The following is a 60,948-nucleotide window of genomic DNA, read 5'->3' as shown; positions in this document are numbered from 1 at the left end:
GCCTAAACAGCTCATAGCTCAATGGGGTCATGTACCGACATCAAAGCCATGCTCATTTTGCAAACAGAAATGCTATACAACACACATGCGTTTTAGCATAAAAAAACACATGGATTTTTTTATCCCTCTCTCTTGTGTAGCAGCGTATAGGAGTACTACTACGCGCGTATATACTGCGGCTCTAGTTTCTCGTGCGCGCTGGGTGTACCGACCATGCGACGGCGACCCGAGAACGAATCGCATCGAGCATCATATCCCACAAAGGCACCGGTTTGTCCTGTAGCCACCGTGCGATATGATGGGCCCACAAACATATGGAAATCAATGATGGGCGCCACGCCACAGCGAACTTACTAATTTGTCTACGTATACGCATTGCCAGACCCGATTTGTCTTTTGTCCTTGCATAGAAAAAAAATTGTTTCTTGTGATCTGTGGATCTGTGATCTTGTAATTTGTGATTGTCTGGAGGTAGAAGAAGGCTGGAGGTAGAAGGAGGATGAAGGCTGTTAGATCTTAATTCTATGGTGCAAAAAAAATTTATGTGTTAAAACTACGTAAAACACATTTGCAAACCCATCCACCTCAGCCCTTTCCCCACCGTTATATATTGGTCCCACTCGCAGTGGCAGCTACCACCGCCTCGTGTGCTCGCCCACTATCCACCTCACCCGGTGACCCTCACGGGCCACACGCCACGGCGGCCGACACCACACGACACTCCCCCAGCACACGCGTGACGCGCCGCACCACCCCGCCCCAATCCCTCCCTCCCTCCCTCTCGCTTGACCTGACGACCCCCGCCGCGCCCGCAGGGTGTTCGACGCTTCGCCCGCCCGGCCGACCGCGCGCCGCCACGCCATGGCCTCCTCCATCTCCACCGCCGCCAAGGCCTCCGCGGCCTTCGCCCACAAGGTCCGTCCTCTTCCCCCTTCCCTCTCTCCCTCCTCGCCCGCTCGCGCCCCGTTACTGACCGGCCCCCTTCCCTTTCCCGTCCCAGAAGGAGCTGGCCGCGCCGGCGCCGGCGCAGCACCGCGCGGGCTCGAGCCGCCGGACCAAGCCGTGCCGCGTGCGCGCCGTCGCCTCGCCCGCGCGCGCCCCCCGCGCCCCGTCGTCCACCGGCTCGGTACGCCCCCTCTCCCCCCTGAAGCCCGAACTACTGCTGTTGCTATGCGCGCCGTGTTCTATTCACACACATACGAATACGCGCGGCCGCCCCCCCGCCCCCTGCCCCTCTCCAGGTGAAGAGCGCGATGACGATGACGGAGAAGATCCTGGCGCGGGCGTCGGAGCGCGCGGCGCTGGAGCCCGGGGAGAACGTGTGGGTGGACGTGGACGTGCTCATGACGCACGACGTCTGCGGCCCCGGCACCATCGGCATCTTCAAGAAGGAGTTCGGGGAGGACGCCAAGGTCTGGGACCGCGAGAAGGTCGTCATCATCCCGGACCACTACATCTTCACCAGCGACGAGCGCGCCAACCGCAATGTCGATATCCTCAGGGACTTCTGTGTGGAGCAGAACATCAAGTACTTCTATGACATCAAGGACCTCAGCAATTTCAAGGTATGCTTCCCACTCCTTTGCTTCTCGGTTCATTTAGATCATATCTTAGCTTCTCTGCCTCATAGTAGTACCAATTTAGGTTCATTGTAGTTTTCCACCCTTCCAGAACAGTTTACATTTCAGAGTTGTTCTCAGGCTAATCCAGACTACAAAGGCGTCTGCCACGTCGCACTTGCTCAGGAAGGCCACTGCCGACCAGGCGAGGTACCTTGCTGAGTCTTTCAAGTACAGGTCACCTGTGATTGTACAAAATCAACATGTTGGGAAGCGTTAACCTGCTCCAATTGCTGTCTAGGTTCTCCTGGGTACTGATTCTCATACGTGCAATGCTGGAGCCTTTGGTCAATTTGCAACCGGAATTGGAAACACCGATGCAGGTTTTGTGTTGGGCACTGGAAAAGCTCTTCTCAAGGTATGCCCATGGCTATTGTTACTCTCGGAAGGTAAAATTTTAAAATCAGTCTTACAGAACCAAAATCATAAAGGAAAAGAAAATAAAAGAAAAAAACAGGGTATATGCAAACTGAACTGTACCTCTATTTCATCTGTTGGTCAGGAGAGTGACATTTTTTTTTTATATTATAAATCAAAGTTCAAGATAGATGAGAATCAATAAAATATTATTGTTGTTACACTGACTTGCATTTCATCAAAGGAGAACAATAATAGAAATATTGCGTGTCGCATCCAGTATTTCAGTTAGCATTACTTATACATCTGTTATGCATTTATTTTCTTTTCAGTGAAACAACACATGAAACTGTTATTTCTGTGGACTAAGGCAGGACTTTTGTCAAATCTGTTATGTGCATCCTCTTATCGCATTGTCATATATTGTGGATACGCTTCAGTCAACTCCAGAGAAAAGAAATACAGTGTTTTGATCTGTTTTAATGTTCATTTCAGGTGCCCCTTACTATCAGGTTTGTATTAGACGGAGAAATGCCGCCTTATTTACTTGCGAAGGATCTGATTTTGCAAGTAAGCTTACAAGCTGTGCTAAATTTATTCCTTTCGTAGGATCTAACTGTAATCAGGACTTCTTATTCTTGTTAATTGCTACTTACAGATTATTGGTGAGATTTCAGTATCTGGTGCAACCTACAAATCAATGGAGTTTGTTGGATCAACTGTAGAAAGTCTAACTGTGCGTTTCCTGCTCAAGATTGTCTTAGTTAATTGCCACACTGCGTAACATTGAACTTAGTCCTTTTCACACACTTGCTAGATGGAAGAGCGTATGACACTATGCAACATGGTTATTGAAGCTGGTGGAAAGAACGGTGTTGTGCCTGCTGATGAAACTACATTTAAATACCTTGAGGTACAAAACTAGTCAACTTGAAATGCTCATAATAACGTTGGACCAATATGCTTTTCTTTCATAACATTCCAGTAACTTTGAGATAGAGAGTGCTCAGAACAATTTGCAAAAATGAGCTTCTACTGTTTAGTTTGTAGGATGGTTCTGACATCATTGTTGTTGTGCTGGTATACTGCAGGGTAAGACATCGGTTGATTATGAACCTGTCTACAGTGATGCTCAGGCCAGGTGACTATTGGCTGTCCTTGCTTTTCTTGACCTTTAGCTCATGTTATGTATTCATCTATGTGCATGTTTTCAGTTTTAAAAATATTTGCCTTACAGATCACGAGTCCTTGTTAGACAAAATCGAACTTTGAAAGTAAATGGATAAAAGATACCCCACTAGTTTTTCCATGTTCTCTTATCTCTCGTCTTTAAAAGTTGATTATGTTATGCACATACAAGAAATATAATTTGTTGTCTAATTCTTTCCTTCCAGACATTTGACTCTGTAGTCTCTGTCTGACCATCTGATATAGCATGCGCATGATTTATTGCTTATTTTATTTGATTGCCTTTTTTCCCCAGATTTTTTAGTGACTACCGTTTTGATGTATCAAAACTGGAGCCAGTAGTTGCCAAGGTTTGTTGATGTAGTATTTTGCAATCTTCATCTTTTGTTGATTTTCCTATAAAAGCGAAGCAATAACTGTCTTGAATCTGCAGCCACATTCGCCTGACAACCGTGCTCTAGCAAGAGAATGCAAAGATGTCAAGATCGACCGAGTCTATATTGGTTCTTGCACTGGTGGTAAGACTGAGGACTTCCTTGCTGCTGCAAAGGTGTTCTTAGCCTCGGTAAGAAGCTTGAATCCTATCATGGTGCACGCACTTGTTATCTTTCAGACCTCCTATCCCATGGCTACTTGACTTACTGGAAACTTTTTTTTCTTAATCCAGGGAAAGAAGGTTAAAGTTCCCACATTTCTTGTCCCTGCTACACAAAAGGTGATATTTAGAATAAAAATATTCCAATGTGATCACCGTGTAGAGTGTAGACTTGTTCATAATTTGGAAATATTGTGAAATCTCTGCAGGTGTGGATGGACGTATATAGCCTCCCTGTACCAGGCTCTGGTGGCAAAACTTGCTCCCAGATATTTGAGGAGGCTGGTTGTGATACACCAGCAAGTCCTAGCTGTGGTGCTTGTTTGGGTGGCCCTCGTGATACATATGCACGGATGAATGAACCTATGGTGGGTATCACATGCAAATCTAGAAGCATTTCTATAGGAATGGTACTTAGTATATACCTAAGGGTGGGTAACTATGGTTCTAGTGCACAAATTAGTATGTTACTATGTTATCTTAACTATTGAATGATAAAGCCAAGAACTATCGAATGATAAAATATATATTGTGCACATACAAATTTCACACTCTGAAGGGCGGGCCTGGTGCAAGCGGTGGAGTCTTACCGCCTGTGACCGGAAGGTCCTGGGTTCGAGTCGTGGTCTCCTCGCATTGCACAGGCGAGGGTAAGGCTTGCCACTGACACCCTTCCCCAGACCCCGCACAGAGCGGGAGCTCTTTGCACTGGGTACGCCCCTTTTTATACAAATTTCACACTCTGACGGGCTAGCTGATGTGCAAATTATGCTTACTTGGGTACATAATTGTACCTCTGTCTCAGTTATGTGCTAGGTTGCTGTTTTAATGTTGTTACCGAATAGCTATGGCTGGAATCACTAAACAAAAATGCGCCCTGTGCAGATTTTGAGCCTGTTCGCTGGTTGGTTTCTGGGTTGATAAGCCCGGCTGGTGCTGGTTTGTTGTGAGAGGAAAACACTGTTGGTTGGCTGATAAGCTCTGGCTGAAACCAACAAGCGAACAGGCTGTTTAGCACTAGCACCTTCTTATAAGACATTACTACTAGACCCCTCGCCCCTCCTGTTGGGGGATGCATATTCTTTTTCCTTTCTTTTCTCTCTCTCTATGTATAGATGCTATCAGTGGCAGTTGAAACTACATGTATTGTAGAGCTTTTTGCCATTGATTGAAGTCCTTGAGTCTGTGAAGGAAAACAGCAAGTGCTCTGAAATTCTAGTTTGTTGACATGGGCGGCTTTGATGAGTGATGAATTTAACACATGGATCTGGTAACCTGGATGCAGGTCTGCGTGTCCACTACGAACAGGAACTTCCCGGGCAGGATGGGACACAAGGAAGGGCAGATCTACCTGGCGTCTCCCTACACTGCAGCTGCCTCAGCCCTGACGGGGTACGTTACGGACCCCAGAGACTTCCTCATGTAACGATCTTGAAACAACAGAGTTCATGATGTAACAGATTGCTGTTTTTCGTGTTGAACCTTAGTTTAGGCGTGTCTTTCGTTGAGGAATAAACTGCATGTCGGGAGCTTGGCATGTATGGTTTTGCATTATTACAGTGTACTACCAAGAACATACTTGAGTGTTACAAGGGAAATACATTCTTCGGTGTTCTTACAAAAGGCCTGTTGAGCGATCTTGTGGTTCATACACTGAACGCTTTTTCTTACAATGAATATGAGAAAGAAACTCAGCTGATCTTTCTTATTCTGAATACTCTACTGCACGCCAATGCTCTGTACTAGGAGTGAATGGCATTTTGTGACTATTAAACAATCAACCCATGTAAATGACAAAATCTATAGCCGTGTCGGAAAGGTTAATATACACTTCATACTACATCCTGCTGTGGTTTTGCAGTATGTTATGTCTCCCACGGTACCCACTTCTATCTTGCTAGCCGTTGCAACTCTACTAGTAGCATACTCTAAAATAACTAGTAGCATAAATGCATAGTCTTGACTGGCATTCACAGATGATACAGCGTACTCTCTTCTGGGTGTAGCCACAAGCATAATGACACACCCGGGATACTTTCTCCGTCACCAATCCAAATTATATATACCTCATGTTACAGTATCTGGTGAGTGGTATATGCAGACCCAATCTGCCATCATTGTAAAGGAATATGGGAAAGGAAACACATGCACTTAGTTCATAATAGGTTTGATTTAGAGCATAAGTCACAGATGAAGTAGCAGTTTCTTGGACATTGAGAAAATGTGTACTTATCATCTGTGACACCACTTTGATGAACAATGATCACTGATGACATATAGTAACAAGACCAACAAATACTAGTAAGCCAAAGGTGACAAATTAAACAAACCTAGGTTCCACACGATTACATACACAAAACAGCTAACACTTATTTTGATGTGCTAAGGATAGCATAAACCATACTGTATAATTAGCTACCGTAGAATATGCAGTACCACCAAGTTGTTTGTGCATGACATATTACACCTCCTATATAGCAATCAGGCACCTTCAAGTGAACATAGAATCCTGAAAATATGGAACCACCTGCTGATCCAATAATCCAGTTTCAATACAATAGCTGCTGCAAATCCCACTCCAAAGCCCACACCAGCAAAGAGAAACAAAACAACATCGACACCATGAGAGGAGTTTTTCAGATGTGTTTCACTTGGAATATCCGAAGGGCCACATTTTTTGGATAGAGGGGGTCCACAGAGTCCTGCATTGCCATCAAATGAGCTCTCCTGGAACGTGTCGAATTGATGTGATTGTGGTATTCTTCCATCCAATTGGTTATTGCTCAAATTCAAGGTGCTAAGGAAGGTGAGATCAGTTAACTCTTGCGGAATCTCACCTGATAGCATGTTGGAAGACAGGTCCAGCGACTCCAGAGCAGTTATGCTACCAAGTTGGGGTGGAATTTGTCCAGTGAAGACATTATGAGACATGTTTAGTAGAAGTAGTGAATGCAGATTTCCAATCGAAGTAGGAATGCTTCCTTCCAGTGCATTCTCTGATATGTCTATTGCAGTTAAGGTAGTTAAGATCCTTTCAAAGGTCATGGAAAGCCCTTTGCATGATATTGTGATAGAGTCTTGGTAAAGTCCCGGTATGCCTGTATGATCTATTATCTGTCCTCTATTGTCATATTGCTTCATTGATTTCAAATTTTCAAACCATTGGGGATGCAATTTTCCAGAGAAATTGTTTGAGGCCAGATCAATGATTTGCAAGCTTGAGAAGTGTCCTCTGTATTTTTCATCTTCAAGATGACCTATTGAACCATGGAACTTGTTGGATCTCAAGACAAGTACACAAAGATTCAAAAGCCCCCCTAGCCAGGATGGAAAAGTGTCTGTAATTTGATTCCTTCCGAGGTCAAGAACCTCTAAGTCAGTGCATTTAGAGTGTCCTTGGAAGCTGACCTTCAATCTTATTGCCATTCAAATTTATTGTCTGGATAGGACATCCAATTGAAATATTGGAAGGTAGCATCCCTTTGAATTGATTCTCCCTCAAATTTATTATGCTCAGACTATTTTCCATCAAGCATCGTGGTAATAGTCCACTAAAGTTGTTATACGATAAGTCAAGGACTTCCAAAGGTGAATGGCAAATTGAACGTGGCAAATAACCACTTATATTATTGTGTGACAACATAAGATACCAAGTGGAGCTAAGGTATAACGTGAAGTTTGGAAGAAGGGAAGAGAAACTGTTATTTGAATAATCCAATATTTCAGCCGATGGGTATGGCATAGGAATCGATCCTTGAAGCCTGTTGAAGCTAAGATTGAAACTATACAAGGTATTGCTGAATGGGATAACATATGAATTGAGTTCCATACCAGTGAACATGTTGTCTGAAAGACTTATCCACGCGAGGCTATAACCCCATATCCAACTTGGTATATCCCCGCTGATTTTATTACTTGAAAGGTCTAGATAAGTCACATATTTGGCATGGATTAATAACTTTGGTATTTTTGTCATATTGCAACTAGCAAGTCCTATCTTCATAAGCTGATGGGGATAGGTAGATGAAGAATTGTTAGTATGCTCCCCTTCTATTACAGTCAGCTTATTGTATGAAAGAAATAAAGAAGTGAGCTTCTCTCCCCATAGTGATGCAAGATCCACTGAGCCCATTAAGTTGTTGCCCTCAATATCGAGTTTCGTCAAATTTGGGAGTACCAACAATGATTGGGGAATCTGCCCTGTCAAATTATTCATTTCCAAGTATACAAACCTCAAGCATGAACATGCTCCATCGAATTCATGTATGGGACCAGAAAGTTGGTTTTGTGAAAGATCTAAGTAGCCAAGCTTTGGAAGAATGAACAGAGATGCTGGGATTTCTCCTGCACAAAGAAAATAAATTTAGTTCAGTTGTGGATGCTACTAGACTAATAGAATTTCAATGCTACAGAACTTAGTTTTATGTACACATGTTGAAACTGTGTGGAAACATAGCTAGCCTCACTTCCTATCCTACTAAAGTAAAGAGTGGTGGAGAACTAAACTGAAATAGACAAAACTAGAAACGAAACCATAATATATTTTTGTGGTTTTTTCAGTTTAATTTTTTATTTGATTTCTAAAACGGTTCTGACCATTGTTTCTAATTCAGTTTTTAGGTTGAAAAACTAGACTGGCCTAACTGCATTGTTATATGCATCACATAAGGAATCAATTTGATCCAACCCAATAAAAATAATGCAATAGGTATACCATAACCCCTTGAATCCCTTCCACTTTGCAACCACCGTAGCACATATGCACTGCCCCTCCAAGGAGATACTATGCTTGCATAAGGAATTACATTCTTCGGAAAACAATGAATGATGCACATTGAAATTTAGTCCTACTTTATCCTTTCACACTCAAACTTACTCAATATAAATTCCATAAGGTTTTAAACAACCGAATTTCAACATTAATGCATTGGTTCCACTACTGTAGTTCATTACAAGACAAGATCACAAGGATCAGTATAGAAAACACAAAAAATACAAAAAAAAACAGTGCAATTTTAGGAGTTCCAAATAGTATGGAGTGAGCTTTTAAAGAAATTAGGTGTAAATTAATGAGCGAGTGAGGTAACCATACCACTGAGATAATTTTCGTTAAGATGCAGCTCAATCAGCTGAGTCAAATTAGCAATTGTACTTGGTATTCTGCCAGAAAGAGCCATAGAAGGTAGTAGTAGTGATTTCAGCTTCTTCAGTGCGCCAACTTCATGTGGTATTGGGCCTATTGGCCGATACCCCCGATAATTCAGGATGCACAATCTTTCCAAGTTAGTCATATTCCCAATAGCAGATGGAATAGCAAATAAGCTGTCATCGGACTGATGACAGCACTCGATTTTGAGAAATTTCAGGTTTATAATATTGGTAACTGATGATAATGTTTGTATTGTGAGCTTGCTCTCAGAAATGACTAAACTTGTTAAGTTTTTGAGCTTTCCAATGGATGAAGGTATTGTCATGGACAAGTCGCAGGAGTCGAACACCAAGCTTCTCAGGTTCTTGATGCCTCCAAACCAAGAAAAGAGTGACTCCAATTGTCTTGGTGAATCTAGTCCTGTCACGGTCAATCTGCGCAAGGATGCAAGTATACCAAATGAAGAACGGAAATTTGTGGAAATTATTTCTCCATCGATACCCAATTCTGTCAATGCCTTGAAATTGGTACAATTGCTTGATTTATCATAGGAAAAGTTGGTCGAGTGTATCCATAGTGTTTCTAAAGAAGCTGCATTAGAAAAGTTTGGTAGGTGGCCTGAGAGATCTGGATTCCCGGACAAGTCGAGTACCCTTAGATTTTTTGATAGAAACGTTCCTCGAGGAAACCACCCTTGAAGATTAATACCAGATAGTTGGAGCACTCTTAAATTGGGAAAATTCATGAGAAACTCAGGAAATGGACCGGGGGTGATATGAGAATTGCCGCTGAGGTTGATCACGGCTAGAGACTTCAACCTTGAGAGAGAGCTGATATCACCTTGGAGGTCACAGTACCCCAAGCTAAGAACCCGCAGATGTGGCACAGATTTAGCTAGAGCTTTGAAGCAACCTTCTGCAGACGACTTTATACTCACACGATCAAGGTAAAGCTCTCTCAAATTGCTTAGATTCGCCACTATGTTGTGGAAATAGGGTAACGAGAGGTTATAATTAGGTGCAACGGAGATGGCATCGATATCATAGTCGTCTTCTGCGTCATCAATATCAATAGAACGATCGGAAATATCCAAGGAGACAAAGTTTGTGAGTTTGCTAATGCCAATAGGTACCTGACCGCTGATTGCTGAAGTGGAGAGGTTGAGGTGGGTAAGCGAACTGAGTCTCTCGAAACCAACTGATGGGAGATCGATGCCGTCGTAGCCCCTAAAATTGTTCATGCTCAGGTCGAGCATCCTGAGGGAGGTGAGATTAAACAGCACGGGGTGAATTCCATCACTGTTCAATCGAAACCCACTGAGGTCGAGAGCTGTGACGACATGATGGCCCGAGGAGGAGTTGCTGCAGCCGACGCCCTCCCAGAGGCAGCAATCTGTGCCAGGTTGCCAAGACTGAAGAGTGGTGGTGGACTCCAAGTCATATGGGAACCTTCCGTTTGGGTGGAAGCTGAAAGACTGCTTGAGTTTAAGAAGAGCGTTAGCCTGATCTGGACGGCATAGGGAAGAAGCAGAGTGGTGAGCGAGATTGCCATTAGGATGGACGCTGTAAGCTGCGAGTCGTGGGCGGAGCTGTAGTAGATAGAGCACCAATACTACCCAACCAATGGAAGCCATATGTATGCTACTACTATATGCCTGGTAACAGAAGGATAGGAGCGAGAAAGATCGATGATGTGTTGAGGGCTCCAAACTCCAAAGACGTGCATGCACTTATATAATTCGCAGTGCATGCTCGTCGTCTCCCCGTGATGATGGATCTTTGCATTGAGACATCTTTAAGCAAGTCTCCCTGGAAGTCAGTTAGAGATAAAGTTGATAGTCTTTTCCAAGTTGTCGTGTGTCGTCGTTACGCATATAATAGCATCCCACTGCACACGGCATGTTGCACATTCTGTTAGTTGATCTCCACTGGCCTATTGGGCCCTTGTCTCTGCTCCCTGATCGGGGGAGCCCAACCCTAACTGGTTGGTGGGCCCCTGTCGCACAGCACATACAAATAGAGAAGGTGGGGATCAGGGCTCGAAGAACGAGGTTCATCGGAGCCGCCACCCACTCAACAGAGAAACCCTAAAACCGATCTAAAGTAGTGCTGGAAGCGACGGGATGTGCCCCACCACCGCTGTCGCCCCTGCAGGTCTACACCGGCCCCTCTGGACCACCACTGTACCTCGCCACCGAGCCGGAGCTGCCTCGACACCGGTGTCCGCGAGGTCACGACGCTATTGTCCAGGGCGGATCTACGGGTTACACACAGAGGTACCAATCCTACGATTCTAACAATGGTACCAGAGCCAGGTTACAAGTGTGTAACCCTAACCCTAACCGGGTAAAAGCAAAGAAAAGAGTGACCGGGGTGGCGGACATCACGGTCTATCGGTCATCACCGCCACCGCGCGTGGGGGAAAGAAGCCGCACCGTTCGACGGCGCACGGCAAAAGTAAAGAACCGAACAGATCTAGTTCGGATCTAAGGAAAGATGAAGAGTGGGTTCGGATTTGGTCAAACCCTAAGACCGAACCCTAATTTTAACCCCATCCCAAATCGGGTTAATCCCAAAAGAAGAAAGGGAAGAGGGAAGAAGGGGAAGGAATCAGTCTCAGGAAAAAGAACAGTGAACCCGATTCGGATGAACCATCCTCATCCCAATCGGAATCAAATCCAAAAGAGAAAAGAAATCAAAGAAAAGAAAGGAAAACAGAAAAGAAAGAAGAAGAGAAACAGGGGTCGGCACACGAACTCTAACCCTAGATCCATTCGGATGAACTCCGAAAAGAAAAAGAAAGATCACAAAGACAAATCAGAAAAGATGACAGGTCGGATTCCGAACCCTAGATCTATAACCAGTTCGGAAAAGAGGAACGAGATTCAAATCCGAAAGGGGAAGGGGAAAAGAACAGGGTCGGCACACGAACCCTAACCCTAGACCTAAACCCTAATCCCCACCTATCAGATTCGGATAAGAGAAAAAGGAGATCCAAATCCGAAGGGGGAAGGGGTGGACCTACCTCGCCGGCCTTTCGCCGGCGCGGGAGAAGAAAGGCCGAACCGGGGCAGCTGCTCGCCGGGCTCGGCAAAGGGGGCACCGCGGCCAGGCCGCTCGACGGCGGCGTGCTCACCCGTTGGGGAGCACGCGCGCCGGCGAGGGGGCTAGCGACGGCGCCATGGCTGCCTCGCTGGCTGCCTCGCTCCACCGTCCGCTCTTTCGCCTGCTCGTCGCTCGGTTGCGGCTGCGCTGCGGCTGAGAGAGGAATGGAGAGCGGCGAAGAGAGAAACGAAGAGAGAGAGAGAGCAGAGGCGCAAATGAATTAGGGTTTTCGGGGGAGGGCGCCCGTCGCCCTTTTGATCGGCCCGATCTCACCGCGCAGCCGTCGGATGAGATCTGACGGTGATGAAAGAATGGACCGGCTTTCAGCCCAGGCGGGTGCTCGCGCCAGGCCGAATTCCCGGCCCAGGCCCAGGTTGCGGCCTGGGCGCGGGGGAGAGCGCGGGAAGCGCCCACGCGGGCGTGGGCCGTGGGCCGCCTTGCTGTTTTGGGCCGAAAGAACAGTATAGAAATGATTCAGTTTTTGTTTTTTCGTTTTCCAGCAAACATTTATTTCCTAGAAAATGAATAAATTGGCTCAAAAGAAAATATAGAAAAGATAATTTTTTCCTGTGGGTAAAATTCAAGAAATTGAGTAAGTACATTCTCCAGTGATTTTGAACAGACGTGATATTTAACTGGAGAAAAGGAAAGTTTTTCTAGTAAATGTTTATTTCCTAGAAATTGATTAATGGATTAAAGAAAATAGAAAAATCAATTTTTCCCTGTGGGTAAAATTCATGAAAAAGAGAGTTTTTCCACAGCCAAAGAAAAGTTGTTTATACTCCAGTTATTTTGAACCAATGTGGTATTTAATTGGAGAAAAAGAGATTTTTTCCGCTGCAAAAGAGAGTGTTGGTTTTTCAGTTATTTTGAACCAATATGGTATTTAATTGGATAAAAAGAGATTTGACATGATTATGATGTTGTTATTTTCTAACCAACGTTGTTAATAACAATATCATAATTTTAATGATTTATGCATTAATTCTACTTCTGCCCAACGGTGATGTAGAATTAGTGTATAAGAAAAGTTGATAATTTTAATGATTTATGCATTAATTCTACTTCTGCCCAACGGTGATGTAGAATTAGTGTATGAGAACAGTTATAAAAGTTAATGATTTATGCATTAATTCTATTCCTGCCCAACGGTGATGTAGAATTAGTGTGTAAGAACAATTGTGAAAGTTTATGATTTATGCATTAATTCTATTTCTACCCAACGATGATGTAGAATTAGTGTATAAGAATAGTTGTATGTTTTGATTTTGACCAACGTTGGAATCAAGGCATGCAAATGGTGTTATTTTTATGTTAAGAAAAATTTTGACCTAGTTTTTATCTTGTCTAAGGTGGACTGGGTAGTCACCTCACCGTGTTCCACTGAGTTTGTGGCACCGGTGAGGGAGACAAAAGAGAATGATGCCACTTGGGCAACTAAAGAGAGGGATTTTGAGTCCCAAAAGATATCATATGACTCCTTGGGCATAGGAAATGAATCACTACCAACAATAAAAAGTTTGGCTATGATAAAGAACATGATTGAACTTGCAATTGTGGGCTCAATCTCAGAGTGTGACACGGTCACCGAGTACCTCGATAGAATAAAGAGTCAGTTCACTGGCTCTTCAAAGACATGTGCTATCCAGCTGATAAAGCAGCTGGTGACAGATAGTCACTCTGATAATGGTGGCATAAGAGAGCTCACAATGCGTCGTCGAAATCATGGCACTATCGTTCAGGCCATATTTCGAGGGGGAGAATAGAAAGACTAGTTAAGAATGATATTCTTCCTCCATTAGAGCTCTCAGATTAAGAACAATACAGAGAATGCATAAAAGGAAAGTATGTAAAGAAAGATGACAAACGAAGCACAGGAATTTTATAGATTATTCACACTGACATCTGTGGTCGGCTTTCCTGTAAAGAGTGTGGATGGTTATGATTCGTTCATAACATTCACAGATGATTACTCCCATTATGGCTATATTTATCCAATCAAAGAAAGAAAAGATGTATTGGATAAATTTAAGATATTAAAGATTAAGATAGTCAGGTCTAACCGTGAAGGAGTACTACGGTCAGCATACCCTAAAAGAATGGCATAGTAGCCCAGTATTCTACACCGGGCGAACCTCAGCAGAATAGAGTAACTAAAAGAATCAATCGTACCCTGATGGATATGGTGGGCAGTATGATAAGTTACTCCACCTTACAGTTGAGCCTGTGGATGGAGGCGTTAAAAACCCCATTCATACTCTCAAAAGAGTACCAAGTAAGTCGGTGCCCAAAACACCGTATGAGTTGTGGACAGAAAGAGTGCTCTCACTAAACCACTTGCGTGTGTGTGGGGGAGCCCTGCTGAGGCTAAAGTAGTTAACCCAAACATTGGAAAGTTAGATCCCAAAACAGTAAGTTACCATTTCATTGGCTACACAGAAAAGTCAAAAGGTTTTCGTTTTCTACTGTCCAGAGAGACATACAAAGTTTGTGGAAACGAGACACGCTGTCTTCCTAGAGGATGAATTGATGAGAGGGAGCATGGTAGCTCGAGAAATTGACCTTGAAGTGAAGCGGGTGTATGCGCCCACTCCAATGATTCATAAGCCAATTTTCTCACTACCTGCTGTCGCTGCACCGACAGTGCTAGATACTGTGGTGCCAGCACCTGTTGTTATCCCACCTGTGGCAACAATGAATGACGACGAGGAACCTGTTCTTTAGGATTCTATAGAACCAATTGCCACACATGAGGGGGAGCAACAACAGCCTCAAATAGAAGATGTGCCAAATGTGAAGGCCCCTAGTAGGTCTCAAAGAGTTAGAAAATCAGCTATTTCTGCTGATTATGAAATATATAACACTAAGGAATTTCAAATGGAGGATGATCCCACCTCATTTGAAGAAGCCATGAGAAGTGATCATTCATCAAAGTGGCTTGAGGCCATGGAAGATGAAATGAAATCGATGAATGTCAATAAAATTTGGGACTTGGAAATAATTCCTAAAGGAGCCAAAACAGTAGGCTGTAAATGGGTCTACAGAACAAAACTTGACTCTCAAGGGAATATAGAAACATATAAAGCGTGACTTATGGCAAAAGGCTTTATGCAAAGAGAAGGGATTGATTACAATAAGACATTTTCTCCAGTCTCATGTAAAGTTTCCTTCAGAATCATAATGGCATTAGTGGCACATTACGATTGAGAATTACATCAGATGGATATAAAGACGTCATTTCTCAACGAAGACTTGGAGGAAAATGTTTACATGGCACAACCGAAAGGTTTTGTCATGGAAGGAAAAGAACGAATGGGATGCCACCTAAAGAAATCCATTTATGGATTAAAGCAAGCTTCAAGACAGTGGTACTTGAAGTTTGATCAGTCAATAAAGAATTTTGGGGTTTAAAAGAGAATGTAGAGGACAATTGTGTCTATGCAAAGATTAAGAATAGGAAGTTTATCTTTCCTTGTCCTGTATGTGGATGATATCTTACTTGCTAGTAGTGATGTCAGTCTACTACAGGAGACAAAGAAGTTTTATCCTCAAAACTTGATATGAAAGATCTTGACGAAGACTCATTCGTTCTAGGGACGAGATTCATCGAGATAGAAGAAAAAGGGTATAAGGACTGTCACAAAAGGCATACATGGAAAAGATCTTAAAGAAATTCAGTATGCACAAATGTAGTCCCTCACCTGCTCCTATAGTCAAGGGCGACAGATATGGGGATTTTAAATGCCCCAGGAACTAATATGAGCTCAATCGATAAAGTGAAAGTGGTTCCATATGCTTCAGCTGTCGGAAGCTTGCAACATGCTCAAGTATGTATGCGCCCTGACTTGGCATTTGTTACCGGGTTTTACTTGGCAGATTCCAGAGCAATTCTGGAATAGAACACTGAAATTAGTAAAGAAAGTCTTGCATTATTTGCAAGGAACGAAAGACCTCATGATGACATATAGAAGATCTGATTCACTCCACATGGTGGGATATTCAGATTCTGATTATGCGAGAGTGAATGCATATCCAGACGTGGATTTTCTATCATCTCGCAAAGGGGAGCTATTTCATGGAAAAGCTCAATGCGAACCGTCAGTACATCGTCCACAATGTATGATAGTTTGTAGTGTGTTATGAGGCAGCGGGTAGGTGAACTGACTAAAGAAGTTCATACCCGGTTTGAAGGTGGTTGACGACGTCTATAGACCACTAAAGTTATACTGCGATTATAATCTGGCAGTAAAGGATGCTCACAACATAAGTCAAGTGGTGCTGACAAACACATTGACATAGAGTATTATGTTGTGAAAGATAAAGTCCGGGATCAAGTCATAAATCTTGAGCATATAAGTACAGAAAGGATGCTCGCGGATCCGCTTATAAATGGCTTACCACCCAACATGTTCAGAGAACATGGTGTTCAGAGAACATGTAGCTAGAATGGGTTTAAGGGAAAGCCTAAAATTCCTGGACAAAAGAAGGTCCAAAGATAAGTATCTATTTCAGAACAGAGTTATGAGTTGTAGCTGTTAAGTCTATCGGCAATGGACCGTGACGATGAGACATGCTCTATGAGCTAATCTGTAATGGAATGAACAAAAGTAAATGATATGAAAGTGAAAGATGGAATAAGATCAAGGGGGAGAATGTTAGTTGATCTCCACCAATAGGCCCAACGGCCTATTGGGCCCTTGTCTCTGCTCCCTGATCAGGGGAGCCCAACCCTAACTGGTTGGTGGGCCCCTGTCGCACAGCACATACAAATAGAGAAGGTGGGGATTAGGGCTCGAAGAACGAGGTTCATCGGAGCCGCCACCCACTCAACAGAGAAACCCTAAAACCGATCTAAAGTAGTGCTGGAAGCGACGGGATGTGCCCCACCACCGCCGTCGCCCCTGTAGGTCTACACCGGCCCCTCTGGACCACCACTGTACCTCGCCACCGAGCCGGAGCTGCCTCGACACCGGTGTCCGCGAGGTCACGACGCTATTGTCCAGGGCGGATCTACGGGTTACACACAGAGGTACCAATCCTACGATTCTAACACATTCATGTACGTGTGGTGGAGGTTTATTTAGACAAGGCTATATATCTATCTTTGAAAGCGCACGGAAAATATGGTCGACACACAAACGCCGTCTCAATTATTTCAGTGGACATAGCCAACACACATCCATACGGATTGGAATATTTCGATTTCTCTAGTAGTGAAAGTCTTCTGCTAGCTGTTATATGGAACCAGGCTAACTGTCCTCAACTCTTGGTTTCCATTTTGTTTGAGACGGCGTTTATCTGACTATAGGTAGGGCGCCCCTGTAGGTAACCTTTCAGCGTCGCGGACTTGCGGTACCTTGGGTGCAAGTAAAAGTTTGGTCACTTCAAAAGGGACGCTGCCCCAGTTGAACATTCTTCTGTATTTAATTTTTGTATGCCGTGGGCTATAGGTCATTGCGACTTCGAGGCTTGATTGCATTGGTTTTCGATAGTTACCCGTTGGCCACTAGCTGCAATTCCACAGTTTATCAGAGGCTTACGTAAGGCTAGTCTCAGTGGAGGTTTCATCTCCTAGTTTTCAACACATCTATATTTTGGAAACAGTGCAGAAGAGTTTTATCTCCCATGAAACTATCTCTACTTCCATGAAACTTTTATCTTCTCTCTCTTCATCAAGACAGTGCCATGTCAGCCTATTTAATGCCCATGAAACTCTATGAAATCTCCATTGAGACTGGTCAAGCACTTACGTACAGAGGATCCACGTCACAAAGATCTGATACTAGTTTCCCGCCAATACACAGACATCCTAACGCGCACATAGATAAAGGTACGTATATTTTGCTACACTTACGAAGTAATCCGTAGCACTACACGAGGGCATGGTAACCAAATCAACGTGGCATTGATCTTCAGGTTTCTGTAGTGGTGGAACGCAACTAAATTGAGGTTATGGCTGGAATCACTAAACAATAATGCACCCTGTGCAGATTTTAGCACTAGCACCTTCTTATAAGACATTACTACTAGACGCCTCCTGGTAGGATCCGAGATCCTACCGGAGTTGCTGCATTGTAGAGATGGAAGAGGAGAGGGCGAGGCTTAGGCAAGCGGCGGCGAGAAGGCGTCGTGGTGACCACAGTGCGGCGAGCGAGAGAGAGAACGCATGGGCTTCAGGCGAAGCCTAGCAACCAAAAATGTTGCTCTGCTTGATTCATTCAATCACTGTTGCAGGATATTTATCCTTCCTAAACAACCATATATCAGATCCTGAATTCAAGGTCTAAACACTCTATTTTAAGGAAATATCAAATGAAAGGCTAATCTGGGCTATTAGCCCCCTAATGACCGGCGCCATCCTAGCCACTCGTGGCTCGATCTGCGCCTAGAGTAGTGTATGCCAATCATATCATCTCTCCTCGCCTCCTCAAATAGCTCGTCCTTGAGCTGAAAGTCATGGTAGAGGTCCTTGAAGGCTTGGAGCTATTCCCAGGTGGCGTCGTCGCTGGACATGCCATGCCACTGAATGAGGACGTGCCACGCTCACCGGCGCATTTGGGCACGCAGGGCGTGCTCTGGGGCTAGCAGAAGGCGGCCGTCCAGCGTGGGCGGTAGTAGTGGCGCCGACGCGGCAGGAGGGTCGCCTTTGTGGGGCATGAGCAGTCCAACGTGGAAGACATCGTGGAGCCGAGCGCCTTCTAGAAGCTAAAGTCGGTAGGTGACCTGTCTGATGCGTTCCAGCACCTAGAACGGCCCGGCATAGCGAGGGTCAAGTTTCCCCTTGGAGCGGGGCTCGAGGGAGTGCATCGTGCGGAGAAGGAGGCACAGCCATAGCCCACCGCAAACTCCAAGTCGCGGTGATGGGCGTCATAGTGCTACTTGGACAGCTGCTGTGCTTGGAGAAGGCGTTCCCGGACCTCGGCCAGGAAGTCATCCCGCTCACGGAGGAGGACGTCGACTTTGTCCGTCTTGGTAGTGCCTGGCTTGTACGGCAACAGCGGCGGGGGCGGCCGGCCATAGACCACCTCGAAAGGAGTGGCACGAAGGGTGGTGTGGAACGACGTGTTGTAGCAATACTCTACCCATGACAGCCAATCAACCCACGCCCGAGGCTGATCGCCAGTAACGCAACAAAGGTTCATGGCAAGCACCTTGTTGACAACCTCCGACTGGCTGTCCTTTTGAGGATGGAAGGCCTTACTCATGTGTAGTGTGACACCCGCCACCTTGAAGAGGTCGCGCCAAATGAGGCCCGTGAAGAACGAGTCCTGGTCGCTGACGATTGAGGAGGGGAAGCTGTGCAGGTGGACCACCACCTCAAAGAAGGCGCGGGCGATGGAGGCGGTGGTGTAGGGGTGGCCGAGGGCGATGAAGTGTGCATACTTGGAGAAGCAGTCAGCCACGGTGAGGATGACGGACTTGCCGTGTACCTTGGGCAGGCCCTCGACAAAGTCCATCAAGATGTCGGCCCACACCTAGGACGACACGTGGAGGGGTTGTAGGAGCCTTGCTGGCTATAAGGTCTCCATCTTGTTGCGCTGACAGGTGCTGCAGATTCGCACGAAGTCACGTACGACGGCGCGATCGCCAGGGATATGAAGAAGTCACCCCGGAGGCGCTGGAGGGTCTTCTGGATGCCCTCATGGCCGACCGTGTGCTCCAAGATGAGGACTTGGTGGCGTAGGTCAGCATGATCCAAAACATAGATGCGCGAACCATGGAGTAGGCCGTCGGTGACGCGCACGGCTCACCAAGGCCACCGTCCCAGAGCTGCTGAAGGACATGGCGGCCATCTTCGGTGGTAGACGTGGCAGCGCATATGTCGTCGAGGAGGCGGAAGGATGGCCCCGACAGCACATGGGCCGAGCCATCAGCGTTGGCCAGGGCGTCAGCGTCACGGCGGGACAGCGTGTCGACCACCGTATTTAGCCGTCCCAGGATGTACTCCACCGTGAAATCGAACTCAAACAGCTTGCTGATCCACTGGTGCTGCGACACGGTAAAGAGGCACTAGTCGAGCAAGAACTTCAAGCTGAAGTGATTTGTGCGGATGAGGAAGCGACGTCCCCAAAGGTACGGCCTCCAGTGGCGAACGATCTGCACAAGGCCGATCAACTCATGCTCGTAGGTCACCAGCTTGAGGTGGCATGCAGCAAACGATCGGCTGAAGAAGGTGAGCGGTCCGTCGTCTCGGTGGAGTACGGCGCCAAACCCTACACTGGAGGCGTCATAATTGACGATGAACGGCTTGTCAAAGACTGGCATTTGGAGGACAGGGCCAATGGACAAGGCGCGCTTCAGCACCTAGAACGCTGCATTGGCCTCGTCAGACTAGGTGAAGGAGTCCTTACATAGTAGCCTGGTGAGGGACGCCACGATGATGCCGAAGTCACAGATGAACTTGCGGTAGTAGTCGGTGAGGCCGAGTAACCCGTGTAGGCCGCGGGCTGAGCGTGGCACCAGCCATGAGGCGATGGCGTCCATCTTGTTGCTGTCCATCATGACGCCATTCACAGAGATGGTGTGGCTGAGATAAGCGACCGAAGGGGCCCCGAAGGAGCACTTCGACCGCTTGAGGTGGAGGTGATGCACCCGAAGCGCGTCGAGGATGATGTGGACGTGTTGCAGGTGCTCAGCCCATGACGAGTTGTAGATTAGTATGTCATTGAAGAACACAAGGATGAACCTACGTAGGAAGGGGTGGAGTACAACGTTCATGAGGGCCTAGAAGGTGGTCGACGCATTGGAGAGCCTGAACGACATCATGAAAAATTCGAAGTGACCGTGATGCATTTGGAACGCCGTCTTCTCGATGTCAACCGTGTGCATGCACACCTGGTGGTAGCCAAAGCGGAGGTCAAGCTTGGTCAAGAAGCGCGCGCCATGGAGCTCAACGAGGAGCTCATCGACCACCGGGATCAGGAATTTGTCCTTCAAAGTCTTGTCTTTAAGGGCACGGTAGTCGATGCATAAGCGCCATGTGTCATCGGCCTTACGCACTAGGAGGACGAGGGCAGAGAAGGGTGACGTGATGGGCCTGATAATGCCCTAGGTGAGCATAGCTCGTCCTTCTAGAGTTGTGGGTAGCGTTAGGGCCGGATAGCGACCAGCGTAGTCTCGGGTAGTAAATGGATGCGTTGATCATAGGGCTACGCCGGGGGTAGGTCGTGCGGCTCTTCGAGGACATCTCACTGAACTAGAGCAGCAGCCGGTGCAGGAGTGGGTGACCGGGCGCTGCAGCAACCACGCGGGCAGGCAGCTCATGGATGTCATCGTGGGGGGAGCCGATGCCCTTCCAGAGGATGCGCTGAGACCCTCACATGAAGGCCATGCCTAGGTCCTCAAAATCCTAGAGGATCGGCCCGAGGGTGCGCAGGAAGTCGACGCCGAGGATCACGTCGAAGCCCCCAAGTTGATGCTAAAATAGCTAATGGAGAACACCTCAGTGCCTATGGCCATGGCGATGGGCGACCCCTTCATAGGGAACAAGGTTCCCGTTGACCACGGCATCCGCATGGTGGGGTGGGCCAATGTGGACAGCTAGAGTTGGCACATGACCCCGGCGTTGATGAAGTTGTGCGTCGAGCCAGAGTCAAGGAGCGTGAGGAGGTGGTGCCCGTGGATGTAGACATGGAGGTGCATCATAACCTCCATGTGGATACCAGAAATCGCATGGAGGGAGACGATCGGCTGAGTGGCTGTAGCCTCAGCCGCCGTGTGGTCAGTAGCCTCGTCAGGGAAAGCCGCGATGGCCGTGACCTCCGTGGGAACATCATCATCGAGGTAGTCGGCTGCCTCCAAGAAGAAGAGCCACTGGCATTGGTGCCCGCGAACATAAGGGTCAATGTAAGGAAAATGGATCCTAGGCCCATTTACTTTGGATTTTGGTGTTTGTTGACCAACACAACCAAATTGGACTAATGAATTTGCAAGTGATTGTTTTGTAGTTCAATAAGGTGCAAGATGTGACTTGGACGAAGGTGACATGATGATCCAATGATCAACATCTTAAGCAAGACCCTAGAAGCACAAGAGAAGACCCAAGATATCAAGCAAAGTCCAAGCATGAAGATAGAAACCAAGCCAAACGCAAGATCGCGAAGAAACGAGCTTCACAGAGGTGACCAGACGTGACCCTTATAGGGACCGGACACGTCCGATCAGTTGCTCGGCAACTGCAGGTGTCAGTAGCAGCGACCAGACACTGAGGACTAAAAGTGACCGGACACGATGATGGCACTGTTCACTATTGCGACAATAGCTCAGCACTGATCGAACGCTGGAGGGTGATCGACCGGACGTAGGAACTGCAGCGTCCAATCAAGTCCAGAGAGGTTCTAGAGCGGCAAAAGCGCGACTAGACGTGTTTGATCAACAGTGACCGGACTCGGTAGTGCATCGGATCAACGCGTGCGCTCTAACGGTCAAGACGACCAGACGCGTCCGGTCAGGACGAAAGCAGCGTCCAGTCAGTAGCAGAAAGGTGGGTTTCACCCCCAATGGCTACTTTCTCAGTGGGGCTTATAAATATACCCCCAACCGGCCATTTGAGGAGAGTGGAGCTGAGAAAACATACCAAGGGTGTTGATACACCATTTTAGTGATCTCCACTTGCATAGTGCTTAGTGATTCATTAGGTTATTAGCGTAGGTGCTTTACAAAGTGCTTAGGTTGATTAGACCACCGCTTATGCGCTTGCTCTGGGTTTAGGTCTAGTGTTTAGTGAGGTTTGCATACCTCTTACTAGGTGCTTGCGTGCACTATTGTTGTACATCGGAGGGGCTTGTAGTCTTGCGAGATCACACAAACCGCGTTTGTGGTGTGGCCGTCACCGTGTATCGGAGGGAACAAGGCCCGCGACGTTTCGGTCGAAAGCTTGATAGTGAAGACGACGGGGAGCGGTCCGGGAGAGGCTTGCCAAAAGGCACACCAGAGACCCAGTTGCGCATGGGGAAATGCCCGGGTCTATCCATAGAGTTACCCGACTGGGAGCTTGGCCCTTGCGAGGGATTCCTTGCGAGGGGCTCCAACAAGGACTAGGGGAAGCTTGCGCGCTTCTCGATACCTCAGTAAAAATACCGGAGTCATCGACGGGAGTTTGCATATCTCTACCCTACTCTTTAGCTTCCGCATTTACATTGTTTGCATAACTCCTTTTGTGGTAGAGATAGCAATACACTAGTAAAACCGTAGTTGCACATTTAGATAGTTTATCTTTTGCATAGGTTTTTGCTAAGGGTAGAAAAAGAGGCCATAGTTTAGAATTAGAGTTTTTAATTTGCCTAATTCACCCCCCTCTTAGGCGTCATGGTCCCCTTTCAATTGGTATCAGAGCCGGTTGGCTCAATTTGGACCTTTGGCTACATCGCCGTTGAGTCGACGCTATTTAGAGTGGTTGGGATGGATACCTCTAGGCCTTCGCACTTTGACAGCACTAACTTCCCCTACTGTAAAACTAGAATGGCTTGTCACCTTGAGGTGGTAGATTTGGATGTTTGGAGAGTCACTTGTGATGGGATCAAACCCATTAAGAATCCCAATAAACCCACAAAGAATGAAGAAAAAGAAATTCATTTCAAGCTAGGGCTAAAAATTGCTTGTTTGAATCTTTTAGCATGGATGTGTTTAACCAAGTGTTCACTTTAAATATAGCACATGAAATTTGGTTAAAACTCCGAAAGCTCCACGACGGCACAACTAATGTCCGTGAGCAAAAACATTCTCTAGCTAAACAAAATTATGATTCCTTTAAAATAAATGATGATGAACTTGTTCGTGATATGTATTCTCGTTTGAATCTAATTATCAATGAGCTCCATTCAATAGGATTAACAAAGCTAGATGATGCGGACATCGTGAGGAAGATCATCTCTGTGCTACCACAAAAGAAATATGCAAGCATCATCACCATCCTTCACAATATTGAGGACTTGAGCACCATGACCCCGGCCATAGTCATTGGCAAGATAGTGGCATTTGAAGTGTCACGCAAGATGGGTCAAGAAGAAGCCTCTTCATCAAGCAAAGGCAAAGCTCTCGCATGTAGTAAGAAAGAGAAGATGAAGAGCAAGCAAGTTGAGACAAGCTCAAGCTCAAGCTCGTCAAGTGAAGATGAAGAAGAATATGAGGATGAGGATGATGATGATGATGATGATGATGATGATGATTCAAGTGATGATGATCAATCTTCCTCCTCCACCTCCGACCTTGATGAAGAATCAATCAAACTTATCAACAAAGTGGAGAAGATTATCCAAATACTCAATGTCAAGGGTGTGCCCATCCAAATTAAAGATTTCATCTTCACCAATCAAAAAAATGAGCAAACAAAGAAATGATGCTATGGATGCGGCAAGTTGGGGCACTTTGTGGAAGTTTGTCCAAACAAGCCCACACCCAAGACAAAGAAGGCATGCAAGAACAAAGCCCTCACATCAATAAGATCATGGGATGATTCTTTAAGTGAAGAAGAAGATCACGACAAGAGACGCGGGCACAAACACTCATCATCAAGCTCTTCTAATGTGTGCCTTATAGTATGAGGTAATGAAAGCTCATCCTCTAGTGAGAGTGATAGTGATGATAAAATACCTTCTCTTAATGAACTTGTGCAAGAAAATCTTAAATATGCTAAGGCTTGAGCTAGCCAACAAAAGAAGCTAAAAATGTTGCAAGAAAAGCTAGATAGTTCACAAGAAGCATATAAAACCTTGCTTGAACAATATGAAACATTTGCTAATCTCAATATTGAACTATCTACTAAAATTGAGCAACTTGAGGCTAGTGCAACAACAAATGCATGCACAATCAATGATGATCAACTTGTAAAGAAAAATGAACAATTAAAAGAAAAGTTAGCTAGCTCACAAAATGCTTATAAAAGTTTGCTTGCTAAAATGGAAACCATGTGCAAACATTGTGATGAGCTAACTCATAAAGTTGCTAATCTTGAAGCCGTCAGTACAACCCCCACCAAGGCACCTAAAAAGAAAAATTCAATCTTTAACATGCCTAAAAAGGATGCTTCTACTTCTTGCAATGATTTATGTTTGGACTCACCCTTGTGCAACCAAGTTTGTGTTGAGAAAGTTGTTGTAGATACATGCACACAAGAGGTTGCAATGGAGAATGAGCAACTCAAGCAAGAGGTGGATTGCCTTACCAAGGACTTGACTCAAGTAAATGGCAAAATGGAGCAAGCCCAACTTCATCAAGATAACACCGTCAAGGGAGTGAAGAAGCTTGATGAAGGACAAATCGTGGTTTGCTATGTATGCCACAAGGAAGGCCACAAGTCCTATGAGTGCAAGGTGAAGAATGGGGGAGGAGCAAAGAAGAAAGAGAAAAAGCAAACAAGCAAACTCTCTAACACCTACACCAACAAGGTGGATAAGAAGGCCTCTACACCATACTTGTTAAAGAAGAAAAATGACAAGGTGGTGGCCATCAAGGTGAACAAGCAAGCCAACAATGGGGTCAAACGCTTTTGGGTGCCAAAAGAGATCATTTCAAATATGAAGAGCACCAAGAAGGTTTGGATCCCGAAAGGGAAGTGAGAAGTCCGATGGACATTGGGGAATTTGGAGACTTGGCAAAGTTTGGGTGCATTTCATGGGGTGCATCATTATGGACAAGGTAATTGCCAAGTGGGTTAGTCAATACTATGGAGCCAAATTCCCCTTCCCATGTTAGGTAACTAGATTTAATTTCTTTCAATTGGTATCAAGATTCAAATTCTTGCCATTTCAATTAGCATATCTCCGTATTTACATTGTTTGCATAACTCCTTTTGCGGTAGAGATAGCAACATACTAGCAAAACCGTAGTTGCACATTTAGATAGTTTATCTTTTGCATAGGTTTTTGCTAAGGGTAGAAAAAGAGGTCATAGTTTAGAGTTAGAGTTTTTAAATTACCTAATTCACCCCCCTTAGGCGTCATGGTCCCCTTTCAGTCATCGCAGTTGTAGCAGAGCCCTTGTCATCAATGTTCTAGCATCTCCGCCGGTGTGAGACGGCGGAAGGCGCTAGGCAGTGCCGAAAAGGCGGGCATGGGTGGGGGCGCAGGCAAAGCCGGCCCAGCATCCGGCGCCATGGGGATTCTGCTAGCTAGGCGCGGTGGTGTAGGCAGGACCGGTATTGGTCGCTGCAGTGGCCGAGTGGCATGCTAGGCAGGCACTGGAAGGGAGGCCGTGGCACGACGTTCGTTTGCCCGTGCGAGATGCATCACTATCTGGAGGTCTTGCGGCTCCCACAGCTCGACGTCCACCGGATGTGCTCTGGGAGTTCACCCACATACAACTCCGCCTTCTGGAGCAGCGACAGGTTGTGGGCATGGCACATCACCACATTGTAGCGGTTGGAGTATTCCTAGACCATGGACAGGAAGGGTTGATGGGCGAGCTCGGACTACCGAGTGCCACGGACAGCTGGCCCAAAGCAAAGATTGCAGTGCTCCTTGAAGCGTTCCCAGCTGGGCATGCCCTCATCTTGCTCTAGCGCATAGTACCAAGTCTGGGCTATGCCGATCAGGTTTTAGGAGGTGAGCCAGACATGATCCGAGGCCAAGGTGCATTGGCCCTGAAAAAACTACTCACAACAGTTGAGCCAGTTGAGGGGATCCTCGAAGCCATCAAAGGTGTAGAAATTCAGCTTGTAGAAGCAAGGAGGGGCCATGCCCGGCACTGCGCCAGGTGCTGGGGCCTCTAGAGCGCCAAGGTATGGGGGCGTGTCGGGTTGCGGAATGCCGAATGGGCATTGGGGGCTGACGCCATATGGGAATTGGCATTTCGCACCCACCCTGAGGGGGGGGGGACCTGCGTCCTGTAGGTACTGGTGGCTCAGCCCACCAATCAAGGATGGGGGCACGACCATGGGTTGTTTTTGTGGAGATCGAGCTGATGGTGAAGACGAGAGCGCCCGCGGTCGTGAACGCAGGGGTGCCCACCGAAGGCATGGCAAAGGAGGGGATCGGTGATGGAGAATGTGGCATGTGGATTTGGTGGATGGGCAGTGGGGCGATGGTGGGTGAAAGGGTGGTGTGCGATGGGATGGTAGGGGGAATAGCCGGCATCGATAAGGCCGTTGTGCCGTAGCCCAGCAACCCATAGGGAAAACCGGTGGGAGGGTGGCGGCGGACGATGGTGGCGGCGGTGGGTGGGATTCGATGTGGGAGAGGCGCGCGGAGATGTCGGCGATGGGGCGTGCCAGATATGCAATTGCCATGGCCACTGGATCAGACGTGGGTGCGGAGGACGCAGCCGGTGGCGCAGAGATAGCGGGCGGCGATGAAATGGCCAGTGGCAGTGGCACCTTGGGCTGGATCATGCCTGTGTCATCACCTGACATAGCTGATACCTGATTCATAGGATCTGAGATCCTGCCAAAGTTGTTGCGGAGATTGTAGGGATGGAAGAGGAGAGGGCGAGGCTTAGGCAAGCAGCAGCAAGAAGGCGCCTTGGTGACCACGGTGCGGCGAGCGAGCGAGAGAACATAGGGGCTTCAGGCGAAGCCTAGCAACCAAAAATGTTGCTCTGCTTGATTCATTCAATCACTATTGTAGGATATTTATCCTTTCTAAACAACCATCTATCAGATCCTGAATTCAAGGTCTAAACACTCTATTTTAATGAAATATCAAATGAAAGGCAAATCTAGGCTATTAGCCCCTAATGACTGGCGCCATCCTAGCCACTCGTGGCTGTGTGCCTAGAGTCCCCCCTCCTGTTGGGGGATGCATATTCTTTTTTCATTTCTTTTTGTTCTGTACATATACATGCTATCAATGGCGAGAAAATTGCATTTTTAGCAGCCCAAACAATGCCCTTCGCAAAACTAGCATCCGAAACATTGTTTTCGTAAAAATAGCAGCCAAAACATTTCTTCTTATTTTCTTTACCATTTTTGCTTTTTTCTTCTTTCTCTTTATTTCTCCTAAAATCTGGATGAATCTGCCCCTGTGCTAATTTTCGTGTTGAACCTTAGTTTAGGCGTTTTTCGTGTTGAACCTTAGTTTAGGCGTGTCTTTCGCTGAGGAATAAACTGCATGTTGGGAGGATGGCATGTATGGTTTTGCAGTATTACAGTGTAGTACCAAGAACATACTTGAGTGTTACATGGAAAATACATTCTTCTGAGTGTCGATGGCAGTTCTTGGACTCCCTGTTAGATAATCTGCTGTATCCCTATGTGAATGCACGGCGGGGGAAGGTGGCGCCGAAAAGGTATCCTGCTATGGTACTATAGCCATAGCAGGGGCAGGCATCGAATGGCTCACCTGTCGAGCTATAGCCACAGCAGGAGCAGGCGCCAGAGTCAGCCCTGCTATGTTATGTAGTCACTGTTGCAGCATAGCAGCTGTACTAGGACTAGATGGATAGAGTTATATATATAGTTTGCCACTGCAACTCAGTAAAGAGAGAGTTCCGATTTGCCATCTCCTATACAGAACTCCGGCCAACGCTGGTGCCTCTGCTATGTGTGTATGCTCTGTTCTCCCTCCCTTCTTCTACCTCTAGCCATAAGTGTGTGGTCGGACAACGTTTGTCGTAGTCGATAAGACTGGTGAGTGGTCGACTCACCTAAGCTGGTGGTCGGTAAGACTCGTGAGTGGTCGACTCACCTGAGCCGGTGATCCTATGGGCCAACAAGTGGTATCAGAGCCATACAAGCGCCATCGCTGGACTAACCGCTGGCGATGATGGACTGTTCAGAGATGGGCGGCAACAGTGGCACTGCTATGGCTGCCTAGCCACGATAGGAGGTCATTGTTCGTATGGTGCGGGAGGTCAGCGGCACTAGTTGGCCGACGTTGACTCGCACCAACTATGGAGAGTGGTCGGTGACCATGAAGGTCAAGCTCAGAGCTCGACGGCTCTGGAATGCTGTTGACAAGGGCACCGACAATGAAGAAGATGACATGTCAGCGTTAGAGGCTATCCTCGCTGCTGTATCAGCAGAGTACTAGGAGCCGTTGGGGGGCGAAGAGCTCTGCTAAGGAGGCGTGGGATGCCATTGCGGCGATGCGCATCGGTTCCGACCGCTCAAAGAAGGCGACGGCCCAGCTTCTGAAGCAGGAGTATGCCAACCTTAAGTTCAAAGATGGTGAATCAGTGGAGGACTTCTCTCTCTACCTGCAGATGCTCATCAGCAAGCTGAAGAGCCATGGCGTCACCATCAACGAAGAGGAGGCTGTCTCTAAGTACCTTTACTCCGTGATGGCAAAGTACATCTAGATCGCTCTCTCCATAGAGACGATGCTGGACTTATCCACCCTTATCATTGAGGATGTGACAGGCTGTCTGTGGCGGTGGACAAACACCTAGAGCAGGCGATATCAACGAAGGACAATGGCAAACTACTGCTGATAGAGGAGGAGTGGGCTGCTCGGAGGAACTCTAGGGTAGCTTCCTCTAGTTGCGGTGGCGATGGCAAGCGCCACAGCAAGGCTTCTTCGGAGAAGAAGAAGCAGGTCGGCCCCAACACCTGTCGGCGCTATGGGAAGATAGGCCATTGGGCACGGGAGTGCCCAAATCATAAGCAAGATAAGATGGCTAAGGCTCATCTAGCACAAGCTAGTGATGATGATGAGGCCACTATCCTAATGGTAACGTTCTGTACACTGCATGACGTCGAAGCCAAGGAGAAGGGAGAGGTGATGGCGGTGAAAAGACCTAGGAAGGCCCTAAAAGCTGTCAACCTCGATGAACCACACGCCCAAGTCCATCTCGGACGTGTGGGTGGCGAGCAGGAGCAGCGGTGGTATCTGGACTCCGGTGCCAGCAACCACATGACGGGCTCCAAGGTAGCCTTCTCCAAGCTCGACGACGATGTTACCGGTACGGTGAAGTTTGGTGATGGCTCAAGGGTGGCAATCCAAGGGCATGGCACCATCCTCTTCAGGTGCTAGAACAGCAAGCACCGTGCACTAACGGATGTATATTACATCCCGCAGCTGCGTTCAAGCATCATCAGCATTGGCCAGCTAGATGAGCGCGGTAGCGAGATACTGATCAAGGTTGGAGTCCTTAGGATCAGGGACTAGGAGCAGCAACTTCTTGCCAAGGTGAAGAGGTCCCAGAACTGGTTGTACCTGCTCGACTTGAAGGTGGAGCAGCCGGTGTGCCTGGCGGCAAGGCACACCGTGGAACCATGGTTGTGGCATGCCCGGTTCGGACATCTCAGTTTCGACGTGCTTGGTCGGCTAGAGAAGATGGTCTGAGGGCTACCCCACATCGAGCACGGAGGCGAGCTATGTGATAGCTGCCTGGCCGAGAAGTAGATGAGGCTGCCATTCCCAAAGGCGGCCAAGTATCGCGCGGGTGACGCTCTCGAGCTCGTCCACGGTGACCTCTATGGTCCGATCACGCCAGCCACAAATGGTGGTCGGCAGTACTTCCTCCTGCTCATGAATGATTATAGTCGCTACATGTGGCTGCAACTCCTGACGACCAAGGACGAAGCGGCGGCGGTGATCGAGAAGTTCAAGATACACACGGAGGCCGAGAGTGGCAAGAAGCTACGCGTGCTGAGGATAGATCATGGCGGTGAATTCACTTCGGTGGAGTTCGCTGCGTACTACGCGGATCAGGGTATGGTATGACACCACACCGTGCTGCACTCGCCACAATAGAATGGCATGGTGGAGCGATGGAACCAGACGGTGGTCGGCATGGCTCGATCCATGATGAAGGCCAAAGGCATGCTGGCAAGGTTCTGGGGTGAGGCTGTGACCACAGCGGTGTTTATCCTCAACCGCGCTCCCACCAAGGCCCTAAAGGGTAAGACGTTGTTCGAAGCTTGGCATGGACGCAAGCCGAGCGTGTCCTTCCTCCGAACATTCGGCTGTATCGGCCACATTAGGAAGACGAAGCCGATCCTCACCAAGCTGGAGGACAGGAGCACACCGATGGTGTTCCTAGGCTATGCGGAGGGTACCAAGGCATACCGGCTCTACGACCCACGCGGAGACAAGGTGCTTGTCTCGCGCGATGTCGTGTTCAACGAGAAGGCAGCTTGGGACTAGAACAGTTTGAGCATGGGGGAAGCTGGAGGCTTCACCAGCACCTTCGTTGTCGAGCACTTGGTCATCCACGGTGGTGGAGACGCTGGGGAAGAGGTGCCGAGCACTCTGGGAGGGGTGCCGAGTACTCCAGCAATAGAGCCGAGCACTCCGAGAGGAGTGCCAAGCACTCCAGGAGTAGAGCCAGGAGGTCCTATAGTGGTGCCAACCACTCTAGGACGGGTGTCGAACACTCCCGTAGCGGAGCCAAGGGGTCTTGCAGTGGTGCCGACCACAACAAGACGGGTGCCGAGCACTCTAGGAGGGGTACAGACCACTCCAAGAGTGGTGATGAGCTGTCCTAGAGTAGTGCCGAGCACTACAGCTAGGGTGCCGAGCACTACAGGTGCTATGCCGAGCACTCTGGCAGAACAGGGAACTCAATCGACGCCAATCGAGTTCACCTCACCTCCAAGTGACATCACTGAATTCGTGGATGCCTTCCATGAAGGTGAGGAGGTGCGATTTCATAGGCTGGGCGACATCATCGATGGCACAGGGCCCTCAGGCCTAGTAGGTAGGCTGCTCAATGACTTAGAGCTGCTTCTCATCAGTGCAGAGGAACCACCCATGTTTGCGCTGGCTGAACGCAATGGAAATTGGTGACGAGAAATGCTAGAGGAGATGAAGGCAATCAAGGAAAACGTGACTTGGCAGCTCATCGATCCACCTCCAGGATGCCGTTCGATCAGCCTGAAGTGGGTGTACAAAGTCAAACAGGACGAGCACGGCGCCATTGTCAAGCACAAGGCGTGCCTCATGGCCCGTGGCTTTGTTCAGCGCGAGGGCATCGACTTCGAGGAAGTCTTTGCACCGGTAGCATGCATGGAGTCTGTCCGATTGCTACTTGCTTTGGCAGTAGCAAAGGACTGGCGCGTCCATCACTTGGACGTAAAATCGGCCTTCCTAAATGGTGAGCTGGCGAAGACGGTCCTCGTCAGGCAACCTCCAGGTTTCACCATCAAGGGAACGGAGCACAGGATGCTCTGGCTGAGCAAGGCACTCTATGGGCTGCTGCAAGCCCCACGAGCGTGGAACGCCAAGCTTGACGCCACGCTAGGCGAGCTTGGGTTCACAAGGTGCGCAACCGAGCACGCGCTCTATACACAGCGACGGGGGAAGGAGGAGCTCGTTGTCGGCGTGTATGTGGATGACTTGATCGTCACCGGCGCACGTGCGGAGGACATCGACAGCTTCAAGCGTGAGATGGCAGCTCGTTTTCGAATGAGCGATCTCGGGGCGCTCTCCTACTACCTCGGCATCGAGGTGAGACAGGGGAAGGAGGCACTCACGCTCGGTCAGAGCGCGTACACCTCAAAGCTGTTGGAGCGGAGCGGCATGGCTGAGTGCAAGCCATGCGTGACTCCAATGGAGGAGCAGCTGAAGCTGACGAAAGTCAGTACCACGGCGAAGGTGGATGCAACACTCTACCGGAGCATCGTCGGCGGTCTATGCTACCTAGTCCACACGAGGCCGGACATTGCGTTCACCGTGGGCTACGTCAGTCGCTTCATGGAGGATCCCAGAGAGGATCACTAGGCTGCAGTGAAGCGGCTACTGCGCTACATCAAGGGAACGGTGGATCAGGGGATCATCTTTCCCAAGACCGGCGGGAGTAGGCTGTAGCTCACTATGTTCAGTGACGCAGACATGGCGGGGGACATCGACGGATGGTGGAGCACCTCTGGCGTGCTCGTCTTCCTCAGGTCGACTCCAATTTTAGGGCTATCGCTGAAATAGAAGGTGGTGGCGCTATCTACGTGCGAGGCAGAGTATGTTGCAGCGGCCACAACGGCATGCCAAGTTGTGTGGCTGCGCCGGCTGCTGGGTGAGCTGATCAGTGCGGAAGCTCACCCACCAGCACTGATGGTGGACAACCAGCCCACCATCGCCCTCGCGAAGAATCCGGTTCTCCATGACCGGAGCAAGCACATCGACGTGAAGTTCCACTTCCTCAGGGACTGTGTCGATGGAGGGCAGATCGTCATCGAGTTCGTCAAAACTGGTCGGCAACTCGCGAACGTCCTCACCAAGCCGCTCGGCCGTCTTCGACTCACGGAGCTGAAGGAGATGATCGGCATGGAGGGGGTTATAGGGTTAGCAGCAGGATTAGGGGGAAGAATTGTTAGATAATCTGCTGCATCCCTGTGTGAATGCACGGCAGGGGAAGGTGGCGCCGAAAAGGTATCCTGTTGTGGTATAGCCACAGCAGGGGCAGGAGCCGAACGGCTCATCTGCCGAGCTGTAGCCACAGCAGGAGCAGACGCCAGAGTCAGCCCTGCTGTGTTATCTAGTCACTGTTGTAGCATGACAGCTGTACTAGGACTAGATGGATAGAGTTGTATATATAGTTTGCCACTGCAACTCAGTAAAGAGAGAGTTCGAATTTGCCATCTCCTATACAGAGCTCCGGCCAACGCTGGTGCCTCTGCTGTGTGTGTATGCTGTGTTCTCCCTCCCTTCTTCTACCTCTAGCCATAAGTGTGTGGTCGGACAACGTTTGTCGTGGTCGGCAAGACTGGTGAGTGGTCGACTCACCTGAGCCGGTGATCCTGTGGGCCAACACTCCCTACTTTTTACAAAGGCCTGTTGAGAGATCTTGTGGTTCATACACTGAATGCTTTTCTTACACTGAATATGAGAAAGAAACTCCGTTGAACTTTCATATTCTGAATACTCTACTGGACGCCAATGCTCTGTACTAGGAGCAAATGTCATATTGTGAGTATTCACAATCAACCCATATAAATGACAGACTCTATAGCCGTGTCGAAAAGGCTAATATACACTTCATACATCATATTACATTGTTACTCGAGAAGAAAGGAAAACATGTGCCATCCAGGAGCAGGATCTCTGTGGGAATCCTGCTGGGGTTTTGCAGTATGTCATGTTTCCCACCGAACCCACTTCTATCTTGCAAGCCATTGCAATTCTACCAGTAGCATACACCTTTTTTTTGAAAAGTACTAGTAGCATAATCTTGACTGACATTCACAGATGATATAGCATACTCTCTTCTGGGTGTTGCCACAAGCCTAATGACACACTCGGGATACTTTTTCCCTCACCAATCCTAGTTATATATACATCTTTTACAGTATTTGGTGAGTGGTATGCAGGCCCAATCTGCCGTCATTGTAAAGGAATATGGGAAAGGAAACACATGCACTTAGTTCATAATAGGTATTTAGAGCAAAAGTCACTGAGACGAAGTAGCAGTTTCTTGTGGACATTGACAAAATGTGTACATGTCATCTGTGCGACACCACTTTGATGAGCAATGATCACTGATAACATATAGTAACAAGACCAGCAAGTACTAGTAAGCCAAGGTGACAAACAAACCTAGGTTCCACGAGATTACATACACAAAAAAACTAACACTTATTTTTGATGTGCTAAGGATAGCATAAACCATACTGTATAATTTGTTAGATAATCTACTGCTTCCTTGTAATGCACGGCAGGGGAAGGCGACGCCGAAAAGGCCCCCTGCTGTGGTACTGTAGCCGCTGTAGAGGCAGGCGTCGAACGGCTCACCTGCCGCATTGTAGCCACATGCAGGGACAGGCGTAGAAGTCAGTCCTGTTGTGTTATCTAGTCACTGTTACAGTATGACAGCTGTACTAGGACTAGATGGACAGAGTTGTATAAATAGCTTACCACTGCAACTCAGTAAAGAGAGTTCAGATTTGCCATCTCCCATACAGGGCTCCGGCCAACGCTGGTGTCTCTTGTACTGTGTGTGTATGCTCTGTTCTCCCTCTTCTTCTACCTCTAGCCATAGCGTGTGGTCGGACAACGTCTGTTCGTGGTCGGCATGTCTAGTGAGTGCTCGGCAACACTAGCGGGTACTCGGTAAGACTGGTGAGTGGTCGACTCACCTGAGCCGGTGATCCTGTGGGCCAACATAATTAGATACCGTAGAATATGCAGTACCACCAAGTTGTTTGTGCATGACATAATGCACCTCCTTTGTAGCAATCGGGCACCTTCAAGTCAACATAGAATCCTGAAAATATGGAACCACCTGCTGATCCAACAATCCAGTTTCAATAGAATAGCTGCTGCAAATCCCACTCCAAAGCCCACACCAACAAAGAGAAACAAAAACAACATCGACACCATGAGAGGAGTTTTTCAGATGTGTTTCACTTGGAATATCCGAAGGGCCACATTTTTTGGATAGAGGCGGTCCACAGAGTCCTGCATTGCCATCAAATGAGCTCTCCTGGAACGTCTCGAATTGACGTGATTGTGGTATCCTTCCATTCAATTTGTTATTGCTCAAATTCAAGATGCTAAGGAAGGTGAGATCAGTTAGCTCTTGTGGAATCTCACCTGATAACATGTTGGAAGACAGGTCCAGGGACTCCAGAGCAGTTATGCTACCAAGTTGGGGTGGAATTTGTCCGGTGAAGACATTATGAGACATGTTTAGTAGACATAGTGAATGCAGATTTCCAATCGAAGTAGGAATGCTTCCTTCCAGTGCATTCTCTGATATGTCTATTGCAGTTAAGATCCTTTCAAAGGTCATGGAAAGCCCTTTGCATGATATTGTGATAGAGTCTTGGTAAAGTACTCCTATGTTTGGATGATATATGATATCTCCACTATTGTTATCCTGGCTCATTGATTTCAAATTTTCAAACCATTGTGGATGCAATTTTCCAGAGAAATTGTTTGAGGCCAGATCAATGATTTGCAAGCTTGAGAAGTGTTCTCTATATTTTTCATCTTCAAGATGACCTATTGAACCATGGAACTTGTTGGATCTCAAGACAAGTACACGAAGATTCAAAAGCCCCCCTAGCCAGGATGGAAAAGTATCTGCTATTTCATTCCTTCGAGGTCAAGGACCTCTAAGTCAGTGCAATTATAGAGTGTCCTTGGAAGTTGACCTTCAATCTTATTGCCATTCAAATCTATTGTTTGGACAGGACATCCATTTGGAATATTGAAGGTAGCATCCCTTTGAATTGATTCTCCCTCAAATTTATTATGCTCAGACTATTTTCTATCAAGCATCGTGGTAATAGTCCGCTAAAGTTGTTATACGACAAGTCAAGGAGTCGCAAAGGTGAATGACAAATTGAATCTAGTAAATAACCATTTATATTATTGTGTGACAACTTAAGATACACAGTGGAGCTAAGGTATAATGTGAAGTTTGGAAGAAGGGAAGAGAAACTATTATTTGAATAATCCAATATTTCAGCTGATGAACTTGGCAAAGGAATCGGTCCTTGAAGTCTGTTGGAGCTAAGATTGAAATAGCCCAAGGTATTACTGAATGGGATAACATATGAATTGAGTTCCATGCCAGTGAACATGTTGTGTGAAAGATTTATCACCATGAGGTCATAATTCCATATCCAACTTGGTATATCCCCGCTGATTTTATTATTTGAAAGGTCTACATGAGTCATGTGCTTGGCACGCATTATTAACTTTGGTATTTTTATCATATTGCAACTAGCAAGTCCTAGCGCCACAAGCTGATAGAGATAGGTAAATGAAGAATTATTAATACCTTCCCCTTCTATTACAGTCAGCTTATTGTATGATAGAAGTAAAGAAGCGAGGTTCTCTCCCCATGGTGATGCAAGATCCACTGAGCCCATTATGTTGTTGCCCTCAATATTGAGATCCGTCAAATTAGGGAGCACCAACAATGACCGGGGAATTTGTCCTGACAGATAATTCATTTCCAGGTATACACTTTTCAAGCATGAAGATGAAGCATTGAATTCATGTATCGGACTAGAAAGTTGGTTTTCTGAGAGATCTAAGAATCTTAGAGCTGGAAGAGTGAAAAGAGATGTTGGGATTTCTCCTGCACAAAAAAAAAAAAATTTAGTTACATTGTGGATGCTACTAGCTAGACTAATAAAATTCAATGCTACAAAACCTAGTTTTATGTACACGTGTTGAAACTGTGTGGAAACTTAGGCGCGTTTGGTAGGAATTCAAATTCTCATAGAAACGTTTAGGATCTAGATTCTCTCTGGAAACGCTTCGGGTGAAGAATTAGAATCACTTTATGAAACCATTTGGTTGTGAGCCTAGATTCAGATTCCTACAAAATGTTTTTACAAAAGAAATCATATTAATGAATATATGCTTCAGAAAAGTTCCAAACTTTCTATGTACAAAGAACAACTTAAATACAATTCATTTTAATTTGTTGCACTTAAAGAGGATTAACTGAAAAAAATCACTGATGAAAGGAGAGGTAGAAACGGAATCAGTAGAAACCAGGATGTTGCAGTTTCAAGAACCCACAAAGGAAAAGAGAAACGGAACTGATTTGTCTATCCAAACGCAGCCTTAACTAGCCACACTTCCTACTACAGCAAATAGTGGTAGGAAACTAAATCGAAATAGAGCAAAATAGGAACTAAACCATACTAATACGTTTTTTTGTCATTTATTTAATTTTTTATTTGATTTCTAAAATGGTACTGACCAATGTTTCTAATTTGGTTTTCAGGTTGGAAAACTGAACTGACATAATAAATTCTGCATTGTTATATGCATCACAGAAGGAATGATTTTGGACCAACCCAATAAAAAATAATGCTATATATAGCTATAGCATAACCACTTGAATCCCTCCCACCACTTTGCAACCGCCACAGCACATAGTGCACTGCCCCTACCAGGAGATACTATGCTTGCATCAGCAATTACATTCTTCACAAAACAATGAATGATGCAAATGGAAATTTAGTCCTAGTTTATCCTTTCACACTCAAACTTATTCAATACATATTTTCATAAGGTTTTAAAGAACCGAATTTCTAAATCAATGCGCTGGCTCCATTACTGTTGTTCATTACAAGACAAGATCACAAGAATTAGTATAGAAAACACAAAATACAAAAAAAAAAAACAGTGCAATTTTAGGAGTTACAAATAGTATGGAGTGAGCTTTTGTAGGAGCTTCTACAGAAACTAGGTGTAAATTTATGAGCGAGCAAGTGAACCGTGCCACTAAGATAATTTCCTTCAAGTCGCAGCTCAGTCAACTGAGTCAAATTAGCAATTGTACTTGGCATTCTGCCGAAAAGACCAATAAGAGGTAGTACCAGTGATTTCAGCTTCTTCATTGCACCAACTTCATGTGGTATTGGCCCAGAAAGTTGACAATCCACAATGGATAATATTTCCAGGTTGCTCATATTCCCAATTGCGGATGGTAGTTTCCCAAGTAAGTCACAACCTTCAATAGTGAAAAACTTCAAATTGCTAATACTGGCAACTGCTTTTAATGCTTGCGTTGTGAGGTTGCTATTGGAAATTGCTAGCTTTGTCAAGTTTTTGAGATTTCCAATGGAAGAAGGTATTGTCATGGAGAGGTCAGAGTCTTCGATGCTCAAGCTTCTCAGGTTTTTTATGCCTTCCGAGGACAGTTAACCTAGTTCCATATACAGAACACTTTCGCTACTGAAATAATTTAGACGGCGTTTGTGCTGACCATTTCACGCGCTTTCAAAGCTAAGGCTCTATTTAGATTCCAAAAATTTTCACCCCAAAGTGTCACATCGAATCTTGCGGCACATGCATGGAGTACTAAATGTAGACGAAAAACAAAACTAATTGCACAGTTGGGTGAGAAATCGCGAGACGAAACTTTCGAACCTAATTAGTCCATAATTAGACACTAATTACCAAATACAAATGAAAGTGCTACAGTAGCCCAAACCAAAAACTTTTGCCAACTAAACGCGCCCTAAATATATAGCATTGTCCAAATAAACCTCCATCACACATGAATGCGTGCAACTGCAACATGCCGTGTGCAGTCAGATACTATTATATGTGTGACGACGACTTGGAAAAGACTATCAACTTCATCTCCGAATCTCTGATTGACTTCCAGGGAGACTTGGAAATATATATAATTGACATGAACTCTCAATGAAGATCCATCATCACGGCATGCATGCACTGCGAATATATAAGTGCATGCACGTCATTGGAGCCCCGAACAAAGATCATCTTTCTTCTATATCCTACTGTTACCAGCATAGTAGCATATGGCTTCCATTGGTTGGGCACTATTGGTGCTCTCTCTACTAGCTATAGTACAGCTCCACCCACTCGCCGCCTACGGCGTCCATCCTGATGATGGCAACCTCACCCACCAGTCCACCACTCTGCTCCTTCCCTATGCCATCCAGATCAGGCTAACGATCAGCTTAAACTCAAGCAGTCTTTCAGCTTCCACCCAAACGCCAGGTTCCCAGACGACCTGGAATCCACCACCACTCTTCCGTCTTGGCAAGCAGGCACGGACTGTTGTCTCTGGGAGGGCATCAGCTGCCGCAACTCCTGCTCGGGCCATGTCGTCACTGCCCTCGACCTCGGTGGGTTTGGATTGAACAGTAATGGGATTCACCCAGGGCTGTTTAAGACTTTAATCTCACCTCCCTTAGGGTCCTAGATCTGAACATGAACAACTTTAGGAACTATGACATCTCCTCACTTGGTTTCGAGAGACTCAATTTGCTTACATACCTCAACCTCTCCAGTTCAGGAATCAGCGGTGACGTACCTATTGGCATTAGCAACCTCACAAACCTTGTCTACTTGGATCTTATGCACTACTGATTTCCATTTGAGACGGCGTTTATCGAACTGTAACCTTTCAGGGTTGCGGACTTGCGGTACCTTGGCTGCAAGTAAAAGTTTGGTAAGTTGGCAAGGAACGCTGCAAATTGAACATTCCCAGTATTTATTTTCGTGTGCCGTGGGCTGTAGGTCATTGCGACCTCGACGCTCCATTGTTTTTTCGATAGCTACCCGTCGGGCACTAGCTTTTTTTTCTTTTTAGAAAAATGAATAATTCCGGCGGCCACTAGCTGCAAGTCCACAGTTGATCGGTGGCTTACGTAAGGACTTACGTACAGACGATCGACGTCGCCAAAAAAGCAGATATTAATTCCCGCCAATACACAGATGACAGACCTCCCAGCGCTGATAGATAAAGGTATTGCTAGTTGCTACACTTATGAAGTAGCACTGCACGAGGGCATTGTAAGCAAATCAACATTACTATGATCTTTAGGTTTCGGTTGAAGGACCGACTGATTTAATTAGAAGTAATTGAGATAAACACTACTACAGAGCACACGATCCTTTGCTGACTGACCCATCACTGCCTGCAGTGGCGGAGCTGGCGAAACTCCACGCCTAGGGCTACTGTCCAAGTGCCTAAGCAATTTATATGGGACCAACAAACAACGGACACAATGTACAATTTAAAACATATTTTAATTCCACACGTATTAATTGTACACAACAAACATGATAAAAACATGATGTGATACAAAATAAGTAGCTAATTATAGATGACTATTTGGTTCATCCCTACCTATCATATATATCATCTACATTAGCAAGTGAACTGGAATCTATACATGAATGATTGAACATTTTGAATTAATAGAGAGTGCAACATAAAAATACAATTAACCAATGAACAAAATAATTTGATAATAGGGAACACAACATACTGGATAAATGGATAATAAATGGATTTCAATGTCTTGGCCCTTTTCATTATATATGTAATTCTAGAAGAAGTCTACAAATTGCAGAATAAATAATCCAGTTCAATTCAAATTTTAAAATAGAGATGATTAGACCACTAGTACAGAAAAGATTTCTAGAGGCGGTTAAAATGGGTTTTCATGGGCGGTTTGAAAAATCGCTACAATGCCACCGATTATAAAGATAGAACGTTTACAGCATCAGACATTTAACCATCCCAAGAAAAGCAATTCTAGGGGTGGTTCTGTTAGGATATCCGCCCCTGAAAATGGTATTCCGGCTCTAAAAATCAGTTTCAAACTTTTGGAATTTGAAATTTCCCACCATATTTGAAATCGCATTTTCAAACATCATCTCCATGAAGTCTTCTTCCTCTTCGTCATCTTCATAATCATCTTCCCCACCACCACCTTCTGCAACGTCATCTCACCGTACCGTCATGCATCATGACAAGATGGCATCGTCATTTTCCCTTAATTCTGGTGCATTTGTAGCTTCCCGATTGCTTGTTTCTGTACATCTCTCACCATGATGATCCCAAATTGTGTAGTTCTCTATGAAACCCCTTCTACTAAGTATGATTTTATCGTATTTGGATCATGGCATACTGTACGGTTCCGATAGTCACAACATGGACAATATATATCCTTTGTCTGCTTAATCAAGGCGTGCCTTTTAGCGTCTTCAATAAAACCATTCACATCTTGTATGTAGGAAGCTTCATGTATTCATTTTGTGTACATCCATGACCTGCCCATATCTGGTCTTTGAAAAGAAAATGTATATTTGCATCAAGATATTATTCGCATATAAATGTTGAAGGAATTGTCTATTTTTTTTTACAAATGTTATATTATTCTGGAGCTAGAGCTTAAAAATGATATAAAAAAGCTATGTACCAAAAATGACAAAGTAAATATACAAATTAACTAGAGTTCATGTGAGCCAAGTAAGTTGGGCAAAAATGAGTCTAAATTGCTAGGAAAAATTAAAAAAAAATCAAACATCATGCATGTATCTCTAGATCTACATGAGAACAAAAAATTAGTGAAAGAAATGTATAGGTAAAGTTTGAAAAGATATTAGGGATGCCACAAGCTCACCTCTCAAACCCAACTCCTTCAAAGGTTCAAAGGGCAAAACCTCCCCCCTCTATTTTTGCTATTTCTCGCCTCCAAGTGAGCTCAACAATGGTGCTCAACAGCACTGTCGCGAGGAGAAAGAAGGGTATTTACAGGGATTATTTTTAGGAGCGGTTGACTAAGAGCACCGCCCTTGTCGAGACGCGGTTCTCTTAAGAGAACCATCCTTGACAATCTATCTCTTCTAGAGACGGTTTTGTAAAGACGAACGTCCCCAAAAATCGTATTTTCAGGGGCGGTTGTCTTAACTGAACCGCGTCCCTAGATATGGATACGTTTCTAGGGGCGGTTTTCTTAAGGGAACCATCCCTGAAATTGATTTCCAACAACGGTTATGAAGCTATAGTGCCTCCAGCCAAGGTTGGAGGCGGCGTCCTAAGTCAACCGCCTCTGTTAGAAAAGGCGTCTGTAAAAATCTTTTTTGTATTAGCGGACTTGGACATAGGGACAACTTGATTGGGAAATCAGGAGGAAATGAGGAATGGAGCAATGACATGCTTCACTACTAGAGGTTCAGTTATGCTTTTTTTGAAATGGGAGGTCCAGTTATGCAGTCACTACGGTTGACTGACGCCTGGAAATTGAGAGCGACTGATGGAGGGAGTTGAAGAACCGAGGTAGAGGGCAGAGGCTAGATTCTTGGACAAAAGGACGTCAGGGTGACCTGCGTCTGGGCCCACAGGTAGATCTATTTGCTACAATGCGGCCACACCTCGAACCAATTTCTAGAAACCCTATGATTGAGCCGTAGAGAATTAATGAGGGTATAAAAAAAATTTGTTTCACACCCAAAGCATGTGACTGATGGTTTTTTGCTGCTATGCTAGACCATGCTTCAGACCAATTATAGACAAACATAGAGAATAGAATTAATAGGGGTATAAAAGATTTTTTGGGCCACACCTAGTGCCGTGGCCGTAGTGGCGCTAAGCGTGTACACCCCACCACCCCTGTCTACCAGGTGTGCTGGAGTCGTGTGTGATCTGGCTTCACTACCAGGTAGTACGCCTAGTATGCAGATAATGATTGAGATACTATTGATCCGGTAGTGAAGCTCTGTCTCACTGCAGGTTTGAGCCACAACCCACGGCCAATAGTGATATATCAATGGTCAGTTAAGAAAATGCAAAGGAACACTGCCAATTGAAAACTCCCAATATATATTTTCATGTGCCCTGCCCAGGTTATTGCGACCACAAGGCTTCATTGGTTTTCCGAAAGGATGACCCCGCCACTTGCTAGCTGCGAGTCCACAGTTGGAGGCTTATGTAAGCACTTACGTATAGATGATCGATGTACCATTATGGAACAGTCAATCAATATCAGATCATCACTGCTAAGTATGATGGAGCCAACAGTGATTACGCATCACTGCTGGCCGACCGGGTCATGCATAAGCCTAGCATTCAAAAAATAATTGTTCATAATTACAATAAAAATATCCCAACGTGATCACCGTGTAGACTTGTTCATATGGAAACATTGTGAAATCTCTCCAGGAGTGGATGGACATATATATAGCCTCTGTTGGGCTACCAGGATCTGCTGGCAAAACTTGCTCCCAGATATTTGAAGAGGTTGGTTGCGGTACACCAGCTACTCCTAATTGTGGTGCTTGTTTGGGTGGTCCTCGTGATACATATGCAAGGATGAATGAACCTATCGTAAGTATATATCTTATGCAAATCTGGAAGCATTTATATAAAATAATTAAATAAGCATGGTACTTAACATATATGTACACGGGGTGTGTAACTATATGGTTCTTAACTATCGAATGATAAAGCACCACCGGTTACCTCAAAAAAAGAAAAAGAACTGTCAAATGGTTAATAAGATATATCTTGTGCACATACAAATTTCACTCTTGAGTCTTGACTGGCTAGCTGATGTGCAAATTATGCTTACTTGGGTACATAATTGTACCTCCGTCTATGTGCTACGTTGCTGTTCTAATGTTGTTACTGAATAGTTATGGCTGGAATCACTAAACAAAAATGCACCCCGTGCAGATTTTAGCACTAGCACCTTCTTAGAAGCATTCGTTCCAGGCCGGCTTATCACTGATAATGTGCTGGTGGCTTATGAGCACATTCACTATCTAAAAAAGAAAAAAGGCAAGACTGGAGCTTGTGCAGTGAAACTTGATATGGGCTTACCTCCGCAGCATCATGATTAAGCTAGGCTTCCGAGAATGTCTAGTGAACTTGATCATGAATTGCGTGGAGACTGTCAGGTTCTCTGTTAGGGTGAACGGGCATTTGTCAAATGCTTTCTCTCCCTCACGTGGAATCAGACAAGGTGACCCCATGTCTCCCTATTTATTTCTCCTATGTGCCCAAGGCTTTTCGAGTATGCTGAAATTCTCAGGGCCTAATTTCTTAGCCAAAGGAGTCAGAGTGGGTATTCATGCTCCCTGGGTGTCCCACTTGCTATTCGCCGATGACTGCATGGTCCACACAGGCTAGCGAAAGATGGGGGACACGCTTAGCAGATATCCTACGCTCCTACCAGAGAGGGTCTGGCCAAATGGTGAATGTCGCAAAATCTGCCATTTTTTCAGTGCTAATTGTGACCCTGGTATGAAGGAGGAAATGAAGCAAGCCACAGGTATAATCACAGAGGCGTTAAGTGAGAAGTATCTGGGGTTACCTACAGCTGTAGGGCAGAGCACCACTGAAGCCTTTGAATCGATCCCGGCGAAAATGCGGGGTTTGGTCGGAGGCTGGAGCGAGAAGTCGCTTAGTGGTGTCGCTAAAGAAGTCTTGGTCAAGTCAGTTGCGCAGTCCATTGCTACATATCCGATGAACTGTTTCTTGCTGTCGTCGACTACAAGAAAGAAAATTACGTCAGCTATCTCCAACTACTGGTGCGGTGGTGCTACGGATAGCCGAGCTATCACTACTACAGATATCTTTACCGTGGCAGGCAAAATCGATTAACCGAGGCGGTTGCGATTAACCGAGGCGGTTTCGCAACCGCCTCTGTGCAAAGGTCACGGTAAATGAAACCTTAACCGAGGCGGCCTAAATGCCCGCCTCGGTAAATCAAATAAAAAACAAAAAAACCCTATCCAGCCCTAACCGGGCCAGGATCTGGGCCTCGAGCCACCGCCGCTACCAGCCGCCGGATCTAGAGCCACGACGCCGGATCCGCCACTGGTGCACTTCTCCCCGCCGAATCCACCCCCCCCCCCCCCCCCCCCGTCGGATCTGCCGCCGGAGTGCTCCTCCCTGTCGGATCCGCCATCGGAGGGCACCTCCCCACCGGATCCGCCGCCTCCACGCCGCTGCTCCCCGCCGGATCCGCCCGCCGCCGTCGTGGATCTGATCACCGGCGAGGGAGAGAGTGAGGGAGATGAAGAGAGGAAAAGAGAGGGAGATGGGGAGAGCTGACCTACCTCGGACCCACGCCGGCCGCCGCAACCTCATCGTCGCCGGATCCGAGCCCCAGCAGCCAAATCCGACGCATGCCGCCATCGCGAGGCCCACCAGCCGCGGATCCACCGCCGTGGAGCTCCCCTTGGCCCTCCTCGCTGGATCCAATGCCGGCCGCTGTCACGAGGACCACCCGCCGTGGATCCGCCGGCCTAGAGCTCGCCTTGGCCCTCCTCGCTTCTCTTCCAGCGCCTGCGCCAGCCGGGAGGGAGCCCTGGCCGGGAAGGGGCACCGCGCGGGAGGGGGCCCTGGCTGGGAGAGGGTGAGGGAGTGGGAGGGGAGGGAAGGGGAGGGGAGAGGAAGAGAGTGGGAGCATCGGGCTGGGAGAGGGAGTGGAGGGGAGCGTGTCGGGAAGAGAAGCGCGCCGCGCGATGAGAGACCGAGAGAGGGGCGCTGCGCTGGGAGAGACCGAGAGAGAGGGCTGGTGTCTGATTGAAACCCTAAGTCTTATATTTATATGAGCCCGGAAAGAATCCAATTTGGGCTTTTTTTGGGCCTCTGCAATATTAACCGAGGCCTGCCTCCGAAAATGGGGGTATTTTTGGATAAGGCCCGTCTCGGTTAATGGATTTTAGGTTTAACCGCCTCCGTAAATCAATTTTGCGAGGCGGTTGTTTATGACCGCCTCGGTTAATAAAATTGCCTGCCTCGGTTAATCCCAGGCATTAACTAATGCGGTTGAAATTGTCGCCCGCCTCTGAGGCTATTTTGGAAACGTTGCGCAAAAGATTTTGTGTAGTAGTGTATACATTGGAGACGTTGGTAGGAATTCACACTACCAAAGCGCAATGGTGGCATGGGGTTCCGGGATGTCAAACATTTTAACATAGCTATGCTGGGAAAACAAGGGTGGCATTTGATGACTGCCCCAAATACGCTATGTGCGTGGGTTTTGAAGGGCAAATATTTCCCCAACGATGATTTTTTTAATACCAAAATAAGAGGAATTCGTCGCACACATGGCGAGCAATCTTGGCTGGTCGTAAGGCCTTGGAGTGCAGCCTCATTCGTAGAATTGGGGATGGGGAAACAACAAATATTTGGAGAGATCGCTGGATATCAGGTGCCATTGGCGGTAAACCTATTTGTCCGCGACCTGGGGCTATGGTTCTGCGGGTTTGTGAGCTGCTAACAGCCGATGGCGTTACCTGGAACTCACAAGCTCTCGCTGAGTACTTGCTGTCCATGGATGCACAAGCGGTGAAGAGGATTCCGCTGGGTCGGTGTCAAGGGGTCTTCTGGGCTTGGTCCGCCGAGTGCCATGGCTTATACTCAGTTCGGTTGGCATATCGCCTGCTAGCGGAGCAAGAATCCCATGAGCAAGACCATAGAGAAGGCCGGGCATCACATTCGGTGGCTGCTGATGACCCTTTTTGGCAAGAATTGTGGAAATGTAAAGTTCCTCCAAAGGTCAGAGTTTTTTGGTGGAGAGTAGCACATGACTACATGTCGTGCCGTGCTAACCTTCATCGAAAGCATATAGATCCATTGCCGACCTGTAAAGTTTGTGGAATGGAGGATGAGACGACTTATCATGCACTCACCCAGTGCAAGTTTGCAATGAAGTTCTAGGACAAGCTTAGAACCCTCACTGGCATCAAAGTCCCTAAGCTATGCCCTAGTACTTGGACATGAGATTTGCTGGACAACTCTCTATGCAGTGAGGGAGATAGCGGGGTAATTATATGCGGTATGTGGTCCTTGTGGATAAGTAGGAACGACCGCCACCATGGCAAGGTTCCTATAGACCCGGGCAAAGCTCTAGAATGGGCTATCGATACTTGCAGTGAGCTTGCCAATGGCTTCAAGGCGGCCACTGGAGGAGAGGCGACGCAAGTAATGCGCTGGCGGCTGCCGGAAGATGGGCACTACAAGATCAACGTTGACAGGGCGTTTTCTCCTGAGTCCAACTCTGGCGTGACCGGGGTATAGTAATGCGCAACAACACAGGTTCTTTGTTGAGGGCATCAACACATTGGTTAGATTCCACCGTCTCGGCGCTTTTGGCAGAGGCTGAAGCTTTTTAGGATGGCGTCTGAATTATACTAGAAGGAACAACTGATCATATTGTATTGGAAACCGACTCTCATGAACTGGTGGCTCTGTGGAAGAACAGAGGGAAGCACTGTTCGGAGAGCAAGGCAATACTTGATGATGTTGAGGGGATGATCTCCAACCTTACCATGTTCCAGGTTGTCCATACCAAAAGAACGGCGAATTTTGCAGTACACCTCTGCGCCCAACATGCTTCTTCAATTCTTTTCTAACTTCCTTTGTTTGGGCTGAGTCCCCTAGCTTCTTGCAGCCTTGTCTACAATTTGATTGTAATAACGCTGTTTAATCAATGAAGCGATCGAAGATGGCAAAGAGCTTGCGGAGCTGGTCCTCGGAGTAAGGGGACCGGTCAGCGAGGAGGTCGGGGGCGATGAGCGCGACGAACTCAGAGAACTCGATGAGGAGCGGGTGATGAGCGCGTCCAGCTGGTCGGCGCTGGACGTCAGGCTGCCGTCGGCGTTGCGGTCGAAGGACCGGAAGATCTCCCGCAGCTCCGCCAGCTGGTCGTCGTCCATCCACGGCTGCTGCTACTACTGCGACGCCTGGCTGATGGTGGCAGCCACGGAGCTTCCACCGCCCCATCGGATGCTTGACATCATCGTCTCCAGCGACAAGGCGGCGGACGGTGCCTGCTTGTGCGCGGCAGAAGCATCGGCGGTGGGGGCCGTGGTAGCGTTGCTCATGTTCAGATCTCAGGAGCGCGAGGAGGGAGATGGGGAGGATGATCGACGAATTGGGTGGAGCGGCCGGAGAAGACGGATCTTCCCTCACCTCCCTGGAAAGTTGGCGTGAAATTTTTGCATTTTGGTCCCTTTTGAAAACATTTTTTACAAAAAGACCTATGCCAAAACGTTTGCTGAAAGTAGACCATTTTTTAGGCATCTTAGAACATGACGCCAAGGTATGAGGGTCGGCGTCGACTGACACGACACCGAGGTCTTGCCACGTCACGGACGACCCCGGTCGACGATGACACAGTGGTGCATGGGGTCCGACATGTCGGCGTTGTGTCAGCCAACGCCATAGGCCCAACCTCGACGCGGTGGGACTACACGCCGAGATATTGGCACCATCCGGCGCGCGGCCCAGATGGCCCAACAATGCTTCGTGGCCTAATAGCTCGGCGCGGGGTCACTTAACGTCGAGCCACCAGACTCGGCGTGGCCCGACTCAATGCCGAGGTCTAGACTCTTGAAGCCGCGCCGCGGCCCCCTTCTTCTTCCTCCCTCCAATCTGAAAGCGCCGGCTCTCTGTCTCCCAAATCCCCCCACGGCCCCCACGAAACCCTAACCCCCAAATGTGACCCTAGGTGCCTAGATCTCGTCTCCCGAAGCTTCCTCGAGGTAATGGTCCCTCCCCTCCTCCAATCTATCCGCGTAGATGTGCTTGCATTGTCTCTAATTATGTGGAATCATGGGTGTATGGTGTTTTGGTATATGTGTATTTGCATTTGCAAAATGTATGGCTTAGGTTGATTGAGTGCATTGTTGTTTAACTGTTTTATGTGCTGAACATGTTAGGTTAGTTTGGTTTCTAGTTATTTTGGTCATTAGGGTTCTTTGTTTATTGTAGGTGTCATTAGGGTTAGTTATTTGTTGGTCATTAGGGTTAGTATGTTTTTTAGTTATTTGTTGGTCATTAGATTCCAATTTTTTATGACTAGAAATGATTATGTTGTTGGGGTTGAAAAAGATGAAATGATATATTTTAGTTTCTACTTATTGGATTGACACTCGCATGATATATTGATATGTGACACTACTTGTTGTGTGATGGCTGTAGATGGATAAATTAGTGAGGTTGCATCATGGAGGCCGTATTGTTAGGACAAGAGATGATAGTTTGGAATTTCTGGACATGTGTGAGGAGTTGTTGATTTTTTCTGAAACACCATCTTTGACCCAGTTAGTGGAGCGAGTGAAGGTTAAGTTAGGCTGGAATGAAGGAGACGTGCATGTTCAGTTTGAAGGTGTCATAGATGTTGGGTCGTCGAAGGGTCCTCGGATCAAGCGGTTGCTCAAAATTACAAGCGAGTCTGAATGGAATGATTACAAGGCAGTTGTATTAGCCTCAGAAGTGCGATCTTTGGATTTAGTAGTAAGTAAGGAGTCCGGCTTAGGAAATGATAACTTCGAAGCATGCTCATCTTCCCCCGCTCACATAGGTTATGGTCCTTTGTCTGAAGAAGAAATACTTGTCACACAACTAGGCTACGGTGGTGGTGAAGTGTTTGGATCGCTCGAGCGTGATGGAGGTTGGTTTGAGGGCGGTGGAGATGAGGAGGAGAATGCGGTTGCCGATGGTGAGGGCAATCATGATAGTGATGAAGAGGATGATGATTATGTAATTGGTGATGCAGAAGAAGGTTTGGACGACGCTAGCGGAGACTTTTCTATTGAGGATGAGCTTAGCGACGAAGATGATCTTAGTGGTGAAGAAGACTTTGGTGATGCTAGGGCTATGAACCGTTTTGACATGGAGATAGCTGGAGATGATGAATCCTTCATAGAGGAGATAGCCGAAGACTCTGATGACGATCGACCTGTTGGTCGTCTCAATTTTAGGGAAATAGAGATATTATCTAGGGTCTTGCCTTGGAGAGATCCACTAGTTGGTGATTTCGAGGACCTTAGCCATGGTCATAGGGCAGTAGCTGATGGTGGGCCAAGTGATACAACAGTGCCTGATGTTAGCGGTTGCCTCATCATACGGAAGGGCATATTGTTTGCTACCATGGATGAGTTGAAAACATGGTTGCAAGAGTACTCCATTGTACACAACCGACCTTTTAGGGTCATCAATTCATTCAAGGAGAAGAGGTACACTGTTGCTTGTGAAGAACAATAGTGTGGTTGGAGAGTATATGCTAGGAAGACGAAGGCAGGCAAATGGAAGATTACCTCAATGAAGCAACCACATGTTTGTGCCACTGCTGAGGCAGAAGAGAACCATCTGCAGCTCAATTCTAGGTTCATTGCAAGGCAGCTATGCCCCATGGTGAAGCATATGCCAACCATTACGGTGTCTGCATTGGTTGAGATCATCTTCCAACGGTACAATTACTATGTCAAGTATGGAAAAGCATGGAGGGCAAAGCAGCGTGCACTGGAAATAATATTTGGAAATTGGGAAGAAGCTTATGAGCACCTCCCTGTAATGTTGAATGCAATGAGGGCTATAAATCCTAGGATGCACTTCGAGTATTTACCTAAGGAGGGTGAAACACGGAATGGTAGCCAGGTATTTGGAAGGGCCTTTTGGGTGTTCGGGCAGAGCATCGAAGCATTCAAGCATTGTAGGCCCATCGTCTCAATTGACGGGACCTTTCTTACAGGGAAATTTGAAGGCACAATGCTTGTTTGTATTGGGACAGATACAGAAGACCAACTTGTGCCATTGGCCTTTGTGATTGTTCGGAAGGAGGACACGGATAGTTGGTGTTGGTTTCTTAGGCTAGTAAGACAAGTGGTAATTGGTCTGGGACGTGATGTTTGTGTGATATCCGATAGGCATGTTGGCATTCTGAATGTCGTAGAACAAGAGATTCTTGGTTACGGCCAAATACATCACCGGTGGTGCACCAGACACCTTGCTCAGAATCTTATAAGGCGTGATCACACAAAGGACAACTTCAAATTATTTGAGGAGGTTTGCAGGCAGCAAGAGGTTCAATTATTCAAAGACAAGCTAGATGCCCTGAAGTTAGCCACAAATGTTGATGGCAGACAATTCTTGAGCGAGTTGATGGCATCGAAGGATAAATGGTCACTTGCATATGACACCAGAGGTTGGAGATGGGGCTTCATGACTAGTAACATGGCAGAGATGTTCAATAGCCTTCTAAGAGGTTGTCGTGGTCTGCCTATGACTGCTATTGCCTCATTCACCTTCTACAAGTTGAATGCTTGGTTCGTTTCGAGGAAGAAGCATGCAAGGTCTCTATGGATAGCCGGCAAAGCTTGGCCACTTTTAGCATCTCAGGAACAAGCTTTCTCAAAGAAAAAGTCTAAACGACAGAAGGGTTCATGTTTCAATCCGATCAACCATGGATATGAGATTCTAGAGGGTGGTGGAACTAACATTGGTGGTGAAGACTGGGGTGCTCGAAAACATAAAGTAGTGATCAATGAGAACAAGTGTACGTGTGGAAAACAGACCATATACCATAGGCCTTGCTCCCACATGATTATAGCCTGTCGCCTTAGACGTGTTGACACTGAGGTCCCTCCCCGTATGGCCGCGGAGTTCTCTTTGAGGAACCTAATGAGCACCTAGAATCCTCAGCTCGAGCCATTTCTTGACGAGAGTCAATGGCCTACTTATGATGGCCCCAAGTATGTGGCTGATCTTGGTTTACTCTGGAAGAGTAGAGGACCTAGGCGGCGGCGGAAGCGGTTCAGGATGGACATGGACCGAGCCACGAAAGGTAGATCAACCACGAGTAAGGTTGTGACACATTTTGTAGAGGACACCCAAAAGAGCTGTTGCTCTGGTTGCCATAAGACGGGCCACAATAAGAGAAAATGTCCTGAACTACTTAGACAACAGGTATCCACCAAGCTAGCTACTTGAATTGCTTTGTGTAATAGTGCATTGGTTTACTTTTGTTTTTTTATTGTTATGTTACTTCGTACCACATATACATGCTTTAACTTATACTAATGCTTTGGCATTCCTTATGTTGCAGGATGGATCAGTTCCCCCTTCTTGATCCAAGGTTCGATGAGCACCACTGGGCTTGGAGGATCGAGAACGGAGAGGTATATTCAATAATTCGTATGAAACAGTGCATTGTTCATCTTTTGCTCTATAGTCCATGCTCTTTATAAAGTGACATGAACTAATACTTTTTCATGCTTGTCTTTTTTTTGCAGGTTTTGAATGTGCTGAGGCCAATGACACATGAGGCCTCTACGACCATGGTCTACGACGAGAGGTACACGCCCCTCCTGAAGCTGGCGAACCTTGCTACCGTTGCTCGTGTTTGTCGTCGAGGCACGCCACCTTTCAACCCAGCGGTGCTGATGGCGTTGATAGATCGGTGGCGTCCGGAGACACACAGCTTTCACCTACTGTGCGGGGAGATGACGGTCACTCTCGAGGACGTTGCCATGATCCTTGGAGTCAAAATCTGAGGATTCCCAGTGACAGGAGACACGGAGTCTGAAGGATGGCAGCAGCGGGTTGAGCACTTCTTGGGGCATCCCCTAGCGGCAGTTGAGGCTGGCAAGAAACGGCGCAGCAGTGGGGTGTCCCTGAGGTGGCTTTGTCAGCAGTTTCGGGAGTGCCCACCCAACGTAGACGCCCAGACCGTGACATACTACTGTCGGGCCTACGTCCTGCACATGTTTGGTACAGTTCTCTTCCCTAACGGCACTAGAGACACGACGTCCTGGATGTACATCCCGTGCCTTTGGAACTGGGAGGATGCCAGCAATAGGAGTTGGGGCTCGGCTATACTTGCCTTCCTATACCGTTAGCTTTGCGAGGCTTGCCGCCATCCTGGAGGCGCGCACGCTATAATGTCAGGGTGCATCACACTGTTGCAGGTAATAAAGCAAAGTTGTACAAGTTTCCACTACAATTCAATGTTTTTTCTTAACAAAAGTGATTAACATGCAAGTTTCCACTCTTTTTTGCAGATTTGGATGTGGGAGAGGCTTCCAGTTGGGAGACCGCATCAGCTTGATCCCCCACAACCTTGGTTTCCTCAAGGAGACGCAGTTGTCGCCCCTACCGTGGCACACCTCTACGAGCGAGCCCACGGAACTTACCACGTGTCATGCCACGCGTACATCAGCTTCACCAACGAGCTAGACACCCTTTTGCCACAGCATGTAAGTTTCCCACCCTTTTGGCCTAATCGAGGATATGTGCACAAATTGAGCGTCGACTAGTTGATGACGACGTTGTGTACAGGTTGAATGGCGCCCATATCGGCGGAGGCAAGTCACGGATCTCAACTTGAGCTCCTTGTGCACGGTAGACGAGGATGTCTGGACGATGAGGACCCCCTTATTTGTTTCTATGTAGTGGAGTACCATCTCCCTCACCGTGTAGCACGATAGTTTGGTAGGCTGTAGCCTTCTCCGCCCGAGGATTTCTCCACCGGTTGGCAGCTCCACAAGTACGTAACATGCAATATTTTGTTCGTTTCACATGAATGAATCATTGAGTAGTCCTTCATATTGCCGCTATGGTGTAAAATTTGCAGGTTCAACAGACAAAAAAGAAGAAGATCACCAACTGGTAGCTGGAGCACCAGTGCTACATTGATGAGTGGATGTTGATGGAGCAGAACAACATGGGCATCCACGCCGTCCATCGTGACAAGGCATTCGATGATTACCTTGTTTGGCTTGGTCAGCGAACAAGGCTTCAATTGAGGCCCGCTTGGACGGACAAGACATTGCTGACATTGCGAGCGAGGATGAGGGCAACAACCCATATGACCAAGCTACCTGAGAAGGCAGGCAAGTTGAGATCGCCCCTGCGTTAGCCAGAGCTGTAAGTGATACAACTATTTCCATCTCTGAGGTCTTTACTGTGATGGAGACTTAAATTCTTGTTTTTGTTGCATAGAGCACGGAGATAATGAGGACAGTGGCCGAGCAAGGAAGGGTATTGATGATTCCTGTGGGCGATCCTGATGAGGCCTCCATGTTACGACAGCACATTTAGGTAGTCTCCTGTCATTCAGTTGATGTTACATCTTTATATAGTTTTGCGACCAACCCCACTTACTAATAGTGCTTTCAAAATGCAATGTGCCATGCATTGCCTTCGAAAGGTAGCTGCACGCCTTGGATGTAGACGTGCCCCGGATGTGGCAGTCCCACAACAGCTTGGTGCTGGACCTTCTACTGCACATGTTGGAGGGACTTCATCTTCACATGGTGCACATGTTGGCGGGACTTCTTCTTCACATGGTGCAGCAACTAGTGCAAAGGGTGGTCAAGGACATGGTCCTTATGATGATGAAGGAGAACACCAGGGAGAAGATGATGAAGGACAGGGAGAGTACTATGAGCATGAGTATGATGAGATTGGCATGTCCCAGCTTGAAGATGCACCCCAACGAACTCAAAGCCCCTCCGGTTCTGGACGTCCACAGAGGACGCTCAGACCAGTGGACAGGTACAGTCTAGGTACCTATCCGTTTGGGAGGGGAAAGCGTTACGCTCGCCATCCACGTTAAGGTACATCTTTTGATATGGTAATCATGATACTTGGCTCAGATTTTAGCAAACACCAAATAGCTATGTGAAGGTAGTCTCATTAATGGTTTCTAACTTAGCTCAATATCCGCTAAAAGTTGTGAAAATGGACTACTGTAGGAAAAAAGAGAGACAAGGAGAAAATGATGGAGCATTAGACAAGGAGCGAGCTAAAAGATCCAAAGACTTCATATGCTATATTTTGTGCATGGACTATGTATGCATTGGACCTTATGTAATGCACTATGTATGGACCTTGTACTATGTTTGGACTATGTTGGATGATTGATGAAGCATATGTATGGACTATGTATGGATGTTGAATGTGTTGGACTATGTTGGATGTTGAATGTGTTGGACCTTATGTATGTATGGATGTTGAATGAATGTGTATGTCGGTGTGGTCATTTGTTATGTGAAATTCTATATGCTCATGTATTCTGTCATGTATTCTGTGTATTATGTGTTATGTGTATGCTCAGTTCATTGTTTTTTGGTGAACCCAGGAGCTCGGCGTCAATTGAACACACGCCGAGGGTGGGCACCTCAGCGTTTAGTCAATTGACGCCGACCCCTGGTGCATACTGGAATCCTTTGCCTCGAAGCGACGAGGTGCCCAAGCTCGGCGTTCCGTAAATTGACGCCGAGCCGTTAATCTCGGCGTGAAAATATTAAACGCCGAGGTAGGCGTGTGGGCTGACCCGACGATGCCCGTGGCCCAAATGTCAGCGTGGCTCGACTCGGCGCCTAGCTGTCTGATCTCGGCGTGGGCCGACTCAGCGCTGAGGTTCGGCCCAAACCTGGCATGGGCCGTGGTGATCCAAACCCTAGGGTTGGCGTGGGCCGACTTGACGCCGAGCCTCAGCCCAACACTTCACATAAACGGCCGAGCCAAACCCTAGGGTTGGCGTGGGCCAAATCAACGCCATGGTCATCTACCTCGGCGTCGTCCGACTTGACGCCGAGCCTATAAATAATAAAAAATAAAGAATAAAGTATTAAAGACAGAGGTCTTCTAAACCTTTGGTATAGGTTGAAATCCTATTTGCATGATTCAAATGAAAAATCTTTCTCAACGATTCCTCTTCTACTAACACGAGTTATACTAATAAGAGTAGACATGCTATATTTATGTTTGTTCCTACAGGAAAACCCGAAGGTTGGTTCGATTTCAATCCCCTATTTTTAGAGAGAGTCAAATCTTTTTTTTAGTTTGGGAATCAACCATAGTACATGAAACTTAGAGATAGGTAAACTGCAATTTATGAAATAGCGAATGCACAACGATTACACTCACATCAAAACTAACAATGGCATGTCGCAAACTAAACCTAGCATGCCTTAGGGGATTGAAAGAAACAAGTGATACAGACGTTGCAAAGGTACTACGATTACACACTCATATGAAAACTAACAATGGCATGTTGCAAACTAAACCTAGCATGCCTTAGGAGATTGAAAAGAACAACTCATACAAGCATTCCACATTTGGATTGACTAACAAAGGTTGGTCCTAATAATGCTCCCACATATTGAACTGAGTTGCGCCTTCCCCATAGTATCCTCCAGTTGACGGTGGTGGTGGTGGCGGAGAAGGAGGCCCGTGCTTCTTATGGTACGGGCACTGGCAGTACGGATTATTGCATAGTGCCTCCTCTACATCATTGCTGTTGTCGTCGTCCGACTTGTCCCTATTACCACTTCCAGGGCCATACTCTAGGTCAAAGATGCGTCCCTGTAGATATGTGATGTACTGTTGATGGGGATAGATAGGAGGAGGGTCGACCCATCTAGTGAAGCCACAGTTATCTGAACAGCTTGAATCCTGAAAACCCATCTACCAATAAGTACTACTACAAACCAAATGCAAATCTAAAAAGGGAGAGAGATCAAAGGAAATACAAATCCTCGCGGGCATCTGAAGAAACGACGGCCTCCACCGTCACAGTCGTTGTACATCTGCACAACGCAATCCAAACCGTGGCGGCATTTTGGCCAATCTTCAATGCGCTTGTCGTATGATCTAAGAGGTCTCTCACGGGTGAAGTCACTCTTCCTCTCCAAAGGAAATTCCTCTATTGGTTCTTCAAAAGAATCAGGACCCAGAGAACCCTCCCACACAATCGGAGGTCCCTTCCTCACCCTCTTTCCTCTCCCTCTGCCGAAACCCTTTCCACTCGAGGAACCTCCACTCGACATTTGCTAAAACTAAACCAGAAAACAAGTTGTGTGGATGTGGAGCAAGACATGGAGCACTATATATAGAGATGAAGGCAGGTTCACCATGAATGCTACTTGACAAAAAACTTGTGTGCGTACTCATTTATTGAATCTGCAAAGGCTAGATGCTTCATCTGAAAAGCCTACAACCATGACTGGTCATTTCATCTGAAAAGGCTACACCTGTGTTTTGTCACTTCATCTAAATGCAGTACATCACTCTGATATTAATTCATTGCGTATACGGATACAACAGTAAATGAATCTAGGCTTTTCAGTGAGTTTTCAAATAGACTTTTCATTGACTGCAACAGTACTTGTAGCCCTTTCAGTGACTGCAACAGCACAAGTAGCCTTTTCAGTGATACAAACAGTAGCACTACAGTCCTAGGATAGTTAACGAAGTACAGGGCATAAGACCATCTGAAATAAAAGCATAGTGCATTACAACATAATAAAAAAAGTCCAGGGAATAAGTTCATCTGAAATAAAAGCAGAGTGCATTACAACATAGTAAAAAAAGTCCAGGGTACACGACATCGCTCATGAATAAACCAAATACCTACTGAGTGCAACGAGGCAACTTTCCCTTCCTCTGGGCATCGGGATTCTCCTCCATCGCTGCCTTCGCTCGGCGCACACGCTCAAGCTTCTTCTCCCTCTCCGCCCTGTACGCAGCAACACGCCTCCTTTCCTCCTCTTCCTTATGCTCCTTTTCTATAGCCTCATGTCTGTGTCTCTGCTCAAACCTCTCCTTAACCTCCGCATCCCACTCCTTCAGGCCTTCTAGATGCTGCTTGTCCGACTCCTTGATCTCAGTGTCAATCCACTGCTCAAAGTCACACAGTGGTGGAACGGTCTGCAAGAAAAACAAATTGTTATAAAACAAATAAATAAGCAATACTTAATATCACAAGAAAATTAATTACCACATAATAAAAATTCCTCACAATTGATGCACGACGCTGTTGCTTTGTAGGTTCCCGTGCATAATTGGGACACATCCAGTACCTCTGTCTATATATTTTCTCATCTTCAGAGATGTCTACCTTGCAAGGATCACCACAAAAGCACATGGGTCGAGGAACACCTTCAGGGAGAGGCTTTAGGTCATAGGGATTTGCCCTCTGGCGACCATAGCTACAATTGAAAGAATTTAGTCATATTAACGGAGAACCAAACATAAACCTAGGGTTTTCTATTTGTTGCACAAATAATGAATAAACATTGGGATTACCTTGGAATACGAGCTTTACCACGCCTTGGCATCCTAACATTACGTAGAAAAAAATCAATCCAAAGTACCTTGCAACGAATGTAAAACTACTAACACTAAATCACCATACCTCCCAAATAAGCTTTTCACTACAAACCCTAAGCAAATTTGAATCCCAACAAACACAAAATTTAACTCAATGATTATAAACCAGAACATATACAACAACAACAACAACAACCATACATTTGGGTCATTCAATCATTTGAACCACCATACATTGCACGAATGACATGAACATGAACCAAACCTATAATGCCAAGTTCAAAAAAAACACAAACAACCGAATCTAAATGGATGAAATGAAAGAAGGAAAAGAGGAGTACCTTGGCAAAATGTTCAAGTCATAAACAAATTGAAATCTAATGACCAACAAATAACTAAAATACATACTAACCCTAATGACCAACAAATAACTAACCCTAATGACACCTACAATAAACAAAGAACCCTAATGACCAAAATAACTAGAAACCAAACTAACCTAACATGTTCAGCACATAAAACAGTTAAACAACAATGCACTCAATCAACCTAAGCCATACATTTTGCAAATGCAAATACACATATACCAAAACACCATACACCCATGATTCCACATGATTAGAGACAATGCAAGCACATCTACACGGATAGATTGGAGGAGGGGATGGACCATTACCTCGAGAAAGCTTCGGGAGACGAGATCCGGGCACCTAGGATCGCATTTGGGGTTAGGATTTCGTGGTGGCCGTGGGGGGATTTGGGAGACAGAGAGCCGGCGCTTTCAGAATGGAGGGAGGAAGAAGAAGGGGGCCGCGGCGCGGCTTCAAGAGTCTAGACCTCGGCGTTGAGTCGGGCCGCGCCGAGTCTGGTGGCTCAGCGTTAAGTGACCCCGCGCCGAGCTATTGGGCCACGAAGCGTTGTTGGGCCGTCTGGGCCGCGCGCCGGATGGTGCCAATATCTCGGCGTGTAGTCCCACCGCGCCGAGGTTGGGCCTGTGGCGTTGGCTGACACAACGCCGACGTGTCGGACCCCATGCGCCACCGTGTCGCCGTCGACCGGGGTCGTCCGTGACGTGGCAAGACCTCGGCGTCGTGTCAGTCGACGCCGACCCTCATACCTTGGCGTCATGTTCTAAGACGTCTAAAAAATGGTCTATTTTCAACAAACGTTTTGGCATAGGTCTTTTTATAAAAAATGTTTTCAAAAGGGACCAAAATGCAAAAATTTCATGAAAGTCGGCATGCCAACCCATCTTCGCAACTGCATACATGTGGCCGCCCAGCTTATCTTCTGTTCTACCGCCCATTAATGCTTTGCGATTCGCGCTGGTCAACACCTACTTACTGTTGGAGTATTTTGTTTTTAGTTTTTTTCAAACAAAACTAGGAGCATCTTTTAGTGGCGATATACATCTATGCTATACTATATATGTTCCGAGAAAGTATAGTACGTAATTTTTATAAAAATATTGGATCCGGAGTACAAGAACTATACGTGTGTGTGTAAGTTACCCCAATAACTTTTAATCTGCTGCATCGGGAAGAACTTGTCATCTTGGTGCATAGACGGTCCAAAAACCAATCTCTCGCGTACTTGGCAGTTAAGGCTACGATCGGACTCGTATTGTCACGTATACGGCTCGTGCAGCTCGCAGGACACGGCTCATGCATATCGCAGCTCGCAGCTCTCGCAAGAGAGACGTACACGGCTCGTGCATATAGCAGCTCGATGTACACGGCTCGAGCCGCCGGACCAAGCCATGCCGCATGCGCGCCGTCGCCTCGCCCGCGCGCGCCCCCCGCGCCCCGTCGTCCACTGACTCGGTACGCCCCCCTCTCCCCCCTGAACCCCGAACTACTTCTGTTGCTCTGCGCGCCGTGTTCGATTCACACACATACGAATACGCGCGGCCGCCCCCCCCCGCCCGCCTGCCCCTCTCCAGGCGAAGAGCGCGATGACGATGACGAGAAGATCCTGGCGCGGGCGTCGGAGCGCGCGGCGCTGGAGCCCGGGGAGAACGTGTGGGTGGACGTGGACGTGCTCATGACGCACGACGTCTGCGGCCCTGGCACCATCGGCATCTTCAAGAAGGAGTTCGGGGAGGACGCCAAGGTCTGGGACCGCGAGAAGGTCGTCATCATCCCGGACCACTACATCTTCACCAGCGACGAGCGCGCCAACTGCAATGTCGATATCCTCAGGGACTTCTGTGTGGAGCAGAACATCAAGTACTTCTATGACATCAAGGACCTCAGCAATTTCAATATATGCCTCTGTAACGATACTAGCGCTACGAGATTACTTGGGAACTGGAAATATGAATCTGGATACAAACTACGACGGAATTGGTAGTCGCCGGCAAATCTCGAGCCGCAGCTCGCCGCCAGTTCCGACGCCAACCAAGTCGAATTTTAGTTTGTTTCCTCCCCTTCCTAAATAGTTATCTCTCTGTTACAGCTGTGGGCACAGCGTACGCCAGACCCAGCTGGGCTGGACTAAGTCCTATTGCTACCATTCGGGCCGACGACGCACGGGTTTGGCTTTCTGGGCCGCTTGGTCTTCATGCCTTCTCTTGGAGTCTTGGCCCGTACCGTGACATTCCCCCCTCTTTGAAACACGGCTTGTCCCCAAGCCGTTGTTGAAGTTAGCTTCCATGGAACTTGATCTACACTTTGCCAGGTGGATATTTCAACTAGTAGTCCAGCCCACTTGATTAAAACCTGAGAAACTGTTATTTCTTTGGACTAAGGCAGGACTTTTCTCAAATCTGTTATGTGCATCCTCTTATCACATTGTCATATATTGTGGATACGCTTCAGTCAACTGCAGAAAAAGAATACATTGTTTTGATCTGTTTTAATGTTCATTACAGGTGCCCCCTACTATCAGGTTTGTATTAGACGGAGAAATGCCACCTTATTTACTAGCAAATGTTCTGATTTTGCAAGTAAGCTTACAAGCTGTGCTAAATTTGTTCCTTTC

At 46.8% G+C, this 60,948-nt stretch overlaps 3 protein-coding genes and 2 pseudogenes across 3 annotated transcripts in view; 3 read left to right on the top strand and 2 right to left on the bottom strand.

Annotated features, from left to right (window-relative positions):
- The first annotated feature begins 757 nt into the window (after positions 1–757).
- LOC136475575 (3-isopropylmalate dehydratase large subunit, chloroplastic-like) lies at positions 758–5,467 on the top strand. The gene is made up of 14 exons (XM_066473076.1): positions 758–915; positions 1,001–1,126; positions 1,242–1,565; positions 1,701–1,769; positions 1,861–1,977; positions 2,472–2,546; positions 2,635–2,712; positions 2,794–2,889; positions 3,068–3,117; positions 3,460–3,514; positions 3,598–3,729; positions 3,832–3,879; positions 3,969–4,127; positions 5,045–5,467. Exons 1-14 carry the CDS (start codon positions 862–864, stop codon positions 5,183–5,185), a joined length of 1,524 nt encoding a protein of 507 aa, XP_066329173.1. The 5' UTR covers positions 758–861; the 3' UTR covers positions 5,186–5,467.
- Positions 5,468–6,100: 633 nt separating this feature from the next.
- Positions 6,101–12,090, bottom strand: LOC136468487 (receptor like protein 22-like; annotated as a pseudogene).
- A 16,941-nt stretch (positions 12,091–29,031) lies between these two features.
- LOC136468486 (uncharacterized) lies at positions 29,032–29,918 on the top strand. Its single transcript, XM_066467047.1, has 2 exons — positions 29,032–29,210; positions 29,306–29,918. Exons 1-2 carry the CDS (start codon positions 29,032–29,034, stop codon positions 29,916–29,918), a joined length of 792 nt encoding a protein of 263 aa, XP_066323144.1.
- A 5,154-nt stretch (positions 29,919–35,072) lies between these two features.
- LOC136468485 (receptor like protein 27-like) lies at positions 35,073–36,505 on the bottom strand (annotated as a pseudogene).
- Positions 36,506–59,694: 23,189 nt separating this feature from the next.
- LOC136468484 (3-isopropylmalate dehydratase large subunit, chloroplastic-like) overlaps positions 59,695–60,948 on the top strand; it is a 3,479-nt gene continuing 2,225 nt past the window's right edge. Inside the window, exons 1-3 of the mRNA XM_066467046.1 lie at positions 59,695–60,314; positions 60,424–60,436; positions 60,839–60,913. Coding sequence (XP_066323143.1) covers positions 59,695–60,314; positions 60,424–60,436; positions 60,839–60,913 — 708 coding nt within the window. The remainder of the gene's footprint in view (positions 60,315–60,423; positions 60,437–60,838; positions 60,914–60,948) is intronic.

Source organism: Miscanthus floridulus, chromosome 8 (genome assembly GCF_019320115.1).
Source record: "Miscanthus floridulus cultivar M001 chromosome 8, ASM1932011v1, whole genome shotgun sequence".
Classification (NCBI taxonomy): Eukaryota; Viridiplantae; Streptophyta; class Magnoliopsida; order Poales; family Poaceae; genus Miscanthus; species Miscanthus floridulus.
The sequence above is the reverse complement of the archived record's forward strand: the minus strand, read 5'-3'. Positions and strand labels throughout refer to the sequence as shown.

What these genes read in the sequence shown, in the direction of transcription:
- LOC136475575 (XM_066473076.1), top strand. Translation starts at nt 862, where the DNA reads ATGGCCTCCTCCATCTCCACCGCCGCCAAGGCCTCCGCGGCCTTCGCC. An exon ending in GCCACTGCCGACCAGGCGAG is followed by an intron (nt 1,770 to 1,860) that starts GTACCTTGCTGA and finishes ATTGCTGTCTAG; the next exon opens with GTTCTCCTGGGTACTGATTC. An exon ending in CAAAGGTGTTCTTAGCCTCG is followed by an intron (nt 3,730 to 3,831) that starts GTAAGAAGCTTG and finishes TTCTTAATCCAG; the next exon opens with GGAAAGAAGGTTAAAGTTCC.
- LOC136468486 (XM_066467047.1), top strand. Translation starts at nt 29,032, where the DNA reads ATGCGCATCGGTTCCGACCGCTCAAAGAAGGCGACGGCCCAGCTTCTG. An exon ending in GAAGAGGAGGCTGTCTCTAA is followed by an intron (nt 29,211 to 29,305) that starts GTACCTTTACTC and finishes AGGATGTGACAG; the next exon opens with GCTGTCTGTGGCGGTGGACA.